Genomic DNA, 72,089 nt, shown 5'->3' with positions numbered 1-72,089 from the left:
CGCCTCCATCTGCTCTCTGGGACCACCGGTAGATGTTTCCTTGAGCATAGTCCTGCTCATCACGCATGAATTTGGTACGTTTACCCTCCTCCAAGATTTTTTTATATTCATTTACAGACTTCGTGATCTTGTCCAGTAATGCTTTATATTCTTCAAGGGGTATGCTCTGTTGTAATTCTTGTTTCGCCTTTTCTACTTCCCCTTTGTATCTTGTTATTTCCTTCTGTGCATACTCGACAGTCCAGGTGATTATGTCAAACGAGCATTTGTTTAAGATGCTCTCAAATCTTTCACAATATTCAGGCTTGTCTGCAAACAGGGTTGGACGTGTAGACATACGCAGACCTCTAGGTATCCGCTTGACTTTGAAATACTCAGACAAAGTAACAGCATGTAATTGTAGGACCATATGCTTCACGCTATCCTTCTCCAAACGTTTGCTGGATCTCTCTTTAGGGGCAACATTCAGAAAGTCACTAGATCCCATAACAGGAGAATATCAGTTAGCTGACAAGGGTGGTGCCCTAGTAGTGATGAGCCAGGTGGCATATATATCTGAAATTGAGCAACAACTTAGTGATATCTCTGTATACGTCAGGATTGGTTATGACCCCACGCATAAGATTCAAAAAGAGATTACCAGTATTCTAGGTAAAGCTAAAAACAATGGATTGATCTCTAAAGATTTGTATGATTTTTTACATGTTAAACATCCAGTGAGACCTGTCATCTATTGTCTGCCAAAGATTCATAAGAATGAGTTAAAACCACCTGGCAGACCAATAGTGGCAGGATCTGGATCTATTTTTACCAATATTTCTATCTTCTTGGACAAGATTTTACAACCATATCTTATTAAATCTACATCTTATATCCAAGATACATATGATTTTTTAAAAAAGATTGAACAACTAGATTTGGATAATACTAAGGTTATTCTGTTTACACTTGATGTGTCTAGTTTATACACATCGATTAAACATACAAGTGGGATAGAATCAGTTGCCAAGGTTTTGAAAAATGATAATAGATTCAGTTTATCTCAGATACAATTCTTTTTAGAATTATTAGAGGTTATCCTCTATATGAATTATTTTCTTTTTAAGGATGAGTTTTTCTTTCAAAAGAAGGGTACTGCTATGGGATCCAATGTCGCCCCAACATATGCCAACATTTTTATGAACAATTTTGAAGAGATTTTTGTCTATGAACATGCATTATTTAAGAAATTTGGTGCCACATGGTGGAGGTTCATTGACGATGTGTTTGGCATATGGTATGGCGACATTGGATCCCTACTCCTATTTATTGATGATCTCAATAAGTCTGTTAATGGCATTAAATTTTGTTTGACATGGAGTGAACAGTCTATTCAATTATTAGACACATGCATTTACAAAGTGGAACATGGATTAAGAGTGGACATTTATTCAAAGCCCACAGACAAAAACAACACTTTGCTGTATGGCAGCTTTCATCCACCTTCCACATTTAAAGCAATACCAAAAAGTCAATTATTAAGAGTGGATCGTATTGTGTCTGATACTGAATTAAAAATGAAAAGACTGGAACAGATGTCAAACAAATTTTTACAAAGAGGTTACCCTTTTGAACTTGTGAATAAAGAAAAGCAAAATATCATTTCAAGAATTGAGAAGTCTGAACCCATTGGAAATAAGAGGAATAGGATGAAAGATAAGATCAATAGGTTATTGTTTGTCACACAATATAGCACTAGGAGTAGTCAGGTGAACAAAATTATACGAAAGTATTGGCACATTTTACAGAAATGCCATCCTGACATTAATGCATTCCATGAACCACCAATGCCGGCTTACAAAAGGAGTCCAAATATTAAAGATCAACTAGTTAGAGCAGATGTTGGTAGTCACAAATATCAACAGAAAACTATCACTGGTAAGCGGCGCACAGGTTGCTATCCTTGCCTCTCTTGCATAAATTGTAATTCTATGATTAAGGGAGGAGAATTTTTTCATCCCTACACAGGTAGAAAATACCGGATTAAAGAATATTTGACTTGTAGGACAGAGTTTATCATATATGCCATTAAGTGTCCATGTTCATTGGTATACATTGGACAATCGACAAGAGAGGCACGTGAGAGGATATCTGAGCACAAGTCAAATATCAGATGTGGCAAGGATGCTCCAGTGTCTGCGCATTTTCTACAAGCAGGACATAGTATCAGCCAATTACGCTTCCAAATTTTGGAACATATACACATGCCTAGGAGAGGTGGTGATAGAGAGGCCTTATTGAATAAAAGGGAAGCCTTTTGGATCAATGAGCTTAACACCTTATGGCCTAAAGGCCTCAATAGGGAGTGTAACTGGACAACATTTAAAATCTAAAAAGTATAATTCAATATTGAGTAAGAAAAATAGGTTACTTCTTTAAGCGTAGGGGTTTGCATTTACCTTTGCTATATATTTAATTTAGCATTATAGTGGATTATGCCTTAACTAGTAGTCAAAAAAGGTCATTTGAGTGACATTATTGGATATAGATATTTGGCATTACCTATATTTTCACTGAGTACCCATTAGTTTTTAAATCTCTGACTTTTTGTGATATGGGTATCCTTTGTTGAAGGATTCCCATATATATCATTTTTTTAATTTATATATAGTCCATTCGATTGATTGTGGTCCTATATATACATATATGGTAATTAAGAAATTTTGATATGAGTATTGTGATTAATTTTAAATTTTAAATTCTAAATAAACTCGAATATTTAATATACTTATTTTCACTAATATATTCACATTGAATTTAGTTGTCACAAATATTATTATTCTAATTCTTTACTTTTTATTTTTTTATAGGATCACTTGGCACTTTATTTATGAAGTTGGTTATTGAATTTGTGCAATATATACAATGTAAAATATTTTGTAACACATTTGTATCTTTGTAATTGTAAGAAATGTATTTTTGACATGCAATATTCAAGTCCACCACTAGAGGGCGATATATATGTGCAATTTTTTCACAATTGTTTGGCGCCAATATGGCTATTTAAATGGTGTTTTGTTCAATTTATGTCAGGCTTGAGAAAGGGCTTATTGTTAGCCCGAAACGTTGCTGTATTTGACCTGTGTTTAAAAATAAAAGTCACTTTGCTCACTGCTGGAGGCTGCCTTCTTTTACTTGAATTGTTTGGGCTTGGTCAGCCCTCTCCGTGCACTAGTGAGTAGTGGGTGCTGTATCCATCTTTATTCATTTGAAGTTAATACATATAATGTAGGTGGTGGCGGGGTCCGGGAGCGGCGCTTTAGGGGTTAAACACTTTATTTAGTTGTGGTGGGCTCCGTGAGCGGCGGTTTAGGGGTTAATAAGTATAATGTAGGTGGCGGCGGTGTAGGGGGTGCAGATTAGGAGTGTTTAGACTCGGGGTACACGTTAGGGTGTTAGGTGTAAACATTCCCATAGGAATCAATGGGATATCGGACAGCAGCGAACATAAGCTTTCACTGTTTTCAGACTCCCATTGATTCCTATGGCATCCGCCGCCACCAGGGCCGGAATAGTGGCGAGCGTACCTGGTATTTTTTTGATAACTAGCAAAAGTAGTCAGATTGTGCCGAATTTGCGTTCGGAACATCTGTAGTGACGTAACCATCGATCTGTGTCGGACTGAGTCCGGCGGATCGTATGTTACGTCACTATATTCTACTTTTCCCGGTCTGTAGGGTTTGATAACTACGGCGAATCAGGATCACCACAAATACGCTGTGGAATTCCAGCGTATTTGCGGTTGACAGCTTGATAAATAGATGCCCATGATTGAGACTTGCAAGCCTGTTACTAGTAAGATTTGCCAAAGGTTCTGGCGTATATATCTTTATTGGTGTGAATCCAAGGGCTACTCTTGGAGTAGGGTCAGGATTCCCAGGATTTTGTCTTTTCTCCAGGAAAGTCTGGAGAAGGGTTTGTTAATCAGTACCCTGAAGGGTCAGATTCTGCATTTTACTATTTTGCTACATAAGCGTCTGGCAGATGTGCCTGATGTGCAATCTTTTTGTCAGGCCTTGTTCATAATCTGGCCTGTGTTAAAGGGACACTGAACCCAAATTTTTTTCTTTCGTGATTCAGATAGAGAATGCAATTTTAAGCAACTTTCTAATTTACTCCTATTATCAATATTTTTTAATTCTCTTGCTATCTTTATTTAAAAAAGAAGGCATGTAAGCTTTTTTCTTAGTTCAGACTCTGGACAGCATTTTTTTTATTAGTGGATGAATTTATCCACCAATCAGCAAGAACAACCCAGGTTGTTCACCAAAAACGGGCCGTCATCTAAACTTACATTCTTGCATTTCAAATAAAGATACCAAGAGAATAAAGAAAATTTGATAATAGGAGTAAATTAGAAAGTTTCTTAAAATGTCATGCTCAATCTGAATCACAAAAGAAAAAATGTGGGTTCAGTGTCCCTTTAAGTCTGTTGCTCTTTCTTGGAGCCTTAACTTTGTTCTTAAAGGGACAGTCTAGTCCAAAATAAACTTTCATGATTCAGATAGAGCATGTAATTTTAAACAATTTTCCAATTTACTTTTATCACCAATTTTGCTTTGTTCTATTGGTATTCTTAGTTGAAAGCTTAACCTAGGAGGTTCATATGTTAATTTCTTAGACCTTGAAGGCCGCCTCTTAAGAATGCATTTTAACAGGTTTTTCACCACTAGAGGGTGTTAGTTCATGAATTTCATATAGATAACACTGTGCTCATGCACGTGAAGTTACCTGGGAGCTATCACTGATTGGCTAAACTACAAGTCTGTCAAAAGAACTGAAAAAAGGGGCAGTTTGCAGAGGCTCAGATACAAGATAATCACAGAGGTAAAAAATATATAAATATAACTGTGTTGGTTATGCAAAACTGGGGAATGGGTAAAAAAGGGATTATCTATCTTAAAACAATAACAATTCTGTTGTAGACTGTCCCTTTAATGTTTTACAGCAGGCTCTTTTTGAGCCATTGCATTCCATAGATTTGTTATCTTGGAAGGTTTTGTTTCTTATTGCTGTCTCTTCTGCTCGGAGAGTTTCAGAATTCTCACCTTGCAGTGTGATTCGCCTTTTTTTAGCTTTCTTGTCGATAAGGCGGTTCTTTGTACTAAGTTAGGTTTCCTTCCTATAGTTTTGGACAGATATATTAATAAAGAATTTGTTGTTCCTTCTCTATGTTCTCATAAGGAACGTTGTTGAACAACTTGAATGTTGTGTGTGCTTTATAAACAAAAAAAAATACAGGCGACTAAGGATTTTCGCCAGTCTTCTGCCCTGTTTGTTTCTCTGGGAAACGTAAAGGTCAGAGAGCTACTGTTACTTCTATTTCTCTATGGTTGAGAATTATAATTAGTTTTGCTTATGAGACTGCTGGACTGCAGCCTCCTGAGAGAAGTACCGCTCTTTCCACTAGGGCTGTCTCCTCTTCTTGGGCTTTCAAAAATGAAGCTTCTGTGGAACAGTTTTGCAAGGCTGCAACTTGGTTCTCTTTGCATTCTCTTTCCAAATTTTAACTTTTGCCTCGGACGAGGCGTCTTTGGGAGTAAGGGTATTCAAGTGATAATGCCTTCTGTTTAGGTCTGCCTGTCTTTTCCCTCCCTATTCATCTGTGCCCTCTAGCTTGGATATTGGTTCCCAACAGTAATTGATGAAGCCGTTGACTCACCATATCTGAGGAAAGAAAAGAAAAACAGAATTTATGCTTACCTGATAAATTTCTTTCTCTTGTGATGTATCAAGTCCACGGATTCATCCATACTTGTGGGATATTCTCCTTCCCTACAGGAAATTGCAGAGAGAGCCCCCACAGCAGAGCTGTCTATATAGCTCCTCCCTTAGCTCCACCCCCCAGTCATTCGACCGAAGGCTAGAAAGAAAAAGGAGAAACTATAGGGTGCAGTGGTGACTGAAGTTTTTTAAATAAAAATATACTACCTGTCTTAAATAGACAGGGCGGGCCATGGACTCGATACATCACAAGAGAAAGAAATTTATCAGGTAAGCATAAATTATGTTTTCTCTTGTAAGATGTATCGAGTCCACGGATTCATCCATACTTGTGGGATACCAATACCAAAGCTTTAGGACACGGATGAAGGGAGGGACAAGACAGGTTCCTTAAACGGAAGGCACCACTGCTTGTAGAACCTTTCTCCCAAAAATAGGCTCCGAAGAAGCAAAAGAATCGAATTTGTAAAATTTGGAAAAAGTATGAAGCGAAGATCAAGTCGCCGCCTTACAAATCTGTTCAACAGAAGCCTCATTTTTAAAAGCCCATGTGGAAGCCACTGCTCTAGTAGAATGAGCAGTAATTCTTTCAGGAGGCTGCTGGCCAGCAGTCTCATAAACCATACGGATGATGCTTTGCAGCCAAAAAAAAAAAGAGAGGTAGCCGTAGCCTTTTGACCTCTCCACTTACCAGAATAGACAACAAACAATGAAGATATTTGACGGAATCTTTGGTTGCTTGTAAGTAGAACTTTAAAGCACAAACCACATCAAGATTGTGCAACAGACGTTCCTTCTTTGAAGAAGGATTAGGACACAGCGAAGGAACAACAATTTCCTGATTGATATTCCTATTAGAAACAACCTTAGGAAGGAATCCAGGTTTGGTACGTAAAACCACCTTATCTGCATGGAAATTAAGATAAGGTGAGTCACACTGTAAAGCAGATAACTCAGAAACTCTTCAAGCCAAAGAGATAGCTACTAAAAACAAAACTTTCCAAGATAGAAGCTTAATATCTATGGAATGCATAGGTTCAAACGGAACCCCTTGAAGAACTTTAAGAACCAAGTTTAGGCTCCATGGCGGAGCAACAGGTTTAAATACAGGCTTGATCCTGACCAAGGCCTGACTAAACGCTTGAACGTCTGGGACATCTGCCAGACGTTTGTGTAAAAGAATAGACAAAGCAGATATTTGTCCCTTTAAGGAACTAGCTGATATTCCCTTCTCCAATCCTTCTTGGAGAAAAGACAAAATTCTAGGAATCCTAATCTTACTCCATGAGTAACCCTTGGATTCACACCAACAAAGATATATGCGCCAAATCTTATGATAGATTTTCCTGGTGACAGGCTTTCTAGCCTGAATCAGGGTATCAATGACCGACTCAGAGAAACCACGCTTTGATAGAATCAGGCTTTCAATCTCCAAGCAGTCAGACGCAGAGAAATTAGATTTGGATGCTTGAACGGACCTTGGATTAGAAGGTCCTGCCTCATTGGCAGAGTCCACGGTGGAACAGATGACATGTCCACCAGGTCTGCATACCAAGTCCTGCGTGGCCACACAGGCGCTATCAGAATCACCAAAGCTTTCTCCTGCTTGATTCTGGCACCCAGACGTGGGAGGAGAGGAAACGGTGGAAATACATAAGCCAGATTGAAGGACCAGGGCACTGCTAGAGGAGCATCTATCAGTACCGCCTGGGGATCCCGGGACCTGGACCCGTAACGCGGAAGTTTGGCATTCTGTCGGGACGCCATCAGATCCAATTCTGGTGTGCCCCATAGCTGAATCAGCTGGGCAAATACCTCCGGATGGAGCTCCCACTCCCCCGGATGAAAAGTCTGACGACTTAGGAAATCCGCCTCCCAGTTCTCTAGCCCTGGGATATGGATTCCTGTGAGATGGCAAGAGTGATCCTCCGCCCATCGGATAATTTTGGTTACCTCCATCATCGCTAGAGAACTCTGTGTTCCTCCTTGATGATTGTTATAGGCTACAGTCGTGATGTTGTCCGACTGAAATCTGATGAATTTGGCCGCAGCTAGCTGATGCCATGCCTGAAGCGCATTGAATATCGCTCTCAGTACTAGAATGTTTATCGGGAGCAGAGATTCCTCCAGAGACCATAAGCCCTGTGCTTTCAGGGATTTCCAGACTGCACCCCAGCCTAGCAGGCTGGCATCTGTCGTTACTATGAGCCACTCTGGCCTGCAGAAACATATTCCCTGAGACAGGTGGTCCTGAGACAACCACCAGAGAAGAGAATCTCTGGTCTCTTGGTCCAGATGCAGTTGAGGAGATAAATCTGCATAATCCCCATTCCACTGTTTGAGCATGCATAGTTGCAGTGGTCTGAGGTGTAGGCGGGCATAAGGAACTATGTCCATTGCCGCCACCATAAGTCCGATTACTTCCATACACTGAGCCACTGCTGGGCGAGGAATGGAATGAAGAGCTTGGCAAGTGATTAAAAGTTTTGATTTTCTGACCTCCGTCAGAAATATTTTCATTTCTACCGAGTCTATCAGAGTCCCTAGGAAGGAAACTCTTGTGAGATGGACGAGAGAACTCTTTTTTTATGTTCACCTTCCACCTGTGAGATCTCAGAAAAGCCAACACGATGTCGATGTGAGACTTGGCTAGCTGGAAAGTCGACGCCTGAATTAAGATGTCGTCTAGATAAGGCACCACTGCTATACCCCGCGGTCTTAGAACCGCCAAAAGGGACCCTAGCACCTTTGTGAAAATTCTGGGAGCCGTGGCCAACCCGAAGGGAAGGGCCACAAACTGGTAATGCCTGTCCAGAAAGGCGAATCTGAGGAATTGATGATGATCTCTGTGAATAGGGATGTGCAGATAAGCATCCTTTAAGTCCACGGTAGTCATATATTGACCCTCCTGGATCAGAGGAAGAATAGTCCGAATAGTCTCCATCTTGAAAGATGGTACTCTGAGGAATTTGTTTAGAATTTTGAGATCCAAGATTGGTCTGAAAGTTCCCTCTTTTTTGGGAACCTCAAACAGGTTGGAGTAAAAACCTAGCCCTTGTTCCGCTCTTGGAACTGGGCGAATCACTCCCATGGAATGTAGGTCTTCTACACAGCGTAAGAACGCCTCTCTCTTTGTCTGGTTTGCAGACAATTGAGAAATGTGAAATCTCCCCCTTGGGGGGGAGTCTTTGAAGTCCAGAAGATATCCTTGGGACACAATTTCTAAAGCCCAGGAAACGTGAACATCTCTTGCCCAAGCCTGAGCAAAGAGAGAGAGTCTGCCCCCTACTAGATCCGGTCCCGGATCGGGGGCTACCCCTTCATGCTGTCTTAGAGGCAGCAGCAGGCTTCTTGGCCTGTTTACTTTTGTTCTAAGCCTGGTTAGGTCTCCAGACTGATTTGGATTGGACAGAATTCCCCTCTTGCTTTGCTGCAGGGGAAGCTGAAGCGGGACCACACTTGAATTATTTTGTTTGGTCCTCATCTTATTTGTTTTATCCTGAGGGAGAGCATGGCCTTTACCTCCAGTGATGTCTGAAATAATTTCTTTCAGTGCAGGCTCGAATAGGGTCTTTCCTTTGAAAGGGATGTTCAACAATTTAGATTTTGATGACACATCAGCAGACCAGGACTTAAGCCATAACACCCTGCGTGCTAAAATGGCAAAACCGGAATTCTTTGCCGCTAATTTAGCCATTTGGAAAGCGGCATCTGTAATGAAAGAATTAGCCAACTTAAGGGCCTTAATTTTATCTATAATATCCTCTAATGGAGTCTTCACCTGGAGAGCCTCTTCTAGAGCCTCAAACCAGAAAGCAGCTGCAGTAGTTACAGGAACAATGCATGCAATAGGTTGGAGAAGAAAACCTTGATGAACAAAAATTTTCTTTAGGAGACCCTCTAATTTTTTATCCATAGGATCTTTGAAAGCACAACTGTCTTCGATAGGTATAGTTGTACGCTTAGCAATAGTAGAAATAGCTCCCTCCACCTTAGTGTGCCACAAGTCCTATATGGTGTCAGATATGGGAAACATTTTCTTAAAAACAGGAGGGGGAGCGAACGGAATACCTGGTCTATCCCACTCCTTAGTAACAATAGTCACAATCCTCTTAGGGACTGGAAAAACATCAGTGTAAACAGGAACCTCTAAGTATCTGTCCATTTTACACAATTTTTCTGGGACCACTATAGGGTCACAATCGTCTAGAGTAGCTAATACCTCCGTGAGCAATAAGCGGAGGCTCAGCATTTGTTCTTAACCCAGAGCTGACACGCTTTCCTTGTAAACCAGGCAGTTTAGAGAAAACCTCTGTGAGGGTTTTATTCATAACTGTGGCCATGTCTTGTAAAGTAAATGAATTAGACGCACTAGAGGTACTTGGCGTCATTTGTTCGGCCGTTACTGGTTGTGACACTTGGGGAGAGCTAGATGCTAAACCCTCATTTCCTTCTATCTGAGAATCATCTATTGCAATATTTTTAAGTGCTAAAATATGCTCTTTATAATTTATAGACATATCAGTGCAAGTGGGACAGAGGGGGTTCCACAATGGCTTCTAAACACATAGAACAAGGATTCTCCTTGGTGTCAGACATGTTAAACAGGCTAGTAATGTAACAAGCAAGCTTGGAAAACACTTTAATCAAAGTAAATAACACTTTAAACAAAAACGGTACTGTGCCTTTAAGAGAAAAAAAGCTGCACAAACTCTGCAAAACAGTGTAAAAAAGCAGTAAACACAACAAAATTTTTACAGTAGCATCATAAAGCCTTAGTAACTTTGCACAACTATGCAAATAAACAATTAACCCCTTAATGTAAAAACCGGATTGAAAAAAAAATTCAAAACCGGTAAAATAACGTTCAGCACCTTGCCACAGCTCTGCTACCTGCCCTTTAGGAACGATTTGTGGGGAAAAAACCTCTTTAGAGCCCTCAAATACAGCAGGAATCTCTGGAGAAGTAGCTGGATGCTTCTGAGGTAAATAAACTGTGCAACTGAAAATAGGCCCCTCCCACCTCACTCGAAGTTATGGGGCCTACAAAACACCACAGTGTGTTTCTTAAACTAGCCATGTGGGTTAATAACCCTTAAACAAGCCACAAAGACCCCTTAAAGTCCCTCAAAAAACGTTTTATTTGTAACTAAACCAAAATGTTTTTTCCTATTAGTGTCACCAGTAACTATGAGCCCTTTATGCAAGCTTGGATTCCTCTTTTACTGAATACAGCTTACCTTTCCCTCATGGGGATATTGCCAGCCTTTTCTAGAAATAACACAGTCTGTCTAGAAAAAAATAGACTGAACATACCTTAATGCAGTTTAGCCTGCAAACTGTTCCCCCAACTGAAGTTTTCCTGTACTCTTCAGCCCTTGTGAGAACAGCAGTGGATCTTAGTTACAAAATGCTAAGATCATCATCCTCCTTGCAGAAATCTTCATCCCTTTTCTGCCAGAGAGTAAATAGTACACACCGGTACCATTTAAAATAACAAACTTTTGCTTGAGAAAATAAAAACTAACATTTTTGTCACCACACTCACTTTGCCCTTCCTAGCAGTTAAGCAGGCAGAGAGAATGACTGGGGGTGGAGCTAAGGGAGGAGCTATATAGACAGCTCTGCTGTGGGTGCTCTCTCTGCCACTTCCTGTAGGGAAGGAGAATATCCCACAAGTATGGATGAATCCGTGGACTCGATACATCTTACAAGAGAAAAATGTATGCTTACCTGATAAATGTATTTATTTCCGGATATGGTGAGTCCACGGCCCTGCCCTTTATTTCAAGGCAGTTATTTTTTACTAAATCTCAGGCACCTCTACACCTTGTGTTACTCCTTTTTTTGTCTCCATTTCCCTTCGGTCGAATAACTGGGGGTTGTGGGAAGGGAAGTGATACTTAAAGGGACACTCAATCAAAATTAAACTTTCATTATTCAGATAGAGCATGCCATTTTAAACAACTTTCCAATTTACTTCCATTAACAAAATGTGCACAGTATTTTTATATTTATAAGTTTTTGAGTCACCAGATCCTACTGAGCATGTGCAAGAATAAGTGTGTATGCATTTGTGAATGGCTGATGGCTGTCACATGGTACGTGTATGCATTTGTGATTGGCTGATGGCTGTCATATGGTACAGGGGGAGTGGAAAAAAACATAACTTTTTAAATTGTCAGAAAAAAAAAATCTACTACTCATTTGAAGTTCAGACTAAGTGCTATTGCATTGTATTGTTATCTTGCATTTGTTGATTATGCAAATCTACTGTGTTGACTGGTCCTTTAAAGGGACAGTCTACCATAGAATTGTTATTGTTTTAAAAGATAGATAATCCCTTTTTTACCCATTCCCCAGTTTTGCATAACCAACACAGTTATATTAATACACTTTTTACCTCTGTGATTACCTTTGTATCTAGGAACCTTCTTCCAGCCCCCTGATCACATGACTGTTTATTATCTATTGTCTTAAATTTAGCATTGTTTTGTGCTAAATCTTAAATAACCCCCTGTGCCTGAACACAGTGTTATCTATATGGCCCACGTGTACTTTCTGTCTCTTTGTGTTGAAAAGAGATTTAAACAGCATGTGATAAGAGGCAGCCCTCAAAGGCTTAGAAATTAGCATATGAGCCTACCTATGTTTAGTTTAAACTAAGAATACCAAGAGAAAAAAGCAAATTTGATGATAAAAGTAAATTGGAAAGTTGATTAAAATTACAAGTCCTATCTGAATAATGAAAGTTTAATTTATACTAGACTGTCCCTTTAACAATGGGATATTTTTCTGAACTCTGTATGCTAATTTGATATGTGGTAAGAGGCAGTTCTCAAAGGCTTAGAAATTAGCATATGAGCCTACCTATGTTTAGTTTAAACTAAGAATACCAAGAGAAAAAAGCAAATTTGATGATAAAAGTAAATTAGAAAGTTGATTCAAATTAAAAGTCCTATCTGAATAATGAAAGTTTAATTTATACTAGACTGTCCCTTTAACAGTTTGACTGTGGTGCTCTTTGCCTCCTCCTGCTGGCCAGGAGTAGTATTCCCAATAGTAATTGAGGAAGCTGTGGACTCGCCATATCCGGAAATAAATAAATTTATCAGGTAAGCATACATTTTCTTATATAGGATACAGTGGGTCACTAAAATGCCAAGGCAGTGTAGTTTGAAATGAATGCTAAAGAGTCTCAAGACCTTTGACTACAAGAAGTTCCTACCTTTATGTGACAGCAAACATGTATATCTGATTAACAAACCAACAATACCAACTGTAAAATGTTTTATTGAAAATTGTTGAGGTATCATAAACCAACCAATAAGGCATATATTAAGAAATCATTATTTTGAGCCAACCCTTTAAGCCATAACTTAATTTCAGGCACTTTGGATGTTACCTAAACTTACATAACCAATAGCATTGATATCTATTACTAATCATTTGTATTTAACTTAAATAATCTAGTTCAGGCACAGTATTTTTATGTGAAAAGTCAAAAATATATTTTAGATACAGTTTTACTTTCTTTAAGGAAAGCGTAATGCTTTCCTTGTACTGCATAGAACAAAACAGAAGAACAGTAGTTAATAGTAAAATGCATACAGGTGCTTTCTGACATCCATATTTAGATTATCTGCAGGAGCATGAAACAACTTCAAATCTGTTTAAATCCAAAATAGACCTACAATATATCGCATTGAGGTCATACATAAATCTCCTGTTATCAAACAGTGGGGATTTAGTACAAAAAAATCTAAATTTCTCAAACAGGTTCGCGCTTCACCACAATTATAGTTAACGCTTTAATCACATAAAATACATACAAATTGCTGCTATCTGAAGGAATTTTAAAGTCTTGTGCTTAATCTGTGTAAGGCAGCAGAATTTCAAGCCCATGCACAGGTTTGGGTTTCTAATGTATTCATAGCTAGCCAAGTCACAGTTGTTTTCATGATCTGTAAGGAATCATGTCTAAAATGTAAAGTATAATCCGAATACACAATAATCACCGCTCTACTGACAGATCCTTCTGAAATGAATGGCAATTTTAAGCAATCTACAAAAGTATTAAATGTTCCACTATCTGTAAAAATACTATGTGCAAGTAGATAAAACAACTTTTATGAATCCATGTTGCTTTGACAGTGGTTAGAGTTTATTACCCTACAATGAGTTAATGTTGCCGGTAATCTTTAACTGTTTGAAAAGTGTTACAGATCTATATTGGAAAATGTTACTGCATTTATTTAAGGCACTGCATTACGTCTTTGGTTCACTTTTGTACAAAAAATAATAATCTCATTCAGACTAAGGAGGCAACGTATTAATGCAGCAAGGAGATGTGATATTTTAGTTCCTGGCACATGGTTTCCAAATTGGTGTCTGCTAATAAATTGTTTAGCAATTTGTGAGCTTTTGAGGTTTGCAATGGTAATGATCTTTGTTAAAAATCTAAAATAAATGTTGAGCTCTATTAGATAGGACATTGGACAGTACATATAATAAGGGATACAATGCAAGCAGACCAAAAACAAGGATGTGCAAAATACATGGCTTACAGTCTCTGCGCAAATTGCAGCACTAACTTCATTTAATTACAATGCCCCTTAAACACGCTATACTGCAGAACATGAAGTACACAGCCCACTGTTGATGTCTGTCCTCTGTCAGTAACGCAAGTAATAGAAGAAGCATGAACCATTCATATGTAGCCTGGCAAATTCTTCAGATCAGTGTTTTAGTTTCTTTAGGTCATGAGGAAACTAAAAGAAGAAGAGAAAATTGTTATGGTACATAATTTATTTAGCTCTGTTTATATGCAGTGTTCTCCCTAGGAACATTTTAAATGGGAACACCACCCAGCTTATTTTACTGACCACCCAGGTAAAAGTTTTGCCAATATTAAAGGGACAGCCAAAATGAAACTTTCATGATTCAAATAGAGCATACAATTTTTACCAATTTACTTCTGTTATCAAAAATTTGATTTGTTCTCTGGTTATCTTTCATTGAAGAGTTAACCTAGGTAGGCTCATGAGTGTGCACCTGTCTTTAGTATTCTATGGCAGCAGTGTTTTGCAACATTGTATAACAAAGCTACAAACACTCCTGCCATAGAGTACTAAAGACAAGTGCACACTCTGCTCTTATGAGCCTACCTAGTTTTTACTCTTTGATAAAGGATACCAAGAAAACAAAACTTTCATGATTCAGAAAGGGCATGCAATTTTAAACAATTTTCCAATTTACTTTTATCTCCAATTTTGCTTTGTTCTCTTGGTATTCTTAGTTGAAAGCTAAACCTAGGAGGTTCATATGCTAATTTCTTAGACCTTGAAGGCCGCCTCTTTTCTGAATGCATTATGACAGTTTTTCACCACTAAAGGTTGTTAGTTCATGTGTGTCATATAGATAACACTGTGCTCATGCACATGGAGTTACCTGTAAGCCAGCACTGATTGGCTAAATGCAAGTCTGACAAAATAACTGAAATAAGGGGGCAGTCTGCAGAGGCTTAGATACAAGGTTATCACAGAGGTAAAAAGTATATTAATATAACTGTGTTGGTTATGCAAAACTAGGGAATGGGTAGTAAAGGGATTATCGATCTCTTAAAACAATAAAAATGATGGTGTAGACTGTCCCTTTAAGCTATAAAATGTAAAGCCCCCAACAAGAAACAGTGGATTTGTGAATCTCACAATCTGACCAATTCAGAACCAATTCAGAACTGGAAATGTAGGTGTCTGAGATTGTTTGTGTGTGTGTGTGTGTGTGTGTGAGAGAATCTTATTTCATTCTGTCCTTTAACCCCTTAATGACCACAGCACTTTTCCATTTTCTGTCCGTTTGAGACCAAGGCTATTTTTACATTTTTGCGGTGTTTGCGTTTAGCTGTAATTTTCCTCTTACTCATTTACTGTACCCACACATGTTATATACCGTTTTTCTCGCCACTAAATGGACTTTCTAAAGATACCATTATTTTCATCATATCTTATAATTTACTATAAAAAAAAATTATAAAATATGAGGAAAAATGGAAAAAAAAAACACTTTTTCTAACTTTGACCCCCAAAATCTGTTACATATCTACAACCACCAAAAAACACCCATGCTAAATAGTTTCTAAATTTTGTCCTGAGTTTAGAAATACCCAATGTTTACATGTTCTTTGCTTTTTTTGCAAGTTATAGGGCCATAAATACAAGTAGCACTTCGCTATTTCCAAACCACCTTTTTCCAAAATTAGCGCTAGTTACATTAGAACACTGATATCTTTCAGGAATCCCTGAATATCCCTTGACATGTATATATTTTTTTTTAGTAGACATCCCAAAGTATTGATCTAGGCCAATTTTGGTATATTTCATACCACCATTTCACCGCCAAATGCGATCATATACAAAAAATCGTTCACTTTTTCACAAATTTTTTCACAAACTTTCGGTTTCTCACTGAAATTATTTACAAACAACTTGTGCAATTATGGCATAAATGGTTGTAAATTCTTCTCTGGGATCCCCTTTGTTCAGAAATAGCAGACATATATGGCTTTGGCATTGCTTTTTGGTAATTAGAAGGCCGCTAAATGCCACTGCGCACCACAAGTGTATTATGCCCAGCAGTTAAGGGGTTAATTAGGGAGCTTGTAGGGTTAATTTTAGCTTTAGTGTAGTGTAGTAGACAACCCCAAGTATTGATCTAGGCACATTTTGGTATATTTCATGCCACCATTGCACCGCCAAATGCGATCAAATTTAAAAAAAAAGTTAAATTTTTCACAATTTTAGGTTTCTCACTGAAATAATTTACAAACAGCTTGTGCAATTATGGCACAAATGGTTGTAAATACTTGTCTGGGATCCCCTTTGTTCAGAAATAGCAGACATATATGACTTTGGCGTTGCTTTCTGGTAATTAGAAGGCCGCTAAATCCTGCTGCGCCTCACACGTGTATTATGGCTAGTAGTGAAGGGGTTAATTAGAGAGTTTGTAGGGAGCTTGCAGGGTTAATTTTAGCTTTAGTGTAGAGATCAGCCTCCCACCTGACACATCCCACCCCCTGATCCCTCCCAAACAGCTCCCTTCCCTCCCCCACCCCACAATTGTCCCCGCCATCTTAAGTACTGGCAGAAAGTCTGCCAGTACTAAAATAAAAGGGTTTTTTAAAAAAAAAAAAAATTTTTTAGCATATTTACATATGCTACTGTGTAGGATCCCCCCTTAGCCCCCAACCTCCCTGATCCCCCCCAAAACCGCTCTCTAACCCTTCCCTCTGCCTCATTGGGGGCCATCTTGGGTACTGGCAGCTGTCTGCCAGTACCCAGTTTGCAAAAAAAAAAGTGCTTTTTTTTTTTGTTTGGTTGGTTTTTTTCTGTAGTGTAGCTTCCCCCCCCACACAGACAAACCCCCATCACCTTGCTGATCGTTTTTTTTTTTTTTAACTTTTTAGCCATTTTTAACATTTGTTAACATTTTTTATTATTTGATTTTCTGTAGCGTAGCGGTTCCCACCCGCTCCCTCCCCGTGCACGTGCCCGCCCTCCCGTGCGCGCCCCCGGCCATCCCCGCCCACGATCCCGCCCCCCCTCCACATCAGCAGGGCCATCGATGGCCGCCACCCTCCTCCCGGTCCGGCTCCCACCCACCAACGCAGTGAGCCACCGATCTCCGGTGCAGAGAGGGCCACAGAGTGGCTCTCTCTGCACCGGATGGCTTAAAAAGGTTATTGCAGGATGCCTCCATATCGAGGCATCACTGCAATAACCGGAAAGCAGCTGGAAGCGAGCAGGATCGCTTCCAGCTGCTTTCTACACCGAGGACGTGCAGGGTACGTTCTCAGGCGTTAACTGCCTTTTTTTTTTTTGAGGACGTACCCTGCACGTCCTCGGTCGTTAAGGGGTTAAAGGACATAAAACACCAGGTGATTAGAAGACATTTCATTTTTCAATAGGTTAACATATTAGTTAAGCATGAAAGTTTTAAGAGCAGATTAACACCTTGTTTGCTGAAACTTTTTTTTTTTTTTAAATCCAAAACGCCCCCACAATTTGCCTTACTTAGGGGACTTGTTACTGTGGTAAAAAAGGCCAGCGACTTATTTTATTGTCAAAATGCACATTGTTTGCTGCTACTTTTCTGATCACATATGCGAAGTCCAATTAGGGACAGATACATAGCAGGATTAGGCTTGTGAGCTCTGCAGTATGCATTTGTAATTCTCAGAATTTAATCACAATTACACTACAAGGTGACAAAATAAGTAATGAAAGTAGAATGCAACATTTTATATTATAACTTCAAAGTGTTCTGTTTCCCTTTAAAGATCAACCTTAAAGGGACAGTCAACACCAGATTTTTTGTTGTTTAAAAGGATAGCTAATCCCTTTATTACCCATTCCCCAGTTTTGCATAACCAACACTGTTATAGAAATACACTTTGTACCTCTGTGATTACCTTGTATCTAAGCCTCTGCAAACTGCCCCCTTGTTTCAGTTCTTTTGACAGACTTGACAGTGCTCACTCCAGGGAAACACATGAACTAATGCCATCTAGTGGTCAAAATGCATTCAGATTAGAGGCAGTCTTCAAAGTCTAAGTAATTAGCATGTGAACCTCCTAGGTTTAGCTTTCAACTAAGAATACCAAGAAAACAAAGCAAAATTGGTGATAAAAGTAAATTGGAAAGTTGTTTAAAATGACATTCCCTATTTAAATCCTGAAAGTTTTACAAAAAAACAAAAATGATCTTTCATATTCTAAAAAGATAAGAGGCAACCATTTCCTCCAATGATATCCACTGCCCTCCAAAATGTGTGTTCCTGTTCCTTGCTCTAACACTGGCACTGAACTGGCTGTGAGTGCACCTATACTTGCAAGGCAGTGGAAAGCTCCAGAGGTAGCAGTGCCTTTGTAGCTTTCTAAAGACAAGATTTTTAGGAGGCAAGTATCTGACTGAATGAATATACCAGAACTTTTGTAAGCCAGCTAAGGCCTTAGGTCCCTTTAAAGTTTCTGGTTTTTAGGTTCATGGTTTCCTGAAATATATAAAAATCATGTGTTTGATAACTTTAAATAGGTTTGCTGTTATAATTCAAAGTAAACAGAAACTTGTGATAAAAACAAAATGTATGCTTACCTAATACATTTCCACAGAGTCCACAAATTCATTCCAATTACTAGTGGGAATTCAACTCCTGGCCAGCAGACGAAGGCAAAGAACACCCCAGCAGAGCTATTGTCACTCCCATTACCCATAGTCCCCAGTCATTCTGCCAAAGGAAAAGAGAAGATGACACAAGGGTATAGGAGGTACCTGAGGTTTATAAAAAAAAAACTGTCTTAAATCGAATTAAGGGCGGGTCGTGGACTATCCATTCCAGGAAAGAAAGAAATTTATCAGGTAAGCATAAATTTAGTTTTTTTTCCAATGACATGGAGAGTCCACAAATTAATTCCAATTACTACTGGGAACCAATACCCAAGCTAGAGGGCACAGAATGGAAGAGACAACAAGACCAGCAGACCTAAACAGAAGGCACCATCACTTGAAGAACTTTTCTCCCAAAGGAAGCCTCAGCAGAGGCAAAAGTATTAAATTTGTAGAATTTGGAAAAAGTATGCAATGAGGACCAAGTGGCCGCCTTTCAGATTTGCTTCATTTTTGAAAGCCCAGGAAGAAGAGACAGCCCTAGTGAAATGAGCGGTAATTCTCTCAGGAGGCTGTAGTCCAGCTGTCTCATATGCTAACCGAATAACACTTCTCAACCAGAGAGAAAGAGAAGTAGCCTTCTGACCCTTAGGCTTACCAGAGAAGACGACGAACATGGCAGTAGATTGCCAAAAATCTTTAGTTGCTTGTAGATAAAATTTTAGCGCACGCACAACATCCAGGTTATGCAACAGGCGTTCCTTCTGAAAAGAAGGATTCAGACAAAAGGAAGGAACAACAATTTTCTGAACGATGTTGCGATCCGATACTACTTTGGGAAGAAAACACAACTTAGTACGAAGGCCGCCTTATCCGCATGAAAAACAAGGTAAGGGGAATCACACTGCAAAGCTGAAAGCTCGGAAACTCTGCAAGCAGACGAAATAGCAAGGAGAAACAAAACTTTCCAAGATAACAACTTAATATCAACTGAATGCATAGGCTCAAATGGAGCCTGCTGAAAAACTTAATAAGAACAAGGTTAAGGCTCCAAGGAGGAGCAACAGGTTTAAACACAGGCCTGATTCTGAACAACGCCTGAACAAAAACGATTGAACATCTGGCAGATCTGCCAGACATTTGTGCAAAAGAAAAAAAAGACGGTGCAGAAATCTGACCCTTTAGAATAGACTGACAACCCTTTCTCCAAGTCATCCTGAAGAAACGACAGAATGCAAGGAACCCTCACCCGACTCCAAGAGAAACCCTTTGATTCGCACCAATGAAGGTATTTACGCCATACCTTATGGTAAATCTTACGAGTAACAGTTTTACGAGCCTGAAGCATGGTATCAATGACCCTCTCAGAAAAGCCAAGACTAGGCGTTAAATCTCCAAGCAGTCAGCTTCAGAGAATCTAGATTTGGGTGGAGGAAGGGACCCTGAAGAGAAAGTCCTTACTCAGAAGCAACCTCCAAGGGGGGGAAAAATTACATCTTCACTAGATTCGCGAACCAAATCCTGTGAAGCCAGGCAGGAGCTATTAGAATCACCGACGCCCTCTCCTGCTTGATACGAGCAATGACTCGAGGTAGGAGAGCAATCGGAGGGAACAGATACGCAAGACCAAAAGGTCCACAAGCAGCTCTGATCGACACTCTAGCGGTTCCATGGATCTCTTGATGCCCACTTCATACTGCCAAAAGACTTGAAGTTGAACTTCATTGCCCCAAGTTGGTCAGCACGCCACCTCCGTAGCCTAAAAAAAAAAATTAAAAAAAGCATATGTTTTTTTTTTCTCTGCAGGAACTATTTCCTTTAATTTTCACCTTGCGTATATAATATCTTGTACAGTTTAAAGTTTTACGTACATTGGTTTATTTACCTATAACCAAACTTCTTGTCAGCAACCCGCCTCACATAACCTACACAAAGGAAAACTGTTATTGTTTTATGTTTACAGGATAACAGTCTTGTTGCACAAGTAATTATCTTTATCTTATATTGTATGTATTGATTATATAATTTTCAATAAAGCATTTATTAAATAAATAAATAAAAAAAAAGGCAAACCGTAGGAGTTGGTGATGATCCCTGTGAATAGGGACATGAAGATATGCGTCCTTCAGGTCTATGGTAGACATGAACTGACCCTCTTGAATTAAGGGTAGAATTGAGCGTAAAGATTCCATCTTGAATGATGGAACCTTGAGAAATTTGTTGAGATCCAATATGGGTCGGAAAGTTCCCTCCTTTTTAGGAACTATAAAAAGATTTGAATAAAATCCTTGACCCTGTTCCGCTACTGGAACAATCACTCCCAGAGAAGATAGGTCCGTAATTCAAGAAGGCCTCTCTCTTCACCTGTTTTGCATACAATCTTGACAGGATAAATCTGCCCCTTGGGGGACAAGACTTGAACCCTATCCTTTATCCCTGGGATACTACTTCCACAGCTCAAGGATCTGGGACACCGCAAATCCAAGCTTAACAAAAGAATGAAAGCCTGCCCCCTACTTGATCCTAGACTGGATTGGGGGTGGCCCCTTCATGCTGACTTAGAGTCAGAGGAAGGCTTCTTTGACTGCTCTTATTCCATGTTTGGCTTGACCTCCATGAAGTCCTAGGTTGCTCTGGCTCGGACGAAGAGGAGGAAGACTTTTGTCCCTTGAAGTTACGAAAAGGTATGAAAATTAGAATTCTGGCGACCCTTAGGTCTAGCCTTCTTATCTTGAGGAAGGAAAGATCCCTTTCCACCAGTAATTTCAGAAATGATCTCGGCCAGACCAGGACCGAAAAGAGTCTTGCCCATAAAAAGTTAAAAGAGTTTGGACTTGGATATTACATCCGCAGACCAGGACTTAAGCCAGAGAGCTCTGCAAGCTAGAACTGCAAAGCTAGAAATTTTGGCTCCCAGTCTAACGACTTGCATGCTGGCATCGCATATAAAAGGATTAGCCAGCTTTAGAGCCTTGATCCTATCCTGGATCTCCTCTATGGTAGTCTCTTCAGAAATGAGGACGGACAAGGAGTCACACCAATAAGAGGCTGCCCATGCAACTGTAGCAATACTTGAAACTGGTTGCCAATCTTAAATAAGCTTCCAGTTTTTTTTTATCCATAGGGTCTTTGAAAGAGGAGCTATCCTCAATAGGGATAGTAGTTCTCTTAGAGTAGATATAGCACCCTCTACCTTTGGTATGGTGCGCCACGAGTCACGCACAGAGACAGCCACAGGAAACATCTTCTTAAAAACAGGGGCTTCTCCCATTCCTGAGCAATAATGTCCGACATACAGTCTGGAACTGGAAATACTTCTACAGAAGAAGGTATGACATCAAAAACTCTTAAGTTTATTTGACTTCTTAGGATTTGTAGAAACAGAGAAAGTCCAAAAGGTTTTCCAGCACCTGGGAACAGGGAAATATGCAAGCTTACAGGGTTCTGCACAATACCCAAAAACGAATATGTACCCAAAAATGTAAGCAGCACCACCAGAATTTCTTCAACAGATTTATTAGTGCAATCTGCACAGTATCAAAGCCAGACCACAAAATAGCAACATTTCGGACTTAGTCCTTAATCATGCATGGTTACACCTGGAGTTAATACAGCTTAAATACCCTTATAGACCACATTCACCATATCTCATACCTGTAGCACACCTGAAACAATGCAATCTAGTGGTCATTAAAAATATCACAATCCCAGAGTATCATTGTCAGTCTAACAATATATAGTTAATAATTAATCAGCATATTTACCCACTAAAATAATACATAATGGATATCAGTTTTCTAAAGCACATAACCGTTATATATTACAAGGCCCCAACAATCAAACAGTATTAATATGGCGTAACTCCTTAAAGGCATAGAGACCAATCTAGCTCCCTGTTCATTCCCCTAGGGTACATGGTATCCAATTTACTGATCCAAAAGACCTCTCTTATTTTTAACCTTTTAGTTCTATCTCCACCTCGTCTGAGGTGTCCTACTTGTTCCAAGACCTGAAACCTCAGCTGAGTTAGATTGTGCCCAGCAAGCAAAAAGTGATTGGCAACAGGGACATCTACTTTTATGCTGATTTATCCTTTCACGGACAGAGTGGGTGGTCTCCCCTACATACCCCATCCCAAATGGGCATTTAATGTAGTACACAGCAAAGTCAGTGTTACAAGTATAGTGTCCCCTGATGTCAATTTGTTTACCCGTACTTGGAAGGCTAAATGAAGGGCCTTTAATCATATTGTTGCAATTGGAACAGCCAAGGCATAGAAAACAGCGCCTTCGAAGGGCCAATATCAGCATGTACCAATAAATCTTTCAGATTTCTGCCTCTTTTTAAGGCAGGCATAGGTGGCTCTCTAAACTCTATTACCTCAGGGTTACAGGTCTGTAGTATATGCCAATGATTGGAAATTATCTTGCGTACCCTATTACTCAATTTTGAATATTGACTGACAAAGATTAATCTGTTAGATTTCTTTTTCTCTTTTACCTCTCTATGTTCCAATACATTTTGCCTGGGAATTTGTCTCACATTCTCAATTTCTTTTTGTTTTAGGGTTGATGGATAACCCCTAACCTTGAACCGGTCACCCATTTCTGCCAGTCTTTGCTCTATAGGGCCTATCTCAGAGACAATCCTTTTCACCCTTAAGAGTTGGCTCCTAGGGAGAGACCTGATCAAAGAAGGGGGATGCATACTATTATAGTGTAAGAGAGTGTTGCAATCTGTTTCTTTCTTATGTAGATCCACTACAAGACCATGGGTACTCTTAAGTACCCTAGTATCAAGGAAAACAACACTCTCCTCACTACATACCAATTTAAATTTAATATGACAGGTTGCAGAATTTGGATCATTAACAAAATGTTCCAGGGTCCCAATGTCACCCAGCCACACGCCAAAGATGTCATCAATGTATCACCACCAGGTGTCGCCATATTGAAGAAATAATGGATGACCATATACAAAATGTTCCTCATATACATTCATATATATATTGGCTTAAGTAGGGGCGACATTGGAACCCATGGCTGTGCCTTGTCTCTGCAAGTAATAATGATCTTCAAATAAAAAATAATTACAACTCAGGACGATACTCAACAATTGTAAAATAAATTCCCTCTGTGGGGTATTGTATCTGTCATCCTGGCTCATTATTTTACTTACAGCACCAATTTCAGTTTCAGTTTCATAGATGTGTACAATGAAGCCACATCAAGTCTAAAAAGGATCCCCTTAGTACTTTCAAATGGTAGATCTTGTAATTTCAATAAAAAGTCCCCAGTGTCTTTGATATAAGAGCTAGAATTCACATATGGTCTCAATACCCTATCCAAGTATATAGACACCTTAGATAACAAAGACCCCATTCCTGCCACAATAGGGCGTCCAGGAAGGGCTGTGACACTTTTATGGACCTTGGGGAAACGGAAGAGTCAGAATCCTCCAATGTAGCTAGGACCTCCTTTACAAGCAAATGGAGGTGCTCCAGCTTAAATCTAAAATTAACCTCCTCTGGATCAGCTGTACTAGCCGCTAGTGTTTCAGAGTCAAAGATTTCGCCCTCAGAAGTTACTGAGGAATGATCATCCTCCAATAACAGAGAGACTGACTTACGTGGTCTTGGTGGAGTTAGAACTCTTTTTATGAGAGATGTTCTTAGATTTCCTCTTACCAGCAGCAGGGAAAGCGGATAAGGCTGCAGAAACCGCAGAAGTTATTTGCGCTGCAAAATCTCTTGGTAAATAAACACCCCCAGGAACTTGTTGAGAGGAACCGCATGGCACTGCATGTGAAACTGCTAATGCTTGGGACGTTTGAGGAGACAGTTGAGGTATGGTATGGACAACATTATCCTGAGAGACATATGGTTCAGAAGGGGAATCCTTGTCCTTAGACAATAAAATTTTATTTAAGCATGTGGAACAAAATTGCACAGGAGGAATAATTTGAGCCTCCAAGCAATATAAACACTTATCAAAATTTACAACTAAATTTGACTCAGAGCCCATAATAAAAAAATGATTCCCACAGTAATATGGAAACAAAATACTGTCACAAGTTCCAATGAGGGATTCGATCCTAGCACCTCTATATTATCAGTCTGACTGAGGAGACTTACCGCACCGGAAACCAGGAGGACCCACTAGTAGCTTGCAACAGATCATCAGACACCCGACCTTTAAATCACTTTAGGCAAAATGACAAGACAAAGCTCCGCTCTCCAAGCTGGTATATCAAAGGCTAAAGTGGAAGAGCGGAGTGTCACATGAGCGCTACTGTGAAAAAGTAACTGCGCCACACATGTGAAAAGTGAGCGTTTCTGATGCGCTCATATTAATTAAAATAAAAAATTGTGCCTAATATTATGTTCCACAGAATATTAACTAAAAAAGGGCTCCAATAAAAAAATGTAGTCCCCTAAATAATTCACCCTTCTGCCACTCTCCTGTACAGCCTTAACCTAAGGGGAAAACCGTTAACACCTTATGCTCCAAAGTACAGTAATAAAGTACCTGCAGTTGCTGCCCAGAAATTAAATCCCTATATAAAAGGGATAAATGATGTCCCATCTTCCAATCTACTGAGGAATTAACCCCTAAAGTGCTGTCCTTCAATACCTAGAAGGCAAGAGCACTTACCTGTGGATCCAGCTGCAGGGCAGGAACATCTTCTTAGGTGTGACAGATTCACCAACTTCTGACAGGGACTTGTACAAAAAGAAAAACTGAGTAACCAACCCTGGTTTTCTATAAAGGGGTAGCATTGGTGTTAGAATTTAAGCAAAGACCACCTTGCTGCTTACTAACTTCTAAAAGCCACAATTGCTCTTAGTAAAGAAAATTACATGGACATAGCTTGACCCTAATCCTTGCTTGCAGAGAGAAGTACCCATTAAAGGATTCAATATTTTCAGACACCATCTTCGCACATCCTTCCGATGTTCAAGGCAAAGAATGACTGGGGATTATGGGTAATGGGAGTGACACTTTAACCCCTTAACGACCAAGGACGTACGCCACACGTCCTCAAAAAAAAGTCAGTTAATGACCGAGGACGTGTAGCGTACGTCCTTGGTCTGGAAAGCAGCTGGAAGCGATCCTGCTCGCTTCCAGCTGCTTTCCGGTTATTGCAGTGATGCCTCGATATGGAGGCATCCTGCAATAACCCCCCTTGGCCATCCGATGCAGAGAGAGCCACTCTGTGGCCCTCTCTGCACCGGACATCGATGGCCGGTATCGTTGGTGGGTGGGAGCTTACGTGGGAGGCGGGTGGCGGCCATCGGTGCGCTATGTGGAGTGGAGGGGGGCGGGATCGGGGGCGGGAGCTACGGGGGCGCGCACGGGAGCGCGCGCGTGCACGGGGCGGGAGCGGGTGGGAACCGCTACACTACAGAAAAAAAAAAGTTGAAAAGTTGAAAAAAAACCCCCACTAATATGCAATCTAAGGGTCCTGGAAGCGGTTGGGGGTTGGTCTCGGTGGGGGGGGAAAGCTACACTACAGAAAAGGGAATTTAAAAAAAAAAGGCACATTTTGTTACAAAACTGGGTACTGCCAGTACCCAAGATGGCGCCCATTATTGCAGAGGGGAAGGGTTAGAGAGCAGTTTGGTGGGGGATCAGTGAGGTTGGGGTCTAAGGGGGGATCCTACACATCAGCATATGTAAATATGCTTTTTTTTTTTTTTTTTTTTAAAAAGGGCCAAATACCTTTTATTTTAGTACTGGCAGAGTTTCTGCCAGTACTTAAGATGGCGGGGACAATTGTGGGGTGGGGGAGGGAAGAGAGCTGTTTGGGAGGGATCAGGGGGTCTGATGTTTCAGGTGGGAGGCTGAGCTCTACACTAAAGCTAAAATTAACCCTGCAAGCTCCCTACAAGCTACATAATTAACCCCTTCACTGCTAGCCATAATACACGTGTGATGCGCAGCGGCATTTAGAGGCCTTCTAATTACCAAAAAGCAATGCCAAAGCCATATATGTCTGCTATTTCTGAACAAAGGGGATCCCAGAGAAGCATTTACAACCATTTGTGCCATAATTGCAGAAGGTGTTTGTAAATAATTTCAGTGAGAAACCTAAAATTGAGAAAAAATTTACGTTTTTTTTAATTTGATCGCATTTAGCGGTGAAATGGTGGCATGAAATATACCAAAATTGGCCTAGATCAATACTTGGGGTTGTCTACTACACTACACTAAAGCTAAAACTACCCCAAAAAGCTCCCTACATGCTCCCTATTTAACCCCTTCACTGCTGGGCATAATACACGTGTGGTGCGCAGTGGCATTTAGCGGCCTTCTAATTACCAAAAAGCAATGCCAAAGCCATATATGTCTGCTATTTCTGAACAAAGGGGATCCCAGAGAAGAATTTACAACCATTTATGCCATAATTGCACAAGCTGTTTGTAAATAATTTAAGTTAGAAACCAAAAGTTTGTGAAAAAATTTGTGAAAAGTGAACGATTTTTTCTATTTGATTGCATTTGGCGGTGAAATGGTGGCATGAAATATACCAAAATGGGCCTAGATCAATACTTTGGGTTGTCTACTAAAAAAAAATATATACATGTCAAGGGATATTCAGAGATTCCTGAAAGATATCAGTGCTCTAATGTAACTATCGCTAATTTTGAAAAGAAATGGTTTGGAAATAGCAAAGTGCTACTTGTATTTATGGCCCTATAGTTTACAAAAAAAGCAAAGAACTTGTAAACATTGGGTATTTCTAAACTCAGGACAACATTTAGAAACTATTTAGCATGGGTGTTTTTTGGTGGTTGTAGATGTGTAACAGATTTTGGGGGTCAAAGTTAGAAAAAGTGTGTTTTTTTTCCATTTTTTCCTCATATTTTATAATTTTTTTTATAGTAAATTATAAGATATGATGAAAATAATGGTATCTTTAGAAAGTCCATTTAATGGCGAGAAAAACGGTATATAATATGTGTGGGTACAGTAAATGAGTAAGAGGAAAATTACAGCTAAACACAAACACCTCAAAAATTTAAAAATAGCTTTGGTCCCAAACGGACAGAAAATGGAAAAGTGCTGTGGTCATTAAGGGGTTAAAGGGACATGAAACTCAATTTTTTTTCTTTTATGATTCAGCCAGATCATGCAATTTTAAACAACTTTACAATTTACTTCCATTATTTAATTTGCTTCCTTCTCTTGTTATCCTTTGCTGAAATATTTATCTAAGTAAACTCAGGAGTAGCAAAGAACCTAGGTTCTAGCTGCCAATTGGTGGCTGCATATATATATAACGATTGTCATTGGCTCACCCATGTGTTCAGTTAGAAACTAGTAGTGTATTGTCGCTCCTTCAACAAATGATACCAAGAGAATAAAGTAAATTTGATAATAGAAGTAAACTGGAAAGTTTTTTAAATTGTATGTTCTACCTAAATCATGTAAGAAAATGTTTGGGTTTCATGTCCCTTTAACAGCTCTGCTGGGGTGTTCTTTACCACCTCCTGCTGGCCAGGAGTTGAATTCCCACTAGTAATTGGAATGGATTTGTGGACTGTCAATGCCATTGGAAAGAAATTCTAATTTGCACCTCCATGTAGAACCTTAAAAAGGGACATAAAACCCAAAATATTTTTTTTCATGATTCCGATAAAAAAACAACAACAAAAAAACGTAATTTACTTCTGTTATCAAATTTACTTTGTTTTCTTGTTATCCTTTGTTGAAAGGCTGGGATCTAAGCTCATGAGTGTGCACGTGTCTACAGAACTATGTGGCAGCAGTTTTGCAACAATGTTATACATTAGCAGGAGCTCTATTTCCTGTCATGTAGTGCTTCAGGCATATGCATGCAACCTACCTAGGTATCCCTTCAACAAAGAATAACATGAGAACAAAGCAAATTTGATAATAGACGTCAATTGGAAACTTTTTTTAAATAGTATTCTCTATCAAAATAATGAAAGAAACATTTTTGGTTTAATGTCCCTTTAAATTACATTGAACTTAGCTGTATATGGTAATTAGATGTGGTTTTGTTTTTTGACCCTATTAAATGCCACTGATGCTCTAATAAGTGAATTTTGCATTGGTCCTTTAGTTAAACAAAAAAAAAACGGTAACTTGCCTGTATGGGTAACCATGATATTTGGATCTGAAGACAGACAAGAGCCAGCTGAAGAACAATACGACCAGCCCAATACCGGCAATACACATTACTGCAAAAGAGATGGGAAGAAGAAATGAGAACATGGACAGGAGTGAGATTCTGCATACTATAAATGGGTAAAATATAATTTAATAAGTTAAAGTAACAATGTAATTGGCTCTTTCCCCCCCCCCCCCCCCATGCTATATTCATTTTCATAGTCCTTCTGTGCTGCGTTCGTTAGGCAATGCAAGCAAAGATTGTTAGATTCATTTCAAAGCATTCAAATAAAGATAAAGCAATATTTAGTGTAGTGCAACTACTATATTGTTTATTGGGGGTGGCTGCAGATCAAAACAGAAATTGCCAGCATTTTTGGTTCTGCCGTTTTCTTAATACGTTTAAGTTGAAAAGGTTTTTTTGTATTTAACCGGAAAAGCCTCATGTCAACAACAGATAAAATTGTCAGTACTTACTTTTTCTTTTTCCAACTTCCATTTCAGAGGTAGCAGCTTCATGAAGAAGAACCATTCCTAAGGTCACACCACCATCTAAGGGAAGCGTTAAGATTCTAATAAAAGCTTCAAGCATTCTTTCTAATACGTATAGAACTACACTCACAAGATGAAGAAAAAGAAAAGGCAGCACAAAAAGTAAATGTCACACTGTACTAGATTATATGTTAAAGGAACAGAAGTGCAAAATGAAAACGGTTTAATGTGTTATATGCATGCAACAAAAAAAAATACAAACATTCTAACTATGCTGTTGACCACAACCCTTTAGAAACATTCATCTAATGGAAGGCCTAACAATCCCAATCACCAGGGAGCCACTGGAGCCTTAAAATTAGGCCCTGGCGCCATGGTAAATGTGAATGTCAAGTTTAATGAATCAGTGCCCGGTTTTTAAAAACCCTATTAAAAAAAAAGGGGCACTTTCATTCATCAAACTTTATATTTCACTTGTTTTGTTAAAATACTTACCTTTTAATCTCGAAAGCCACTCCAGCGATTCCTCCTCCTGCCGCTCGTCACTTCATACGTCAGCAATGACAAATACGGCATCCATCCTCCAATCACAGCTTCCCCCCACCCCCCCCAGGGGCAAAGCCGTGATTGGAGGAAGCCCAATTCGTCATTTTTGACATTTGAAGAGTGCTGGAGCGGCTTTCAAGATTAAAGGGACAGTATACACTAACTTTCATATAACTGCATGTAATAGACACTACTATAAAGAATAAGATGCACAGATACTGATATAAAAATCCAGTATAAAATGGTTTAAAAACTTACTTAGAAACTCTCAGTTTAGCTCTGTTGAAAAGGTAGGTGGAAAGCCCACTGCAAGTGGGAAATAAGAAACTCCCCCCCCCCCCTCCCCCTTCTTTTGCATATGAAAAGACCCTTTACACAAACAGGAGCAAGCTGGAGAAGGTAGCTGACGGTATTCTCATAAAACTTTGGGGCTTGGTTAGGAGTCTGAAAATCAGAGCAATGTTATTAAAAAAAACTAAAAAAAAACAAAAAAAAAAAAAAAACTTTATGGGCTATATAAATAGATCATCTACAAAACATTTATGCAAAAAAAAAATTAGTGTATAACGTCCCTTTAAAAAGTTAAGCATTTTAACAAAACAAGTGAAATGTAAAGTTTGATGAATGAAAATGCCCCTGTTTTTAAGGGCCGGCTGCAACCAGCCACAGCTAAAATTTCACTTTGTGCAGCTGGATCCGTTCTAGGCCTTGCAACTGTGAAATACAAATACAACTTTTACGTTGTTATTATATGATGTATATCTCTGTAGGTAATAAACATATTTCTAGTTTAATATTACGAACACATTTGCTGAGCCCTGATCTAATGATTTGTCTACAAAAATCCCCCAAGGCTTTAATGGTGAATTTAGTTTTTTTAAATTAAAAAACTAAATACTTTTCCAGGACTGTGATCAACCTTACCACTGCAAAGGGATTTTATACACAGTGTCAGCAATGCACTACTGGGAGCACATTTGGTCAAGCAATGACAAGAGGCAAATGTGTGCAGCCACCTATCACCATCTAGTTCCCAGTAGTGCATTGCTGCTCCTGTGTCTACCTAGCTATGCTATTTGGGATACCAATAGAATTAAGCAAATTAGATAATAGAAGCAATTTGAAAGTTGCTTAAAATCACATGCTCTATCTGAATCATGAAAGTTGAATTTTGACTTCTCTGTTCCTTTAAATGAACTCAGCGGCACAAGGTTGGCATTTGTTACCGCGGTTTACCTATCAGCAAATCCGATGTAACAAATAAGTACCGGCAGGTAGGGGTTAACAATACACAGGGACACAAAGATTGTGCAAGCCGTCTTGTACCTAAGCAATCAGTTTATTTTCAAGCATATTAATAAAGGATTGAGAAACTTGAATTTTCCACTCTCGTATTACACAAAAAAAGGATACTAAACAAAAGAACAATGTGCGTTTCTGCAACAAACTGTGCTTGACTACTACCGTGGATATAGTTCTGTAAAAGAGAGAAAAAGATCAAAATTACATTTAAATTTCTATGCTGTTAAAGACAAACATTAAGGAAAAAGGCAAATCATTATATATCTACACTTTAAAAGGGATAGTAAAGTCCAAATTAAACGTTCATGATTCAGATAAGGCATGCAATTTTAAACAACTTTTAATTTACTTTTATCATCAAATTTTCTTTATTCTTTTGGTATTCTTAGTTGAAAGCTAAACCTAGGTAGGCTCATATGCTAAATTTCTAAGCCCTAGAAGGCCGCCTCTTATCTGAATGCATTTGACAGTTTTTCACAGCTAGAGGGCGTTAGCTCATGTGTTTGATATAAATAACATTGTGCTCAGGCACATGGAGTTATTTAAGAATCAGGACTAATTGCCTGAAATGCAAGTCTGTCAAAAGATCTGAGATAAGGAGGCAGTCAGCAGAGGCTTAGATACAAGGTAATTAAAAAGGTAAAAAGTATATTTCTGTAACAGTATTGGTTATGCAAAACTGGGGAATGGTATATAAAGGGATTATCTTTTTAAACAATAACATTTTTGGTGTTTACTGTCCCTTTAACTGTAATTACATAATTCTCCTTACCACTTGGCCTGTGTGTGGATTCTTATGAGCATAGGGCGGCCCTCTAATATGATTCCACATCTGTCCAGAGGTCATTGCCAAAACAAAGCACTGAAATAACATAAGAAAAAAACCTAAATAAATGGCACAACACTTACCATAGAGATAGAGAAACTCTTATACTACTACATAACCAATGTGCACATATAACGTAGCAATAACAAAACACAAGAAAATTTGTCTAATGCACAAAGGAAAAAAAATAAAATATTTTTTCGTATAACATGATGTACATCAGTTTATCGTAATACTAATATTATGTTCAGCAAAAGGGTCAGCATGAATTATTCAGTGCCCTTATATACCTAATGCAGTGTTTTTCAACCAGTGTGCCGTGGCACACTAGTGTGCCGTGAGAGATCCTCAGGTGTGCCACGGCAGACTGACATCAGTGTGACATATTTTTTAAACTTTGCTTGTTTTTTACTCCCAGTGCAGGGGTAGTTTGTAGGAGGCATGGCATAACAGCACAATACATACAGTATGTGTATGTGTATATATATATATATATATATATATATATATATATATATATATATATATATATATATATATATATATATATATATATATATATATATATATATATATATATATATATATACACTGTATTAGGCTACAATGTGTGATTTTTTAAAAATTTTGGGATGGTTGTGTGCCACAGGATTTTTTAATGTAAAAAAGTGTGCCACGGCAAAAAAAAAGGTTAGAAATCACTGACCTAATGTATTGTGGCTTGTGGGCCAGACAGGAACCCCTTGAGCTGTAAAGTAGCCATGGTACATCCTTTACAATTACTAGTTCCCACATGAAAAAAAATGCTCCCTATCTTAATAATGAGCAACACTACTCTTAGGCCATACCTCACTCTGAGGCACCCCTCTTTCTCTGCCAATTTATTTATTCACATTCAGAATTAAAGGGAATATGAAAATACATTTTATACTTGCACAGGATTTATAGTACTTAGTGCTGTGGAATCTGTTGGTGCTCTTCAAATAACCGATAATAATAATATAAAAATAAATAGCAGTGAAATGAAATAAATATATGCAAATCTCAAATAGCCTTTTAAAAAGAGGTAAAACATAGGTAATGTTATGAAAGTGTGTTCATTCAATCATTACTTTATGTATTTTATGGATTTATTTGTAGAATATGTACTTACCAGAGCAGCTAAGGCCCAACCAGTTTTATTACACAGAAAATCAAGGTTGCTTCTCCTTAAATAGACAAGTCCCCCAATCACAGTCAACAGCAGCCCCAGCATTAATGGACCTGCATAATTTGGAGGCCTGATGACACGTATCTGTGAAGGAGAGAAAGACAAGCGTGGCTATGGGTTCAGAGAATCTCTTCTTTATTACAGCATATACATTTTCTGGGTCTCTCACACTTTCTGGATAAACTTTTGATACACTAAAACCGTTTAGCTGCTATATGAGATAAAATAACATTCTAGGACAAACTGTAGTGCTACAATCAATTACATTCAGGTCACTGAATAATTCAATATAATCAGCAAAGAATGTTTGGAAAATGAGAAAAGGGAGGCAGTGCATCTCATTCATGTTCCTTTCACATAAAAAAAAAAAATCAATTAACTTTATTTTTCTCTTACCAAGTATTGATTGATAGTGGTATAAAGTCATCACTGTATTTATTTAAAATGAAAACACAGCAATTTAATACTAAAACACAGAGGTCGTGAAATACACATCTTCAAAACTCTTGGTGATCTATGGGCATTCTTGACATTTTCCTTTGTTACATATACAAGTTTATTTGGTAGTGTGCTGGATAATATGTTTAGGGCTTGTGGAAGATTAAAAAAAATGCAGAATTAGTATCTGTTAATTTGGCTTTGATAAAGCAGTTAGCAAAGAATATCAAGATGCAGTGAATGTAGAATATTTTATTGGTGAGAATTTAGCAGCAGAATGTCCAATGGTTGAAGCAGGTGAAACCGCACAGTGACTATCATTATGATCACCAATGACATTGTCTAGGAGGCCAACACTATAAAAAGACTGTGTGCAATCTATGCTGACCCAATTTTTTAAACAACGAAAGACATACATTGACATCTGTCCTGTCGGCAATCCATCGGGCTAGCTGTTCTGCCGCAAAACCTCGAACCTGTAGTTCATATGTATCACCTCTTTTGGGTTTCCCTTTGGGAGGGAAATGAATGAAGGTTGGAGCAGAATTCATATTTAGCTGTATGGAACAGAAAGATACTTTAATGCAACATATATGAAACAAAACAGAATTCACATAGAATTATCATTTAAGGGACAGTGAACAACGATTCCTGGACTCAGGGGGTCCTAGAATGCATCTAAACAACAGTAAAGTGCACTGCTGTTCGACTACCAGAAGGGACCGTCTAATTGGATGTATCGTCCACATAAACTTTCCTGGAAAAAGGAAAAGCCTGGTGGCATAATTGGTAATGCAAGCTACAGAGAGGCCTCAAAAACAAGGTACGTCAAGTATTTTAGTAAACATAGAAGGGGCAAACAGCTAAAATCTATTTCAGTCCTAAAAATGCATTGAAAATATTTCTGCATTAACAGTCCTTTTATGTAATGTTTTCATTGATCAATTATGCTGGAAAACAATATTAGCGGTTACATAAACAGCATAACAGAGCAAGAATGTTTTTATTGAAGGTAAAGCTGTACAGTTTGATAAATTCAGATACAAATATTAGTACAGCGTTTAACAATTTTAGGTTGCAAGACATAGAATATGTTCCAATGTAAACTTTAAAGAAGAACTTAAAGTAACCAGATCCATTTATTAATTATTCATTTTTAATCATTGATATCAAGAGTCAGCACACACAGGGCAATATTCACTAAGGGTTCTTTCAATATTAACGGTATAAATCCTATTCTATGCAGCTGATTTATTAAAGCTCACTCGCCTGAAGAGGCTGAGATTTTACGCTGTGTGCAAAACATACATTAGTACTAATAGTTTGTTCTTATATTGTTTGCAGTTATTTCTAACAGATAGGTAGTTGTACATAAAATAACTCAAACCCATTTAAAAAGGGACATTATACACTCGATTTTTCTTTGCATTAATGTTTTGTAGATGATCCATTTATATAGCCCATCTGGGAGTGTTTATGTAACAATGTATAGTTATGCTTATTTATTTTAAGAACATTGTGATGATTTTCAGACTCCTAACCAAGCCCCACAGTGTCAGATGTAGACTCAAGTCTACAGACTCCTGTTGGCTCCTGTTTATGTTATTTGTCTTTTTATATACAGGGAAAGGGGGGTGGCTGTACTTCTTGTTTTCCCAGGACCCTTTCACTGGGTGTCCCAGCCTAACCTCATCAACAGTGCTAAACTGTGAGCTTCTAAGTAGGTTTTCAAAATGTTTTATACTGGATTTTTAGATCAGTATCTGCATCTTCTTTATAGTGGTGTCTATTACATGCAGTAATATAAAAATTGGTGTGCACCGTCCCTTTAAGGCGTGTGTAATTTTAGCAATGCTTTGTCATATGAACATATAAATTGTATATTTTTTTGAAAATGATCACAAGTGTGTAACATTTAATTGATAAGCTAGAATGATTGACTTTGCTAAATAATGATACGTTTTTTTCTCAACTATATTTAGCTAGGTAGTGTCTTCACTATCTTCTTAATAGGAAGCACCACAAAGTGTATTAACTCCATTGTTGCCGCTACAAAAATGCACCTCGTTTATATAAATTCCCCTATTACTTATAGGTTTGTATTACTACAACAAACTAGCACGTGAATCCAGCATCTATTCAATGTCCATACGAAAATATAGCTTTAAAGCAATTAAAAAAACATAAATAACTGATTGCAGGGGTTGACAAATTAATATGAAACTTAGCACCCATCAAGATAATTAAAGGAACATAAAACCCAAAATTGTATTTCATGATGCAGCTAGAGCATATCATTTTAAACAACTTTTCAATGTATTATTATGTAATTTGCTTCATTCTCTTGGTGTTGTTTTGATGAAGAAACAACAATGCACTTCTGGGAGCTAGCTGAACGCATTGGGTGAGCAAATAACATGAGGCATATATGTGCAGCCACCAATCAGCAGCTCCTGAGCCTACCTAGGTATGCGTTTTTTAATAAGGGGTACAAAAGAGAATGAAACTAATTAGATAACAGAAATAGTAAAGTTGTTTAAAATCGCATTTTACATCCGAATTGTAAAAGAAAAATGATGGGTTTTGTGTCCCTTTAAGAAGCCAGTTAAGGAGTGAAAATGCATAGATACGTGCAGAATAATCAAAAAGGTTGGTAGCTGTGGTTCACAAGAGCTCGGGATTTATCAAGTCCTGCTTTACTGTGTTTGTCTATTCCGATGTTTTATTTGGTAAAATATCAAAGCAGATATCTACAAGGCTCAGAAAACACCACAACCCCATAAAGGGCTAGATTACAAGTGGAGCACTCTTATTGCGCGTACATTTGCGGGCGCACAATAAATAACCAGGCTTTACAAGTGGCTGGTTATTGCCACCACAAGCTCGTGGTGGCAATTAGCGATCAGAAAACTAACTAGAAATCAGATCTCTGGTTAATTTTCTAAAAGTGCCCCCAAAATAGAGGTTATTTTAGTCTTTTTATGGAAAAATAAATGTAGCATCTTTTTCCATTAAAAAAAACTGCACAGGGCTGTTTTTGGTGATTAAAAAGTGGCAATATGGGGTGTTAGAAAAAAAAATGAAACTGAAAATTGCCTTTACATTGCAGTCTAAGGGAACTGTGCATTCCCAGTAAATATATATGTATAGGCTTATACACACACACATATATATATATATATATATATATATATATATATATATATATATATATATATATATATATATATATATATATATATATATATATATATATATATATTTATGTGTTAATGTGTATATACACATTAACACGTACATATATATGTATATAATCATATACACATATTTAAAAACCCCCTTCGCTGTGCTAGGTTTTCATGCCGTTTCTCACTGCATGAGAACAAGGCTCCCATTGGAGCCTATGGAAGCACACTCTCGTGACCCCAATGTTTCCCAGCAATGCAAACGCAAGGTGGCGTTCGAATTGCACTTAACTTGTAATACCAGAGCACATTAGCATGCTCTGATATTACTCAGTGGAGCGCAAATATCACTTCTGCAAAAGCAATATTTAGCGCTTCACTTGTAATCTGGCTCAATACAATTACTTGCTGGTATATAGTACTTCACAAAATGCAACATTTAACTAAACACAAGCACAATGTGTATAGTATATATATTTACAATTGTATTACCATTTGGAAGACATCAGACCCTTCGTCAAAATCCACCATAGCAAAAAAGATCTTGTTGGTAAAGGCATTTGAGTAACGCCAGGAGTTTGCAAGTATCTGGTATTCTTCGTCTGCCTGTCTGTTTAAAAAACACACACACAAAAAAACAACAATTTATTGAATCATAAATAGCAATGCCAATGTGTGCTTATATTCAGCAATTAGGGGACATAATGTTACAAAACCATAGGCTCTTAATACAAAGGTTTTGAGTCTCTTATAATAATGGATTTTTCAGACTTTTTTTAGCCAAAAAAAAAGGGGGGGGGGGACCACACAAATATGAAAGAACAACAAAAAACTTTTGAATTAAGCACTATATACTATTTGAATTAAGTTGAAGTACATACATGTTTGTACACAGCCAATACTGATCTATCAGGACATACAAGGAGACAGATGGATAAAATTACAGCTTACCAAGATTTAACGCAAGGCAAATTATATTAGAAGTTTTTCATCTCTAATAGGATCAACATTAAATTTGGACCATATTAACTCCATTCTTGTAAAAGATAAACTGACATGTTTGTGAGTACAACTTTTACAATGCGGGGGTTAACACTGTCCAAATTGAATGAATCACATTACAATTATATCAAGCTAAAACAGAAAATAAAATAAACTATTCCATTTGGAGGTCCTTGAATGTTTCTTGATTATATAGTACACAGATTTTCCAAACTAAATTACAAAGAGACTGATAAAATAGATAAGAAAGTGCATTACAATTTTGTGTTTTTAATAAATAAACTTTTTTTATAGGGAATTCAATTTTGAATTTAAAGGATATTAAACAGTCTGTTTCATTGTTGTAACAAAAAAAAGCACTAAGCACTGGGTTAAAGTGAAAGTCAATCCTAGCGTTTTTGAAATGCTATGATTCGCCGTTCTTAGCTGCTCAGCTAGCCCACAGCAGATCACTGTTTTGCTAGAGAGGTGACATTTTCACCTCTTAGCCAATAACCGTGTAGTAAATCCTTCTTGGCGCCCTTGGGAGCCGGATTTACCGCACAGCTATTGGCTAAGAGGTGAAAACGTCAACTCTTAGCAAAATATTTTTTTTTGCCGTGGGCTGCTGTAGCAGCTAAGAACAGTGATCGATTGAAACAAATAAAGGAGCTTTCTACATGAAGTATCTTATACCTCATGAACGAAAGTCCCCTTTATTTGTTTCAATAGTCAATCCTAGCGTTTCAAAAATGCTAGGATTGACTTTTACTTTAAACTTAAAGTGAAAGTCAATCCTAGTGTTTGTGAAATGCAAGGATTGACCATTGGAACAAATAAAGGGGACTTTCATTCATGAAGTATAAAATACTTCATGCTGAAAGCTCCTTTCTTTGTTTCAAGCGTTCACCGCACTGAGCTGCTCAGGCAGCCCACAGCAGAAAGCTGTTTTGCTTGAGAGGTGGAAACGTCACCTCTCAAGCAAAACAGCGTTCTGTCATGGGCTGCCTGAGCAGCTCAGTGCGGTGAACACTTGAAACAAAGAAAGGAGCTTTCAGCATGAAGTATTTTATACTTAATGACTGGAAGTCCCTTTTATTTGTTCCGATGCCATGTTTGTGAATCGCTAGGATTGACTTTCACTTTAAAGTGAATGTAAACTTTGATGCTAAAGTGCCCGGTTTTTAAAAATTTGATTAAAAACAGGGGCACTTTAATTGATCATAATTTACATTTCACTCCTGTTGAGAAAAAAAAAAAAAAAAAAAAAAACTTACCTTTTAATCTTCACAGCAGCTCCAGCTTCCTCCACCCATCGCAAAGCCTCTTCCTTGGTCTAAAATGAAGAATCCGGCTTCCTCCAATCACGGCGTTGAATCAGACAGCGATTCTCCCAGGGGGAAGCCGTGATTGGAGGTTGACCTATCTATCATTTCTGATGTCAGAAATGGCTTGCAACGACTGGAGGAAGCTGGAGCAGCTGTGAAGATTTAAAAAAAAAAATTATTAACAGGAGTGAAATGTAAATTTTGATGAATTAAAGTGCCCCTGTTTTTTATCGAATTTTTAAAAACCGGGCACTTTAGCATCAAAACTGACATTCCCTTTAATAGAAATCATTGCAATATGTATTATTCATAATTTACAAAGGATTTTAGATTTATTTCTTTTTTTTTTTTTTTTTTTTAATATAACTTTACTTGTTCAGTGACTATAACTTTCTGTTAAAGCCCTGCAAGGAGGATGTGGTCTATACAGGAAGGCTTATCTAGCTGGATGTCATAAATCTTCTAGAGTAATTTGAGCTGGTTTATTATTCAGATAATGCTAGAGAGACCGTAACAGCCTGATTTGCTCATGCTCAGAAGTGTCAGAATGCAGGTTAAGTTCCAAAAAGGTCTCATCTCTTATCTCCATGAGGGCAGTTACTACAATTAGAAATTCTAAGTGCTCATTTTGCAAGAAAACAAGTAAGTTTTACAAAATATGTTTCGTTTCATGTTTACTTTAACATTTGTTTTTACTAAAGACACACTATTTAATATCCCTTTAATGTGCCTGGGGGCAGGAAACACATATGGCCAGCTGGCAGTATTTGGTGCCTATATCACCTTGTTTTTATTAAATAAGCACTCCTATTTAAAATGTGTACTTTGATCTTTCTGCCTGTGCGATTGTGCAGTAGATTCAGAACTTGATCAGTCAATGAACTACATAGATCTAAATTGAATAAGGATTAATTAAAAAAAAAAAAAAAAAAGAAACGTAGCCATTTGAAATTAAAATTTCCTGGGCAGAAATATCCTCAGGTAAACAGATTTAGCTCTACCATGATTTCTTCTTTTACCATGGCCTCTTGTTTTTGAACACTGGGAGAAAAATATATCGCTGGTCACTGAACCAAATAGTTTACAGTTGTTAAAAAAAAAAAGTGCAGATTTGTATTTCCTTACTTGCACACCACACACTGGCGTTGCGATTGGAGAGCTGTGAACATTACTACAACAGAGTAATTTCTTGGGGGAGCTTTGATAAGACGTCGGAATTTATCACCATTCATGCGTATTACAGGTCGCTTACTGGCCCAATCCATGAGCTGTCCAACCTTCTCTGACAACAACATCTACAAAATAAAAGGATAGGGTCTATCACTGTACCTTGTCTCTGTTGGTTTGTGTATTACAAAGACAAAATATGTATGACCATATTAGAAACATATAGCGCTACTGTCTCTGTATGTATTGGGAAAGAACACCAATAGACCTAGCACATGAAAAATTCTAAGAATAATGATGTATTTTCTGTATACAGAGAATTGAATTGTAATTTATATTCCTGCATTTGCAAGAATAAAATTAAAGGGTCAGTAAAGTCAAAATTAAACTTTTATGATTTGGATAGAGCATGCAATTTTAAACAACTTTCCAATTTAATTCTGTTATAAAATTTGATTTGTTCTCTTGGTATCTTTTATTGAAGAGTAAAACTAGGTTGGCTCATAAGAGCTCAGGAGTGTGCATGTGTCTTTAGCACTCTATAGCATCAGTGTTTTGAAACATTATTTGTAGCTTTGTTATACAACGTTACAAAATGCTGCTGCCATAGAGTTCTATTGACGTGTTTTTAGAACTCTATGGCAGCAGCGTTTTGCAACATTGTATAACAAAGCTACAAATAATGTTGCAAAACACTGATGCTATAGAGTTCTAAAGACACGTGCACACTCCTGAGCTATTATGAGCCTGCCTAGTTTTACTCTTCAATAAAAAATATCAAGAGGATAAAGCAAATTTGATAAGAGGTAAATTGGAAACTTGTTTAAAATTGCATGCTCTATCCAAATCATGAAAGTTTAATTTTCACTTTACTGTCCCTTTAAATCTTTATGAGCCACTTTTCAGTGGTGACACTGGTTCATATAAGTTATTTTCCACTGAGAAACTGTAAAAAGACATCAAAGTGCAAAATGAGTATGTGTTACAGTGAAATCATAAAATGCTTTATGTGTCTAACCCCTGCAAATGGACATAAAAGTGCAATATAAAATGGTGTAATGTGTTAGAGCATGTTATTATTGCACTAATGTTCGAGTGTAACTACATATTTAATTCCTACAAATGAGTTAATAGAAGTAGAAAATCTCTTTAAAGTGCATGCAGTATCTGAACCATACAAGTTTAACTCTGACTTTCATGAGTCTTTAACTTATTCTCATTAAGGGTTTCTGGTACCGATATTTGGATGTCACCCACAGGTCTATGCTACAGACATTATCCCCTGTAGTGATGTTAAAGATGGTCAATCAATTATCAATACATTATCGTAAATCACCTGCAGCTGAGCTACAGCAATGCACTGTAGAACTGAATCTAACAGACAAACCTGATAGGTGGCTCTACAATACCCACCTCCTTCTTCTTCTGCCCATCAGACAGACCCCCAAAAAGGGCGAGCAGAATCCCCCCCATCAGCAACACTCTCATTGTCGCCATGTTCCAGGGTTAACTTCCCACCTACAACAAGGAAGAGAAAAGAGAAGCGTCAGTACGTCAATACGTATGAAAAGAAGCCATCCAATAGCTGTCAAGGATTGAGGCAAGGAGAAGAATATCAACCAATCAGAAATAAGCATGCTGTTACAGTCTTATTTGCTAGTGTCAATGTAGGAGGATCAAACTGACAGATTCATTCACATCCACTGAAATGTTCTACCTTGTACTGGAATATGTATTAATCAGTTGTAATTATATTAATGATAAAATCCTATTAACCCCTTAGTTACCTGCGGGTAGACAAATATGCCACACTGTAATAAGTTTTTTATTGCATATCTATGTCAATAAATGTAACTGCTGCACAATAATACAACGTTACAATATTTAATAAATGGTTGGCTTATAGTTATATTTATCGGGTATATTATGAAATAACACTTGAAAACTCGTTTAAACTATATTTATAGAAAATAAAACAAGTAGGTATGTGTTAATTAAAAATATGTCAGAAGTGGGATTTGAACCCACGCCTCCATTCGGAGACCAGAATACCCAATTGTAAGGAAGGATTATCAATCCTTGAGTCTGGCGCCTTAGACCACTCGGCCATCCTGACAATGTGACATAGTGAAATATTTGTGTTATATGAACTCAGCACACAACAGAAATTTTATTTATTTGTATTACATTTATTTATTGTAAAATACGTTTATTCAACTAAATTATTCTATGTTGCAGTTTAATCAAACACGTGAAGTATTAACATTTATTTAATAACATTAATTACCTCTCTCTTTTAAACGTGCTCTCTTTTTCCCAAGCAACATACTAATAATCTATTAATTATTAACGCGTTTATTTATTCTACATATATAAAATATTGAGTAAGGGTAAACTACAAATCTCACCATGCACAATAAACATTCTGTTTTAGGATTGGTGAACGTTACTAAAATGGGCGGAACTTGATGTAGGATATCCGGAGAAGCCATTTTGTTTTTCCCCATTTGTTTCAAGGGTAACAGAGGAAGGCACAGACATGTTTCCCCTCGCTAGATCTGCACTTTCCTTGACAGGTATGTTTGGGGTTTCAGCCTGAGAGGGTTCCAGTGACATCATATGTTGTTGTTTGGCAGAGAAATAGGAAATGGTCGGGTGTATTAGAGGGTCACAAAGCATTGCACCCTCCTCTGTAATGTTATAGATTCAGTCCCAGTGAGAGGGCCACATTATATGACCTGCACTCTATAGGTTACAGTTATTATAATCTGGTAGATCATGGTCTCTGAAAACCCAAATTAGTGGCCGTTTTTTTCACTTGAAAGTGATGGCACGATAGAGAATATAGAAAAACATGTCCATCTCTTCTTATGGCAATTGGCAAGTGTGGATTTTTCACATGTGCACAGTAATGTCAAACGTAATATCCTTGTCTAACTCGCCAAAGGTTCAGTTCCTGTGACACTGTGACATTAATGAACACTATGTATATGTCGGCGATATTCTAGTGTGTGCCCTTAAACTGTACTTTTGGTTCTCTGCTAGTTACGTGACACTTTAGATGTGATTGTTGTCACACCCCAGGAAGTCTTTACAAGCTAGTTGAGTATTAGTATGTGGCTTTGTATTTCTCACTTAATCTATCAATATCTGACTGTTAGAGCATTTTATTGGTGCACCTTTGCTTGTATATTACTGTTTGTTCAACTCCTGCAAATGGATTAAATGCATAGATAATGAACAGTGCATAAGCAGCAACGGGAGCTAGCTGAGGGTAACTGGTGAGCTAAGGACAATTGTGTGTTGCCACCAATCACCAGCTAACTCCCTGAAGTGTAGGGTATGAACATATTTGTTTTCTATCAAAGGATACCAAAATAACAGCTTGCATTTGAAAAAATAAGTCAATTTAATCATCTTAAAATTACACACCGTATCTGAACTGTGCAAGTTTAATTTTGACTTTCCTATCCTTTTAACTCCATGTTAAATATAATGTATTTATCTCACCTCCTTGTATAATATTATATTGGGTATTTGAATCTTTGCTTTTTAAATCAGGTGTTTTTATTTCTTACCGATTTGAATTCCAACTTCAGACCCCTACTTGAGCTAAATAAACCTGTATAGTACATTTTTTTTTTATTTAATGATTGTCACAACCTTCCCCATATTTAAAGGTATAGATACATATTTAGGATCAACAGCAAATTAAAGTTTTTCTGGTTGCAAGGACAGAGCAATGTCATTTCATCTTTAACAGGGATGAATATTTTGCTTCCTTTACTGAACTTGGTAGCAAAGAGTATAAAGTTAATTGGCTATGTGACTTCTTATCACTTCTATTAAGTAGCTTTAGATGTATTTTTATAATTTTATATTCTATCTAATACACTGGTTTTCAAACCTGTCCTTGGGCCTCCCTTACAGGCCAGATTTTCAGGATTACCTTGGATGAGAGCAGGTAAAATAACCAGGTTTGCTAATCAGCTGATTATTTCGACTGCGCTCTAGTTCAGATATCCAAGTGATTATAGCAAAAATGACACACTCTATAACAAATCGGAGCATTTCATATTTCCACTACAATGTCCCTTTAACGATTTGGTAGCACAATATGTGTTTGAGGCTGTAGAACAGGCCTTGACAAATGTATTCAAAATCTAGAAGCCAGCGCACTGTCATGGACTGCTTTTACTGTGCACGGGCACAAGAAGCGCATATATACAATCTGAGTCAACAGCCACTTGACCTAAAGCACCGCCATCTCTTTGGAAAGGAAGTTTGAAGGTGCATAGCATATGTACGTATGCTCCTTGTGCCTTTGCGCAGTAAAACAGTCACTGAAGCAGTGATTGCATTTTTACTAATAAAAGTAACCTGTTAATGCAAACCTGAAATACATTTATGTGCATTTCTGTTGTGACTATTTTGCTTTTTAGAGGCAAAAACTACACAATGTTTAGATGTAAAGATGTTGCTTTAACATAAAGTAGAATTACATTTTTGAATGCACATTTTCTTAACCTGGGATCCGCTACTCCTAACCATTTTCTACTGTTGGGTTACTGATGAAATATATTTCTGATTATTCTTTACTTTCTATAGCTCGTGGAATTCAGAGGACAGTATCAAGGCAGGCCCACCACAAAGCAGGACCTAATTTCCATGATAAGTATGGCAACATCGTTCTGCTATCTGGAGCTGTGTTCTGTACTGCAATCTGGTCTTATGTGAGTATTTCTGCACTTCAGTTTGATAATGTTTAAAACTAAATATAATAGATTTACATACCAAATTACAAATGACCCATAGAATTTTATATGTGAACTAGGCTTTCTATTCTACCTCCTGTCATATGTTCTCTTTTGACTGTACCAGCAACTTCTAATCTGCACCTCCCTTCCCTTTTTATTATAATGCTTTTTATATTTGCTTCATAATTACACATATGACTGTTTAAATGGACGTTCAATTCTAAAACTTTATCTTGCATATAAAAGAGCAACAAACTTATTTGTTCTGCATTAATATAAATATTTATTTTTTATTTTATTTTTTAATGCAGAACAAATAAGTTTGTTGCTCTTATATTAAGATATTAAAACTTACAGGAAGTAGATGTTTCTGCATAGCCCATCCCTAGGGACTGACTGATCACTGGCTGATATGGGCAGTTCTCCTGTAGGTCCATTGGTGAACAGGGGACGTCCTCTACGGGGACAGTAGCTCTAGCCCAATCTACATATTTATTGGGTGAGCCAAGGACAAGAGGCACAAATGTGCAGCCACCAATAGCTCCGAGTAGTGCATTGCTGCTCCTGAGCCTACCTTAGGTATTGCTTTCCATCAAAGGATACCAAGGGAAAGTTTAAAATGTTATGCTTGATCACTTTACACTCATGCTTCAGATCTGCTCTGTAGTACTAACATTTCGGAAGTGATATAAAATGTTAGAGCATTTTTTATTATTGCACTGTTTTTCTATATAACTGTTTAACTCCTGCAAAATTATTAAACACGTAGTTGAAGTCAGCCCCGAAGCCTCAGTGCACTACTGGGAGCTAGCTGAACATATCTGGGGAGCCTATTACAAGAGACAAAGGTGAATAGCCACCAATTACCAGCTAGCTCCCTGTACTGAAGTAATACGTACATATTTTTTCACAACTAGGGAACAAAGTACATTTTAAAGCATACGTGAATTTAAGTGTATTTAAATTGCATACTCTTTCTAGCAAGTTTAACTTTTACTTTCTTATTCCTTTAATTTTGACTTTACTGTCCTGTAACCCACAATAGTGTTTAAATACAACATCTCCTATTTGCTAAAAAGTTTTCAGTTCTTTCAAGTACAATATCTTTTTATAATTGAACTGTTTTATGCATCCATATAGTATGGAAGAATTTCCCTTTAGCAAAACTTTAAAACCAAGATGGCAAATAATAATAAAAACTCACTTATTTTTTATTTCTGCTTAGGCAGTGCAGCCTTTAATACAGACCCTATGCATCTTTTATACATTTGTGTAATGTGAATACAATTTCATTTAGCTTTAGGGGTCGATTTATCAAGCTGAGGCGGACAGGGGCGCACATACAGGCCCCGGTCTGCCGCATCTCTCCTATTTTGCGCTTGTGTGCGACGACGCCCCCTGCCTGCACACAGCCAATCACGCGCGGGCAGGAGCTGTCAATCTCCCCGGTCGGACGAGACCAGTAGATTGGAATTCGCCACCTGAGAGGTGGCGAAAGGGTAGGTAAGCAGCGGTCTAATGACCGCTGCTTGTTAAATACGAAGTGCAGGTTCTCTGTGAGAACCTGCAGTCGTAGGCAGGCAAAGCCTGCCGAAGGGATTGATAAACCAACCCCTTAACCTGCACTTACTAAATGTGTAATAACTGCAAAATCTGACGTTAGGTAAAAATATTACAAGGGTGTTTTTGTTTTTTCTTCCTCTGGTATAATTGATTAGCTGTGAGCATGGGCGTCTACAGAATTTTTCTAGAGGCAGGCAAAAAATAAAATGCCCAAGCACACGCATACACATGCATGGGCATCAACAGAAATTTTATATACATTCACAGTACTGTGCAAACGTCTTAGGCAACCATAAGATTTTGTTTTAGCAATGCTATAATGACCATATAATTTCTCAGTCTAATTCTTTATTCGAATACAACCAGAAAATACAAGATATTTGTATGCAGTATTAAAAAAAAAAAATCAGAAAAAAACTGCTTCTATAGGCTAAAGTAAGAAGTAGTTAGTGTGACCTCCCCTTACACTTGAGCAATAGCAGGAACCTGACTCTCGTAAACCTAAATAGAATGGAACCTTAATTAATGTCATTGATAACACCTGTATTTTTCCTATTTCATGTCAAAATGACTGATATGATAAAGGTCTATTACACCAGGTTTGTGTAAGACATGCGTGAGCATTACATACACATGGTATGAGTTTAATGCATTGGAAGCTTCATCGGGATGCCAAGTTGACCCTTCTAAAGTCCTAGGAAGCTTGATCAGGAATGGTCTTTGTGGAAGTGTAGCAGCCAAGAAACCATTTTTTCAGAAGGGGAACAGGGTGAAAAGGCTAAGATATGCTAAAGCTCACAAAAGATTGAAATGAAGATGAATGGGGAAAAAGAGTATTGTGGAGTGTTGATTCCAAGTTTGAAATTTTTGGGTCCAATTGTCTACAATATTTGTGAAGAAGAGTTGGAGAGAGATAGAATGAGTGCTTGCCGCCTTCAGTAAAACATGGTGGAGGGTCTGTCCTGTTTTGGGGCTGCGTTTCTGCCAGTGGTGTTTGCGATTGTCTGAATTGATGGGATCATGAATGCTGAAACGTACAGACAGGTGTTAATTCATCATGCCATTCCTTCTGGAAACCGCCTGATTGGGAATGGTTTTATTTTTCAGTATAACAATACCAGGCACATTGCTAATGGATAGAAAAACAGCTGATAAAACAGGCAGTCATGGACTGGAGTCTAGACCTGAATATTATAGTGGCAGTATTGGATCACCTGTACAGAGAAATAAGACAACCAACCTAAATCTAAAGAAGAACTCTGAAAGTGCTGAAAGAAACCTGGTATGATATACCAGAAGATTACTTCAGGACAGTCTCCTCAAGAGTTCAAGGGAGGTCACACTATATACTGAATAAGCCATTTTGTTCTGAAAATTGAGTTTTGTGTGTGCATTTTCTGTTAGTATCTTAACTTTTTCATTTGTTTTCATTATGTACTTTTTTAATCTATCTGTAATCAATTTTGTATCTTTTTGGATTAGAGTGTGAGGGTTGTGTTTCAATTATACGCCTTTAAGAAATAAAAATGTTTTTCTAAATTGTCATGTGCTGGATAGGATTATCCCTCCTGGGAAAGGGGAACGTAACTTCATCCTCCAGGATCTCTATAATTGTTTTTATATACCATTAGTTTATAACCCCTGTGCATCATTCCTCTGTAATGCATTGTGTATATACAGAGTGAATGAGACCTCTATTATATATATATATATATATATATATATATATATATATATATGTGTGTCCTTTTTAAAAAAAAAATCCATACTATTACACTACTTTGTTTGCCACTAGAGGGTGCTGTTGCATTACCATTCTCTTTGCTAGTGTTGCACCAATACCATTTTTATTTATTTTTTTTAAGACCGAGTACAAGTACTGATACTTTATTTGCTTGTTGTCACAAAGTTGTAAAAACTTGAAGAAATTTCACAATATGTTTATAAATAAAAATATTACAATAAAATATATTAACAATACATAACAAATGTAAAATCACAACCAATTAGTGGCTACAGTGGATATAAAAAGTCTACACACCCCTGTTAAAATGTCTGGTTTCTGTGATGTAAAAAAATGAGACAAAGATAAATCATTTCAGAACTTTTTCCACCTTTAATGTGACCTATAAACTGTACAACTCAATTGAAAAACAAACTGAAATCTTTTTAGGTAAAGGGAAATAAAAATAAAAAAATAAAATATGGTTGCATAAGTGTGAACACCCTTTTATAACTGGGGATGTAGCTGTGTACAGAAATAAGCAATCACGTTCAAAATCATGTTAAATAGGAGTCAGTACACACCTGTCATCATTTAAAGTGCCTCTGATTAACCCCAAATAAAGTTCAGCTGCTCTAGTAGGTCTTTCCTGACATTTTATTAGTCGCATCCTACAGCAAAAGCCATGGTCCGCAGAGAGCTTCTAAAGCATCAGAGGGATCTCATTGTTAAAAGGTATCAGTCAGGAGAAGGGTACAAAAGAATTCCCAAGGCATTAGATATACCATGGAACACAGTGAAGACAGTCATCATCAAGTGGAGAAAATATGGCACAACAGTGACATTACCAAGAACTGCATGTCCCTCCAAAATTGATGAAAAGACGAGAAGAAAACTGGTTTTGGAGGCTGCCAAGAGGCCTACAGCAACATTAAAGGAGCTGCAGCAATATATGGCAAGTACTGGCTGTGTGGTACATGTGACAACAATCGCCCGTATTCTTCATATGTCTGGACTATGGGGTAGAGTGGCAAGACGGAAGCCTTTTCTTACAAAAAGAAAACATCCAAGCCCGGCTAAATTTTGCAAAAACACATCTGAAGTTTCCCAAAAGCATGTTTCAAAAGGTGTTCTGGTCTGATGAAACCAAAGTTTAACTTTTTGGCCGTAATTCCAAAAGATATGTTTGGCGCAAAAACACTGCATATCGCCAAAAGAACACCATACCCACTGTGAAGCATGGTGGTGGCAGCATCGTGCTTTGGGCTGTTTTTCTTCAGCTGGAACTGGGGCCTTAGTCAAGGTAGAGGGAATAATGAACAGTTCCAAATACCAGACAATATTGACACACAACCTTCAGCCTTCTGCTAGAATGCTGAACATGAAGAGGAACTTTATCTTTCAGCACGACAACGACTCAAAGCATACATCCAAATCAACAAAGGAATGGCTTCACCAGAAGATTAAAGTTTTGGGATGGCCCAGCCAGAGCCCAGACCTGAATCAATTCAAAATCTGTGGGGTGATCTTAAGTGGGCTGTGCACAAGGGATGCCCTCACATTCTGACTGATTTAGAGTGTTTTTGCAAAGAAGAGTGGGCAAATCTTGCCTAAACAAGATGTGCCATGCTGAAAAACTCATACCCAAAAAGACTGAGTGCTGTAATAAAATCAAAAGGTGCTTCAATAAAGTATTAGTTTAAGGGTGTTCACACTTATGCAACCATGTTACTTTAGTTTTTATTTCCCTTTACCTAAAAGATTTCAGTTAGTTTTTTAATTGAGTTGTGCAGTTTATAGGTCACATTAAAGGTGGAAAAAGTTCTGAAATGATTTATCTTTGTCTCATTTTTTTACATCACAGAAACCTGACATTTTAACAGGGGTGTGTAGACTTTATATATTATATATATATATATATAATTATTTTTCACATCCCCACGACTTATACCATTAAAAGGTTAACCGATTACCTTTCCAACGGTGGGTCTTGGGGGTCTGTAGCTGCTTACATGCCTGAGATACAGGCTTCTAAGCAGCATGCCCTATTTCCCTAGACTATTGTATTTTTTTTTTTAAGTAGTTGTGCGGTGACGTCATCACGCAAAACGTGAAGCCACGGCGATGCCTGTCACTATGAAGGCAAGATCACCAGGGTAGAAGCGGGTGGGAGCCTCTAGATCTTCCTCAAGGTTTGGGAGAGTGCTAGCGACGGCTCTGAGCCGTCGGTAGCGCCTGACTGAGACAATTTGCGACGGCTCAAAACCGTCATTAGCACTCAAGGGGTTAAAGTCTATGGAGTTGGAAATGTGAACAGAGCATTGGTAAAGCTTACCAATCAAATGTAATCTAAATCTAGTCCTATAACTGTAGGATGAGTGTTCATAGGAATTTACTTTAATATGTCCTATGAACACTCTTCCTGCAGTTATATAAGCCAAGGATGTTCCTCAGAGTACAGTATGTTTTTTGATCATAATTGTGCAAGATGAGAACTAGCAATTTTGAATACATTTTTCAAAAGTTAGTGGCAAGTTCTTTTTACGGAACAGAAGCATCTGTGCATGTTCTGCTATAAATTCTGTTTCTTTTCAGTAAGGATGTATGACGCTAAGCTCAACAGTCTTTCACTTTCCACACTGTGGCAGAAAGATATATATTTTTGGGCAATTAAATCTGTTTAACTGCCCAGTAACTCAGGTGTTTGTCTGAATGAGGTACCGTGATCTCTCTCTCAGGTAGGCTTCCAGCTGCATATTAGCAGCTTTTGAAGCACTGCTCTCGGACGTACAAAAATACAAATAACAGCAATTTTTATTGGCAGAACAGAAGTGAACAATTCTCCACTCCAGCTTAAAATGAAATGGGAACATGAAGTTTGAAAAAAACGCCACAAGATGGTGTATGGGTAAGATCTGGAGGTATTGGTGCATTTACACAAGTACTGGTGCTAGTACTTGGTATCGGTACCGATACTAGTATTGGTGCAACCCTACCTAATTTCATTAAATGTTTAAACATTAAATTGGGGCCTTTTTATATATGTGACTAGATTATTTTTACTAAACAGGGTAATTTTATATTAAAGCCCCAAATTACTAAAGCTTTATTTTATCCAATTAGTACATATTGGGGGGGGGGGGGCGGCAAAAAACTTACTTGTTCCTAAATTTTGCCCTCGTTTTACGTTCTGACTTACGTATTTCAGAGCTTCACTATTTACTTGAATTTTCACACACACTGTATTTGCTAAAATGTCTTCAAAATAATTAATATGTTCTTAAAGGGACCTGTTTCCAATATGCTAAATCACATAAGTGATAAAAGTAAGAAAAAGGGAATTAAACAGCGCTTGCTACCTGGGTGGAGGAACTTATCACAATATTGGTGAATAATACAATGAAAATGTTAATTATAAGAATCAAAATACAGCATGAAACATAAAATTGACAGAGATAAAATAAAATCATGCACTTGTGATGTTAGGATGAATCGAAACAAATATATAAAAAATAAAAACAAAGTAATTTAAAACAAAAGAAATCTCACCCTAAACCACAAAGGTTTACATACAGCAAGATAGCCAAGAGACCGGTTGCAGCTGAATTACCGGAGGTGTCCTTCGAGCCACCTGGAGCAGGGTAGAATCCAAAAAGTATCTGAGAAAATAAAGTGCAACCAGAATCAAGTGTAGGTTATTAAAAATGGGTACACAACACTACTGTATTGCACTTACAATGTAAAAAAGTCTTTATTGCATATCAATTAATCCCTACGGATCTTCCAGCAAGATGAAGGATAATACAAAGTAATAACGATAAAAGTTAAAATTGAAAAAAGTGTCACTCATTCAAAATCCTCTTCCTCTCAGCCCAGGCCATTGAGATTCACGCTACAGGCTAGAGTCACACGCGGGGCGTGAGGATGTATGCTGTGAGCGTTGGAAATTGAGACTCGCTGGAAGAGGATTTTGAATGAGTGATAGACTCACGGGGGGGCCTTTCAATTTTAACTTTTATCGTTATTACTTTGTATTATCCTTCATCTTGCTGGAAGACCCATTGGGATTAATTGATATGCAATAAAGACCGTTAACATTGTAAGTGCAATACAGTAGTGTTGGGTGCCCATTTTTAATAACCTACACTTGATTCTGGTTGTGCTTTTTCTCAGATACTTTTCACATAAGTGATGCAGCATATCTGTAAAAAGCTTACTAGAGAGTATATCACATGGAACATCTGTGTAAAACTGGAGAATTTGTACTTGAGGCGGTCCCCGAGTCAGGTGTTCTGACTGGAATAGGGTGCAGTACCTAAGGATGACTGGTGTTCCCCTGGATTAAAGGGACACTGAACCCAAATTGTTTCTTTCATGATTCAGATAGAGCATGAAATTTTAAGCAACTTTCTAATTTACTCCTATTATCAATTTTTCTTCGTTCTCTTGCTATCTTTATTTGAAAAAGAATGCATCTAAGCTTTTTTTGGTGGATGAATTTATCCACCAATCAGCAAGAACAACCCAGGTTGTTCACCAAAAATGGTCCAGCATCTAAACTTAGATCCTTGCATTTCAAATAAAGATACCAAGAGTGAAGAAAATTTGATAATAGGAGTAAATTAGAAAGTTGCTTAAAATGTTATGCTCTATTGGAATCACGAAAGAAAAAATTTGGGTTCAGTGTCCCTTTAAGGTACCAAATTTACAAACTGTCCTATGAATTTACACACATTATATTGAGGGAAGTAAAGTGACTGCAAGATGCATGCTCCCTTGCAAGTCCTAATTGTGGCTACTGAAGACATTGAGGTAAAATCTTGCTTTTTTACATAAATCTGTTCATGTGATATTTTCTAGTCAAATTTTTACAAATATCACTTTCAAGTGAATTAGAATTTGAGTATGTATCTGGTTTGTACATCTGATACTGTTTCCACTTCATAGAAAACTCCCAGGAAAGCCAGAATCATCTTTCTGTAGCAATTACATTTTTAATACAAATATTTTGCTCTAAGTTGTATTTTAATTGGTCAGTGATTAGAGTATTCTAAGAGGTAGTAAATACTGTATGGGACTTTCCTTTGTCACATCAAACGTATAATATGTTCTTCAACTATAACCTCTTCCCGTGCTAGACTGCAGGACTTCTGTCGTGCAGCACCTACCTTCTGGAATGCTCTCCCTCGTGCTGTCAGACTTTACCCTAAGCTTTCTTTTTAAATGCTTCCTGAAGACATTTTTGTTCAGAGTAGCCTAGCCCCCATCTCAGTAATAAATGATTTCCACTTACCTAATACTTTCCCTCATCTAACTCTGTATTATCATTCTCACTCTTTCAGTCCTAACCTTCTGTTCCTCAACCTCCTACCCTTCTAGATTGTAAATACCCACCAGAATAAGGCTCTCAATTCCTCCTGTATGTGTTTATCAAATTTTTCTTGTCTCTTACAAATTTTATATCATTGTTTTATTTAAATGAATTGTACCCATGGACAGCACTGGTGAAAATGTTGGCGCTTCATAAATAAAGTATAATAAAAAATAAAAAAAATACTGACATGGTGACTTATAAAAGGGACAATTAGACCAAGTAATACTATGTGTATTTATTATTTCAGGTGATTACACAAACAGGGATAACATGGAACCTCTCTCCTGTCGGCAAAGTCACTCCAAAGGCATGGAATAACCAAGAATGACCGACAGATGACGTTGTCTAAATGTGTTCCCAGAACTTGTGCTGCACCTATGCTGTGTACATAAAAGCATATATTTGCTCCCTTAAAATTGTCGTTTTATGGTAATGAGTTTCTGTTATAATAAATAGACCAAAATTTAACTTGAGTGAGTTTTTTTTTTTTTTTTTCTTCCTCTGTCATGACATTGTTGCAGGGTGCAGTATATTTCAGGAGGAAGGTATTTTACACAGATGACTAAACCGAATTGATTTCCTCTCATTTAAATTCTTTCACAACTTATCTTAATTTTATACCCTATGCACAATTGGTGTTTAATTCTTGCTTTACTGCCACATATGAAGCATTGTATGATAGTCAAGACTGAAATGTGCACGAGTTTCAGTTTTGAATAAGTATTTTTGCAATACGTCTAATTAGCAGAAATGTTTAAAAGTTATTGCTGTCTCTGGGGCATATGTACCTATGCTTTCAGTGTCCTGATCACACCCTTTCAAACACTACAACTACCTTGAACAGTCATAGGGTTTGAATACAGGCGCAATGGGCAATCACAGTATGATGTATTGTATTATTTATATATATATATATGTGTGTGTATATGTATATATATATATATATATATATATATATGTATATGTGTGTGTATTATTTTTTTATATATATATATATATATATATATATATATATATATATATATATATATATATGTGTGTGTATTATTTATATATATATATATGTGTGTATTATTTTTATATATATATATATGTGTGTATTATTTTTATATATATATATATATGTGTATTATTTTTATATATATATTTATTTATATATATATATATATATATATATATATATATATATAATCTCTATCCATCATCATCTCTATCATCTCTATCCATCATCATCTCTATCATCTCTATCCATCATCATCTCTATCATCTCTATCCATCATCATCTCTATCTCTATCCATCATCATCTCTATCCATCATCATCATCTCTAATCCATGAAACCGTAATGGCGTTTACTGGAAGTATTTTTGTTTATTCATATAGTACACTGCAAAAATGTTTCTAATCAAGGCTGAAAAGCCCTTGCACGAGTTAGCTTTAACTATAAATGGAATAAAGAAAACGAGGCTCAAATATTAAAGTGTACGTTTTTTTTTAGTGTTGGCTCAATCACACGCTAATGAGCTACTCACTAGATGAAATGTATTTTAGCGAGTAACACCTATCGCCTCAGAAGATATCAAACCAATCAGTCAGAAACAAACAGAACCGCCAGTCTGGACGTCGGCATTTTAGTTGGGAACAAACCAAATATTGTATTTTGCAAAAATGATTTAAAAAAAATATTTTCCTAGTAAATTTAGGAAGCTTAAAGGGACAGTCTACTCCAGAATTGTTGTTGTTTAAAAATAATCCCTTTATTACCCATTACTCAGTTTTGCATAACCAACAGTTATATTAATATAATTTTTACCTCTGATTACCTTGTATCTAAGCCTCTGTAGACTGCCCCCTTATCTGGGTTCTTTTGACAGGCTTGCATTTTAGCCATTCAGTGTGGACTCTGGTAACTCCAAAGGAGTGAGCACAATGTTATCTCAATAGCACACGTGAACTAGCGCTGTCTAGCTTTTAAGAGCTTAGAAATTAGCATATGAGCCTACCTAGATTTAGCTTTCAACAAGGAATACCAAGAGAACCAAACAAATTTGATGGTTAAAGTAAATTGGAAAGTTAAAAAAAAGAGAGATAAAATACCAGCACTAGTAAACTTCTTACTTAAAATAGTTTCCAGACGTGTGTAATAGGAAGTATCAGCACACTGTATGGGAAAAAACTAAACTGCCTGGAATAGTGTTCTGATAGATATACACCTCTATTCTAAATCCATCCATTACAGGTAAAATATAATAAATCAATTGTACCCTGAGTAATCAAAACCTATATCAGTAGATGTAAAATCCAGATACAGTATAACAATATATGAAAACAGAAGACATAGAAAATGCCAAAAATAAATGTATATGAAAAACACACTGTACTTGGTACCACTCTCCCTGTCATTCCACTGTGGAGTGAAAAGGGAAAATATCCCTGTAAAAAGTCATCTCAATAGAGGACACAAAACAAATCCAGTATCAGTCCAGTATTCTTATCCCAAGTCAGTGCAGCTATCTGTGAAGGAATCCGTTTCAGAGAAGAAATCCTGGACAATGAACTAAAAGAAAAGACAAAAGCGTTTTAATGTAACAAGACTAAAAGCGCAAGTGAAAATCCAAGAGCAACATAAAAAAGCCTTCAATAAGCTATAATGTAGCAATGCGTCACCCAGTAGTTTACTCGGTCATACGTGAATGTCACAATTCCAATATATCCAGAACCGTCCAACGAGAGCCTAAAGGTAAGCGGAGAATCAGTTTCGTACAGGAGGTAGGCAAATTTTGTCCTTAGCACAACGATCTACTCTCCTCCCAACCTTGATGCATTTCCTCCCGACGGACTTTTTCAAGAGGCAATTAGTCTTCCAACTTACAGTGCACTGCGTCCTGCTACAGCTGCTCCTGTCTGGCTGCTGCGAAGAAAAATGTGACGAACACCAAATCCCATAAGGGCCCTTCCCACTTAAGCCTAAAAGTTACACAAAACAGCATAGACAAAATGAACAGAGAAAGTCCATATAATCCAGGATGAGAGGCAGCTCTCTGTCAAATCCTGATACTTGGTGATCTGCAGAGAAAGAAACGGAGGCGCCACAATGGCCTAGTACCACCGACACAGAAGATATTGGTGAAAGAAGCTGGAAATATACTCACAAACGTTGAGCACCCAATGGTGCTAGCAAAGCGGACTGGAACTTTTTAGCAGTGGTCTAGCTCACTGATCCCCACCGACAATCCTATCAGATCTGATAATCTGAGAAGGCGATGCCATTAATAAGGCACTGCATGGCGATAGATTCTCGTATAATGTGTTGTAACTCGTGGTCTGGTGATGCTTTCTGAAATCTTTGATTCAGATAATGTTGTAAATCCTGGTTTAATCTGCTTTCTGTATTCCTTTTTTTGCAAGACCGGTCTTGACTGCAAGAGACTAGTCTTGCAAAAAAGGAATACAGGAAGCAGATTAAACAAGGATTTTCAACATTATCTGAATCAAAGATTTCAGAAAGCATCACCAGACCACGAGTTACAAATTATACGAGATCATCTTTACTGCCATGCAGTGCCTTATTAATGGCATCGCCTTTTCAGATTATCAGATCTGATACGATTGTCGGTGGGGATCAGTGAGTTAGACCACTGCTAAAAAAAGTTCCAGTCCGCTTTGCTAGCACCATTGGGTGCTCAACGTTTGTGAGTATATTTCCAGCTTCTTTCACCAATATCTTTTGTGTCGGTGGTACTAGGCCATTGTGGCGCCTCTGTTTCTTTCTCTGCCGATCCTGTCTGGCAGCTGCCATCCTCTTAGTGCCCAGTACACCTCTACTACAGCAAACCCCACAGGACAAGCCAGTTCAGAGTGTGCAGCTGTCGCACCAAAGTGGAACGTTGTTTTAAATTGCATGTCCTATCTGAATCATGACAGTTTAAATTTGACTAGATTGTCCCTTTTTAAGAGTAATACTAATAATTGGTTGCCCAAACAGCTAGGCATTTTCAAGTGTGTAATATGTGGATATATGCATGGGAATCTATTTAACATTTAATAGATGTAAATTAGAAACTAGTTGAAAATGACATGCACAGATACTAATCTAAAAATCCAGTAAAAAAAATAAAATTTTTTACTTAGAAGCTACTAGTTTAGCACTGTTGATGAGGTTAGCTGTAACACCCAGTGAAAGGGGCGGATAGAGCAGGAAGATCAGGACCCCCCCCCCCTTTGCATATAAAAAGACCCATTACACAAATGGGAATCTGTAGACTTCAGTCTACATCTGATACTTTGGGGCTTGGTTAGGAGTCTGAAAATTGTCACGTTATTTAAAAAAAAAAATATCAAAACTATATATTGTAACAAAAACACTCCAAGATGGGTTATATAGAAGTATCATCTACAAAACATTTATGTAAAGAAAAATCGAGTGTACAATGTCCCTTTAACCTTTTAATGACATGACACGACACATGGTTATCATCCACATTATGTTTTTAGTGTGACGACAAGCACGTTATTGCCTTTAGGGCTTTCTGAGCTAATTGCATCTCTACACAGCTCCACATATTAGGTTGTCCTGTAGTTTGTCCCATGCTCTATCTTAAAGGGACACTGAACCCAAAATTTTTCTTTCGTGATTCAGATAGAGCATGCAATTTTAAGAAACTTTCTAATTTACTCCTATTAGAAATTTTTCTTCGTTCTCTTGCTATCTTTATATGAAAAAGAAGGCATCTAAGCTTTTTTTCTTGGTTCAGAACTCTGGACAGCAGTTTTTGCAGTTTTTGATTGGATGAATTTATTCACCAATCAGCAAGGACAACCTAGGTTGTTCACCAAAAATGGGCCGGCATCTAAACTTACATTCTTGCATTTCAAATAAAGATACCAAGAGAATAAAGAATATTTGATAATAGGAGTAAATTAGAAAGTTGCTTACAATTTTATGCTCTATCTGAATCACAAAAGAAAAAAATTGGGTTCAGTGTCCCTTTAACTAGCGTTTTATAAAGGTGAATCTGTTTTATACCTTAGGAGAATCTACTGCTATAAAGTTAAAATCTATAGAGGGGCTTCTGTTATTAGCTCAATCTAAATGCTCTTTGAGTTTATTTTCTACTCTACACCATTTGATCGGTTTTTATTCTATAACCCTAATCTTATATGGTTATATAGTATTGTATAGTTCTACATAACCTCCATACATAGAGCCATGATCCCTTTGAGCATATTAAGCACTTTTTGGCACACCATAGTATATCATTCCTACTACATAGCTATTGTGGTATCTCCTTCCCACACTATCCTTTCTAATTTTTGTATACAAGTTAGTCAAGCTACACATTCTCTACGCAAATTGGTTAATACAGACCATTTACACAGATTTTGATTTTATCAATGCTTGGCTAACTTTTACAGCCCGCCAGCTTTAACCCCCTAATGTCACATAGTTTTTCAGCACTGGTCGCCCTAATATCCTATAACATTATTATACTACTGCTCACAGCACGGTTGAATTGCTTTTTGTATATTGAAATGTGAGCTCCTAAAACCATTAGGGTTACTGCCGTAGTTTCCTGCATATTTTTGCCAAAAGTTTTATAAATACTACTGTATAGGCAGATGTGTCCAGTCCTACTATTAATGTGTGTAAATGTTATGCTTTTATATCTCTCTCCATAGGACATCAACTGTTCATTACGTGTTCTAATTTCTGGGATCCCTTCCTTATTTAGCCATATCATGACTGACTGTTTAATTTTTACTCACTCCTTCCAGGTTGTATGAGTCTAGAAAATGTTGTATACATATGTTCACCTCTTTCTTATACATGTAACATAGTAATGTCCTAAGCTTGACAGGATTAGCCCTAAAAATCTTAAGTATATTGTGATCACTTTATTTAGTGTTAATCCAATGATATTAGCTATCTGAACATGTTTATCTAAGAGGGACAATTCTTTTGACCACGAGTTCAAAGACTTAGCTAAGATATAGTTTGTTTTTTCATTCGCCCGCAAAGATGTGTTTTTGTTCAGGTGCTAGTGGGTACACTTAACGTTTTTAATACTCTTTGTTCCCATAACTGTTTATAGAGTCACGCTATGCTTATGCTTTATTATATTCATGTCCCTAGGACATATTACCTACGTTGAGTTTAATATTAGTACAAATTATCTGTTTCTGGTGGGCCCCTCCCCTCCCCGCCGGTACTGGTTGCCTGCGGGTCATACCCCTACTCCTTTTTCCCACATCGCCTATAGCTGGTATTTCCCTAGGGGAGGGGCTCACCTGGAAGTCCCCTATATTCCATACATACTAATGTCCCCCCCCCCCCCCCACTTAATATTGTTGTGAGTTACCCCTATTCATTTTATAGAAAGTAAATTTACTTGTATTACTGGTTGGATCTACTAATGCCTTCGAGGGAAGGTTTATAAGGGTATCTCTGATGTTATTTAGTTTATGACTGTCTAGTCTGTTTGTTAGTTATTAATTGAGCTTTGTATTCGCTAAATCTCTATGCATAGTTGACCTTGCTTTATACAGTGCTGTTAATCGGGCCTACTGAGACTATTAATGTACGCTCATATCACCATAATGACATTAATATTGGAATCTGTGATGGCCATTTGCTTGAATTTCACTTATCACATGGGATATTTACACACATGAAGGCTCTCTACCTTAGTTTCTCCCCAGTATTACAGGACAACCCCCCAACTTGTATTTTTAAGCATATACTCTCAATAGAATTCAGTTCAATGTGGGCTCAATCACTGTTATTATCATGATTGCACTGGGCAATGGGCATTTCTATCATTTATTAAGAACTGTTGATGGATAACTCTAATAATTCTCTAGGACCATATACTCCTTTCCCTCAACTTATGGTCTATCATTACCATGATTTATGATCTCCCCAACTGAGATTCTGAAAAGCCTACTCTTGCCCATATTTCCTTCACAGGCTGAATACATATAGGCTAAGGCGTGACTAATATATTTGTTTTATATCCGTTATATGGAGCTAACCGTACCCATTTTTTAAGATTTGATATCTTGTTTAAGCAGTTACCTTGGGTAGTTCTATTAGCAGTACAGACTTATCTCTTGCTGATATTCTAAGCTATATCCCCTTTTGGCCATGATGGGCTCCTATCATATTGGCCCATTGATAGCAATGTGTACGCAATAGCTTCCTACTCCTATGTAAATGAGTACGTGCCCCTCTGCAGATAGGACTCCTATAGTTTAGTATCCTTCATAGGACGCTACCCTTATTTTTACATACCCTAGCTTAAATTTACTCACTGTGTTAATAAAGGATAATTCTGTTTAGTAGTAGTGTATTTAAAAGCTCAGAGTTCTCGGTACATTTACAAATTCGACATACTAACTGGCTCCACCCTCCCCCCCCTACTCTATTTTGAGCGGCTCTCGCCCGCTGCATCCCCCTTCCCCATAAAACTATAGAGCTACCTCCTCTCTAGCTCTAATCTTCTCTGAATAGATACCATAATCTTCTTTTTATTTAGCTGGGAGAGGACCATTTTTGTTTATATTACTTTTATGATACTCTATAATAAAACTGAAGTCTCTCTATAAGATAGCCCACATTTTATAGTAACGCTAGAGGTATTTGAATACATTACTCTTCTAATTGTACTGTGTATACATTTATCTGTTAATCTTTTGAGGCATACCCTTCATATATTGTGTTTGTTTATGACTTCAATAAAAATTATTTAAAAAAAAAAAAAAAAGTACTGTCCCTTTAACAAAATGTGCACAGTCTTTTTATATTTCCGCTTTTTTTTAGTCATCAGCTCCTACTGTGCATGTGCAAGCATTCACACACTATACGTATATATGCATTTGTGATTGGCTGATGACTGTCACATGATGGAGTGGAAATAGACAAAACTTTGAAAGTTTTTAGAAGAAAATCTACTACTCATGTTCTTTCATGATTCAGATAGAGAATACAATTTTAAACAACATTCCAATTTACTTCTATTATCTAATTTGCTTCATTCTTTAGATATCATGTGTCGAAGAAATAGCAATGCACATGGGTTAACCAATCGCATGAGGCATCTATGTGCAGCCACCAATCTGCAGCTACTGAGACTATCTAGATATGCTTTTCAACAACTGATATCAAGAGAATGAAGCACATTAGATAATAGAAGTAAATTAGAAAGCTGTTTAAAATTGCATGCTCTTTCTAGATCATGAAATCAAATATTGTGTTTCATGACCCTTTAAGTCTTCATGATTCAGATAAACTACTTCCATTTAACCTTTGTCAAATTTGTTCTTTTGGTATCCTTTGTTAAAGATTAAATCTAGGTAGTGCACACATAGCTTTCGAAGTCTATGGCAGCAGTGTTTGTTACTATGTATAACATTGCTATAAATAATATTGCAAACAGTGCTGCCAGATGGCTAAAGATAAGTGCACACTCCTGAGTTCACCTAGGATTACTCTTTAACAAAGTATAGCAAAAGAACTAAGCAAAATTGATAATAGACATAAATTGGAAAATTATTGAAAATGTCATGCTCTATCCCAGTGATTTTCAACCTTTTTTTTGCCGTGGCACATTTTTTTACATTAAAAAATCCTGCGGCACACCACCATCCCAAAATTTTACAAAATCACACATTGTAGCCTAATACATTTTAGTAAATTTTAGTCAATTAAATTAAATGAATCTTTATTAGCATGACAGTCACTACAACTGTATTGCCAAAGTTAGAGGCACAATAATAACAATCAAAATATCACTGAGAACAACAACCTGCATCAACAACAAAACAGCAACAAGTGCAAAAAACAAAAATGAACAATGAAGAAAAAATGTGTTATTACAAAAATACAGTACAGTGGTACACCAAAGTGAACAACAACAGTAGTGAGGAAACACGAAGGCCCATCATGCTTTTTTTTTTTTTTTTTTTTTTAATGATGATGAGCCTGTCAGTCTGCCACGGCACACCTGAGGATCTCTCACGGCACACTACTGTGCCGCGGCACACTGGTTGAAAAACACTGCTCTATCCAATCTATTGAAGTTTAATTTTTTTACTTTACTGTTCCTTTATAAGAGTAACAGCCCTGAAGAAGCAAACATTTTAGCAGTTTTCATGTTCAGAATGTCTTTATTTTCACATACATTTGCATAATACTTGTAAATGTATTTATTTTACTGAAGTTTGGGTGTGTCCTATATTTAAGCCTTTAACCTCTTAAGAACGTCAGAATTTTGAACCAGACTTAAAAAGTTTAGACCAATGACTGGCAATGGCTTTCACTTTACTGTCCTACAGTCTTCAGGTTAGTCTACTTGTTTTATCCAGGGCCAGTTACAGTTACTACCCAAAATAGCCTATCAAAATCTCAGTCTCCAGAAATCCCCATAATTCTTCTCATGAGTGAAGAAAGTTTACAGGGAGCACAGGTAGCTAACTCCCATTTGGGCCTTTCAGAGATGATCTTCTTAATGATATATGCCCTGGAGAAATGGGTACCCACACAGAACAATAAAAGGAATGTTTAGGTGCTGAACACTGGAATTCTGGGGGATAGTGATGCTAGCCAGGGTTGCTGGTTCCACAAACATATACACACACACACACACATACACACACATACATGCATAAATACACACACAGTCACATACACACTCACATAAACACCAATGGGTAAAACAGAAACACTAACCCCTGTAGTCAGAGACACTAGTGAAGCATCATGTCACACTTACATAATATCAGTGTAGGCAGTGGCAGGTTTAAGCAATTGCGACCTCTGCACCCCCTGTAGTTTCGCCCCTGTTTGAGCTGTTTGGTATCATCTGTCTGGGGCTAAAGGACAGGTGAAGGCTGGCTCCAGGAGCAGTGGCTGAAGAGCTATGACACCCCAAAATTACAGATGCTTAACCTATATTATCTCTACTCACAGCAGTGGGGGCAGCTATAGTTTAAGTCGGAACTTTTTATAGTTGAAGTTTGAAAGTTTTTGTTTTAATTTTCAATGTTACATAACTTTGAAACAAAAAATGTAATTGTGCGTAAATTTGGCAGTTTTGTAGCTATTACTAGTGACTACAAAGCTTTCAATTAATTTGGTAAAGCCATTTTTAAGTTATTTAAAAAGGGACACTCAAGTCAAAATTAAACTTTTCTGATTCAGATAGAACATTTTAAACAACTTTCCATTTTACTTTCATTAATAAAATGTGCAGTCTTTTTATATTTAGACTTTCTGAGTCACCAGCCCCTACTGAGCATGTGCAAGAATTTACAGAATATACAAATATGGATTTGTGATTGGCTGATGGATGTCACATGATACAGGGGGAGAGAATATAGACATAACTTTGAAATTTGTCAGAAAAAAATCTACTACTGATTTGAAGTTCAGACTAAGTGCTATTGCATTGTCTTCTTATCATGCATTTGTTCATTAAGCAAATCTACTGTATTTACTGGTCCTTTAAAGGGACATTATACACTAGATTTTTCTTTATATAGCCCATACAGGTGTTTTGTTTTTTTTTTCAAAATGTAGTTTTGCTTATTTTTAAATAACATTGTGATGATTTTCAGACTCCTAACCAAGCCCCAAAATTTTAGGAGTATACTGAAGTATACCTACTCCAGCTTGCTCCTATTGTGTTAAGGATCTTTTCATATGCAGAGGAGGGGGTCTGCTTTCACTGGGTGTTCTAGTCAACCTAATCAAAAGTGCTAAACTGGAAGCTTCTACTAAGTTTTTAAACTGTTTTATACTGGATTTTTAGATCAGCATCTGTGCATATTATGCTTTATAGTAGTGTCTATTACATGCAGTTATATGAAAATTGGTGTATACTGTCCCTCTAATGTAGAAAAAAAGATTAAGGTTTTTGTTCAGTACTACAACTGATATGTCTGAATGTATTTTCATACAATCAAGCATGCTGATGGATTTTAACGTGGGGCTTTTTTTAATTATTTAATTTTATATATTTTTTTCATTTCTGCAGTGTAGGGATCCCCTTACCCTCTCACATCCCTGATCCCTCCCAAACAACTCTTTAACCCCCCCCCCCTTCTAATGGTCACCACAATCTTAAGTACTGGCAGCTGCCAGTTTACATTATGTATTTATTTTTTAATTAAATTAATTTATTAATTTAAAAAAAATGTCTGTAGTGTAGGGGTTTTCCCTGAACCAAGCGATCATATGTAGGGCCCTCCTCCCCCTCTTATTAGCCCCTTTCCACAAATTTAGACCCATCCCTCCCTTTCCCAGTACTCTTTTCTGTAGTGTAGTGAACCCTCCCACTCCTGTGATGGGCTGCCCACCCACATCCCTCCTACCCTCCCACACCACCCAAGGCACCACCGCAACAGAAACTGACAGTGACACTGTCTGTGTCACTATCTGAATTGGTGATCTGTCTTCAGCCTCTGGCTGCAGTTACAACTGTCTAAGCTGACAGCGGGGACTGCATCATGCACAACAGTGATGGACATAGGTACTAGGTCAACACAATAAGGTGGGCAAAGTACTGTGTGACGTAGTACCTACATCCATCCATTTGGCACAAGGGGTTAAACTGGCAGATACATTTCGCTTGGTATTCTTCATTGAAAAGTATACCTAAATAGGCTCAGGAGCTTTGATTTTATCATAGGATTTCACTGAGACTTAAAATGAGGAAAGAATTAAAGTGACTGTGTCTGCACATGCCAGGTGCCAGCTCCCTTGTCCTGGGACAAGCATCCTGATTGGATGCTTTAAGTCCCTTTACAATGAAATGTGGTTACAGAGGAAGTTTTGAGGTAAAATATAATGAAATAAAAAATATACATTTTTAATTTTAAACAACTTTCCAATTTACTTGTATTATCAAATTTGCTTCATTCTCTTAATATCCTTTGTTGAAGAAACAGCAATGCACTACTGGGAGCTAGCTGAACACATTTGGTGAGCCAATGATAAGAGTCATATATGTGTAGTCACTAATCAGCAACTAGCTCCCAATAGGGCATTGCTGCTCCTAAGCCTACCTTGGTATGTTTTTCAACAAAAGCTGCAAAAAAAAAAAAAAACAACAACCCAAAACAAATTAGATAATATAAGTACATTGGAAAGTTTTGGGTTTCATGTCCCTTTAAAACTTGGCTGTATTGTGAAAACTTCCATTTTTATAGTTATGAGATCAAACACCTGGGACCTAAGAGAGAGTGGGCATTTTTCAGGTTAATTTTGTGGATTTGTGATCCTTACTTTGTATGAAATTAGTACATAGAAGGCAGGAATTTGCATCCAGATTTTATTACAAGACCAGAGACTCATATTTTGCTATCTTTCTTTTACTACTTAAATTCAGTTTTCAAAGTACATAAACATAACATAAATAACTGTCAAAATTAAAAATAGACAGCATAGTACAGATCAGGATCCAATGAAAAAGGAATACTGGTTAAAACAGAACATACTGACCAATCAGTTTAAACATAAATACCATACTGTCCAATATGCATTTCCAAATCCTCTTGATTTAACTGCTTGAAGGAGATAAGTATTTACATTTTAGGCTCTTCTAAAATATTAAATATTTTCCAAAAGTAAAAAAATTCAAAAAGTGTTTGAAAAAATCGAAACACCTCGATAATGAGGAATGGAAGTTTTACGATTGTTTGGGAAATCCCAGATGTAAAGCTGATGAGCTACACCAGCCCAGATCAGCAGAATGGTGTCCATCTTTAGGTATCGCTAACTTTATTGATTTTCAGTTACGTCAACCGTTAAAAAGAGATTCAAGAAATAAAATGGCTGAATGCTCTAGACCCATTTTAAAGAACCAAAAATACTTAAATTTATTGGCAACCCAGGTTTTAAGCTCAAAAAAGGTATGGACAGAGCTTGGAAAATTTGCCAAGACAAAATGTTGGATACTATAGGTCCATTATCTAAACTTTTGGAAAGATCTGAGCAAGCTGTTTAAGAAAATTCTTCCTTAGATCTCATTGTTGTAAGGGAATGGCTTTAAAGAATGCTAAGCTTCCTGGGCAATGCAAATGCTGTAATGTATACTGAACATAGAAGAAATATACTTAGAAGGATTGACCCCAAAGTTAGCAATTTTGCGTTAAATAAAATACACCCTGACACCAATGGTCTTCTTTTCGGAGACACTTTTATAAAGGAATTAAGCAATTACAGTATGTTAATTCCGTTTCTAATTTAAATAAAGTTAGAACTTCCATGAAGAAAATGTTCTACCAAAATTGATTTTCTGATCAGGCCAAGAAAGGTAGAGGCCGTTTTTCCGGCCATGCATCCTATGCCAATCGGTCTCAGTTCTCAAATCAGTTCTCACAAAATCAACGAAAGTTCCAGGACTCTTCTACCTCAGGCTTCTTCCCTTCCCATGACAGACCCTGAAATTCTAGGTTTCAAAGATCAAGCCAGAGATCTCGTCTCCCTCAAGGTAAACTCTCCTTTTCTTTTACAAGATACGATGATTCCACGGATTTCATCCTTACTTGTGGGATATCGCCTCCTGGTCAGCAGGAGGAGGCAAAGAGCACCACAGCAGAGCTGCATATATAGCTCCTCCCTTCCCTCCCACTCCAGTCATTCTCTTTGCCTGTGTTAGTGATAGGAAGAGGTAAAGTGAGGTGTTAGTTTAGAATCTTCAATCAAGAGTTTATTATTTTTAAAGTAGTGCCTCTGAGTGCTACTTTGTGCTGGGGTGTAGCCTAGACCAGATCAGTCTCTTCAGTAAAAAGAGAAGCATTTGGTGGCTTTAAAGCAATAGGAACTGGTGGGACAAAATTCACACTGCGCCTCCTATACATATTTGCTGCCCTAATCTAGATAGCCTAAGCACTTTTAACTCAGGCTGATCTTTGTCCACAGGGCTATGGGAGGGAGAGGACCTCTGAACACCTGCTGGACTGCCATGCTGTCGCACAGCGTTCCAGGTAAGTGCTAACTTTCTTATTTCTGGGGACACATCCTCTCAGAACAAAGTAAGCGCTACATTTCATTCACACATGTCAAGGGCTGTGATAAGAAAAGGCTCTTATTGTGCTGAGACTGTGGTCTCTTCTTGGGAGAGTACTATTTTAATGGCTGGGACTGGAAAACAAACAGCTTTATTTTACTGTCTAAAAAGCAGTTTTTACTACAGTTTGCAGTCCGGACGATGTCTAGCTTTATTTCTGTGGAGACCTACAGAGTTGCTTTATTGTGTTCTAGCATACTTGCTAGCGTTACTCTCCTCTCCCGATAACAGTTTTTAATGTTTATCTGAGGCTTTATACGCTCTCTATAGGGACGACTTCATTTTTACTTTTTTGCTGCCCGGGAGTTTCAGCACCGCACGCCCACGATGGGCGGAGCCTGGGTGCGTAGGTCTTTCCGACGGCTCCATTTTACTTAGCCCGGGAGTTACAGCTTAATACGCCCACGATGGGCGGAGCAAGGCTACGCTTTGTCGCACTAAGGACAGTTTGCGTGCCTTTTTGTACCTCAGTCCCGGTTAACGTTGTGAAAAGCATTACATATACAGTGAAGGGGGCTCATCTGCTGCGGTTAATTCAGCAGAGGCTTATTCGTGTTTATTAAAAATTTGCAGGGGTGCGTTGTCTGCTGTCTGTGGTTAAGACAGGAACAGTGGCTGAGTGGTAAAGGAGTCAGACTTTTTGCTCCCTTACGTTAGCCATCTAGGAGGAACGACTGTAGCAATTTAAATTATTATGATAATACACGGTTTGGTTTCCTATTTAAGGGCACAGTACCACCTGACTTTTAGTTACACATCTAGTTGTATAAGATGCCCTACACCATATGTTTACCTTGTCTACTGTAAAGTTACAAATGTGTGGTATTTTACACATTTAAAGAGACAGTAGCGTTTTTATGGGTTGATTTTGTTCAAGGTATTCTGGATGTTTATATGTTAATTCATCCATTACGTCTTGAATGGACTAAAAATACACAAAAATAAGTTATTTTTGTATTTAAAGTAATAGTACCGTTTTTTGTGGGGTCCCTTTTCTTTGATGCATTTTAGCTGTTTAAAGTATGTTGCAGCTTTGTGCTTACAATGGAACAAGTGCACACATAGCATGAAGTTATTTTGGCCCACACGCGGTGCTCTGCAGTTCCTTGCAATTTTTTTATGGACAAGACATGGTTGCTTTACTGTTAATTGCCATGCCTATTACGAGCAAGGTTAACATGCTACTTGGATATTTCTGGCACAGAAATAAGTGAATTTAAAGTGGCAGTAATGTTTATTTGTGTTAATTATCTTAAAACATTGCTTTTCTTTTTTTCTGAACTTCTCCTTTTATGGCGGTAAGCTCTAGTGGTCCGTAATGGATAGTTTAGCCACCTAGCAATCGGAGGGTGGGGAGTTTGAATCCAGCAGCATCTGATTTTCCCCTTCACCAGGTTTTCCATTCCCTCCTTCTCCCGTTTTCAGGGAGATGTATCCTATAGCGGATGCTATCAGGGATTCTTGGCAGACGGTTCCTAAGGTGAAAGGAGCTATTTCCACCTTGGCTAAACGAACTACTATCCCTTTTGAGAATAGTTGTGCCTTCAAGCACTCTAGGGAAATTAGAGGGTCTCCTTAAGGAGTTTTTATGTTCATCTGGGGTTGTTTTTACAACCGGCGGCCTGCATTGTCATGGTTACGACTGAGGCTGCTTATTGGTTTGATGTCCTGGAAGAATCTATTATGTCTGAGACTTCTTTGGAGAGATACAGAACGGACTTAAAGCTCTTAAATTGGCTAATTCCTTTGTTATGGATGCTTCTCTGCAGATTACCAAAGTGGCGACTAAGAGTTCAGGATTTTCTATCTTAGCGCACAGAGCCTTATGGTTACAAGCTTGGTCTGCGGATGTGTCATCCAAATCTAAGCCTTTGACTCTTCCTTACAGACGAGGACTCTGTTTGGGCCTGACCTGCAGGAGATTATTTCTGGCATCACGGGAGGTAAGGGTCATTCCCTCCCTCAGGATAAAAAGATCCAATCATAGGGGTCGACAGAGTAATTTTCGTGCCTTTCGAAATTTTAAGGGAAACCCTCCTTCCTCTCCTTCTAAACAGGAAGGTGTCTATTCGCAAGCCATATCCACCTGGAGACCACACCTGTCTTGGAACAAGGGTGAGTCAGCATGAAGGGCAGACTGTCTTTCTTCACCCAGGCTTGGATATGGGATTTCTCAATCCCTGGGCATTAGAGATAGTGTCTCAGGGATACAAGCTGGAATTCGGAAATTCTCCTAGAGGAAGGTTTCTTCTTTCTCGATTGTCTGTAGAGGATTAAGAGAGAGGCGTTCTTACGCTGTGTAAGAGACCTATCCTCCATGAGAGTAATTTGTCCCATTCCAATTCAGGAGCAGGGACAGGGGTTGTATTCAAATCTGTTTCTAAGTTCCCGCAAAAGAGGGAATTTTCAGACCTATATTAGCTCTCAGGAGCCTAAACAAGTTTCTCAGAGTTCCATCTTTCAAGATGGAAACTATTCGTATCATTCTTCCATTGATCCAGGAGGGTCAATTTATGTCTACCGTGGATCTAAAGGATGCATATCTTCATGTTCTTATCCAGAGACGTACATTTTCATTTTGTGACTCTTACTTTCGGTCTGGTCATGGCACCCAGAATTTTCAAAGGGTTCTGGGGTCTCTGCTGGTGGTTCTAAGGCCGCGGGGCAGGCGCCTTATCTAGACGATATTCTGATCCAGGCGTCGTCTTATTAGCTAGCAAAGTCTCATACCAACATTATTCTATCCTTTCTGGGGAAGGTAAATCTAGAAAAGACAAGGGTTCCTTTCTTGGAACCTCTAATCGACTCTATGTCCATGAAAATCTTTTTGACAGAGGTCAGTAAATTACCGATTCTGAACACATACCGAGTTTTTCAGACAATTCCTTGGCCGTCAGTGGCTCAGTGCATGGAGGTAATTGGATTGATGGTAGCGGCAATGGAAATCATTGCTTTTACTCGGTTTCATCTCTGGCCTTTGCACATAACCATGCTCAGTCAGTAGATTGGAGACTATACAAATTGGTCTCCTCAAATAAATCTAGACCAGAGAGCAAGGGACTCTCTTCTATGGTGGTTGTCGCTGGATCATCTCTCCCAGGGGACATGCTTCCGCAGACCCTCATGGGTGATAGTGACAATGGATGCCAGCCTGATAGAATGGGGAGCAGTCTGGAACTCTCTGAGGGCTCAGGGTGTATGGAATCGAACAGAGTCTCTACTTTCCATCAATATCCTAGAGTTGAGAGCAATATTCAATGCTCTTCAGGCTTGGTCTCAGTTGTCTGCGGCCCAGTACATCAGATTCCGGTCGGAACAACATTACGACTGTAGCTTACATCAATCATCAGGGAGAAACAAGAGTTCCTTGGCAATGACAGAAGTAGCCATAATAATTCAGTGGGCGGAGGCTCACTCTTGTTTTTCTGTTGGCGATCCACTTCCAGGTGTGGAAAACTGGGAGGCGGATTTTCTGAGCAGACGGACATTTCGTCCGGGAGAATGGAAACTTCATCCGGAGGTATTTGACAACCTGATTCTCAGATGGGGCAGGCCGGAGTTGGATCTTATGGCATCTCCTCAGAATGCCAAGCTTCCGAGATATGGGTCCAGGTCCAGGGATTCCCAGTCCGAGCTGATAGATGCCTTGGCAGTACCTTGGTCTTTAGCCTAGATTATGTGCTCCCTCCATTTGCTCTCCTTACCCGGGTGATTGCTCGAGTCAACAGGAGAGGTCTTCGGTGATTCTCCTCGCTCCTGCGTGGCCTCGCAGGACTTGGTATGCCGATCTGGTGGCCTTGTCATCTCAGCCTCCGTGGAAGCCCCCATTGAGGACTTTCTCATTCTGGGACCTTTCCATCATCCGAATCTAGTTTCTCTACAGCTATCTGCTTGGAGATTGAATGCTTAAATTTCTCCAAGCAAGGGTTTTCTGATTCGGTCATTGATACCTTGTTTCAGGTACGTAAGCCTGTTACTCGAAGGTTTTTTCCTTCAGATTTGGCGTAAATATCTTTATTGGTGTGAATCCAGGGGCTACTTATGCAGTAGGGTTAGGATTCCCAGGT

General features: G+C 37.9%; 2 protein-coding genes and 1 non-coding gene across 3 annotated transcripts; 1 reads left to right on the top strand and 2 right to left on the bottom strand.

Annotated features, from left to right (window-relative positions):
- Positions 1-13,038: 13,038 nt before the first annotated feature.
- MAGT1 (magnesium transporter 1) lies at positions 13,039-42,086 on the bottom strand. Its single transcript, XM_053699333.1, has 10 exons — positions 41,951-42,086; positions 40,496-40,665; positions 37,554-37,671; positions 34,293-34,433; positions 33,382-33,522; positions 32,175-32,264; positions 31,514-31,577; positions 29,540-29,614; positions 29,043-29,133; positions 13,039-14,534 (listed from the first exon to the last, which is right to left on the bottom strand). The coding sequence occupies exons 1-10, from the start codon at positions 42,032-42,034 to the stop codon at positions 14,519-14,521; spliced, it is 990 nt and encodes a 329-aa protein (XP_053555308.1). The 5' UTR covers positions 42,035-42,086; the 3' UTR covers positions 13,039-14,518.
- Positions 42,087-42,540: 454 nt separating this feature from the next.
- On the bottom strand, positions 42,541-42,653 carry TRNAL-CAA (transfer RNA leucine (anticodon CAA)). Its single transcript has 2 exons — positions 42,616-42,653; positions 42,541-42,586 (listed from the first exon to the last, which is right to left on the bottom strand). It is a non-coding gene; the product is annotated as a tRNA-Leu (tRNA).
- A 330-nt stretch (positions 42,654-42,983) lies between these two features.
- On the top strand, positions 42,984-54,422 carry LOC128645963 (cytochrome c oxidase subunit 7B, mitochondrial). Its single transcript, XM_053699332.1, has 3 exons — positions 42,984-43,113; positions 45,146-45,270; positions 54,202-54,422. Exons 1-3 carry the CDS (start codon positions 43,077-43,079, stop codon positions 54,280-54,282), a joined length of 243 nt encoding a protein of 80 aa, XP_053555307.1. The 5' UTR covers positions 42,984-43,076; the 3' UTR covers positions 54,283-54,422.
- The last annotated feature ends 17,667 nt before the right edge of the window (positions 54,423-72,089 follow it).

Source organism: Bombina bombina, chromosome 1 (assembly GCF_027579735.1).
Source record: "Bombina bombina isolate aBomBom1 chromosome 1, aBomBom1.pri, whole genome shotgun sequence".
NCBI lineage: Eukaryota > Metazoa > Chordata > Amphibia > Anura > Bombinatoridae > Bombina > Bombina bombina.
This window is presented reverse-complemented; position numbering and strand designations above follow the sequence as displayed.

Bases quoted from the DNA above. Each gene is read 5' to 3' on its own strand.
- MAGT1 (XM_053699333.1), bottom strand. From the start codon at position 42,034: ATGGCGACAATGAGAGTGTTGCTGATGGGGGGGATTCTGCTCGCCCTT. The intron at 34,434-37,553 runs GTAATACAATTG...TGTTCCATACAG, and splicing joins GGTCTGATGTCTTCCAAATG to CTAAATATGAATTCTGCTCC. The intron at 32,265-33,381 runs GTAAGTACATAT...ATGTTATTTCAG, and splicing joins GTTGGGCCTTAGCTGCTCTG to TGCTTTGTTTTGGCAATGAC.
- LOC128645963 (XM_053699332.1), top strand. From the start codon at position 43,077: ATGTTTCCCCTCGCTAGATCTGCACTTTCCTTGACAG. The intron at 43,114-45,145 runs GTATGTTTGGGG...TACTTTCTATAG, and splicing joins ATCTGCACTTTCCTTGACAG to CTCGTGGAATTCAGAGGACA. The intron at 45,271-54,201 runs GTGAGTATTTCT...TTATTATTTCAG, and splicing joins GTACTGCAATCTGGTCTTAT to GTGATTACACAAACAGGGAT.